We start from the raw sequence: 51,127 nt of genomic DNA, 5'->3' as shown, positions 1-51,127 counted from the left end.
TTTTATATAGACCTCTAGAACACAGCAGAAGGGAGAACAAAACATGCAGAGAGACACTTAGAGCTGCCTACTTCCACAGTTAAGATTTTCGCTGATGAAGGCATTAGGAATTGTCATTTGTTTCTGAGCTGTCAAGACAGGCTCTGGGGTCTGTCTCTGACCCGCAGGCTGTTAGGCACACCCCTAATTTTTCATCTGATAGTGTTAAAGGAGCCATTTAAGATCGTGTGGACAGTCTGCTGCAGGTGTTTGGAGGAGTATGGAAAGCAGAAATTCTGTACTGGAAATAAGGCTCTGACTTTTTAACCTAAATGTAGTATTTTTGAATTGTACTACCATTATACTGGGCAGCACATTGTAAGACAGGTAAAGTGCTTTTAGTGTTTGAGGGAGAAAAGCAGCACTACCACAGCTAAGAGTTGTTCGAGGGTTCAAAAGGGGTATACAAAATCTGAGTATAGATGAAGCACTTAATGCCTCTTGTAGTACCTTCAGTCCAAGTCTTGAACTAGTGGGGTTGCTGCTGTGTGTGTTCAGCAGCATCACACTGTTAGCTGTACAGCTCATAGCTGCAGTGCTGCAGTAAACCCTTCCCATATATAATCAGCATGAAAGGAGAGGAGTGAGGCTGTTTAGTGTAATTGAACATTCACTAGGGGGTGGTGTGAACACAGCAATACAAATACAAGGAAGACATGCAGCAATTTTTCATAGAATAGGCTGAAAGGAGGCCAAATTGTCCCCTGCCAAAGAGGTCAATTTCTTTGGAAACATGCATAAAAAATAGTTGTGTGAAGGAGCTGAAACTTGAAGTGATATGCTTGTTTCACTCTTGGTTTGAATTCAATGGAAACCATCTGTTTCAGTGAAGACTATAGAGTTACTGTTATCCAAATGTTTACTACTTGAAAGCTGTAGCGTGCTGGCACAAATTCTAGTTGCTCTTTTCAGAAGCCTCCTTACCTTAGTTCTTTGCAATCAAGAAAGGATCTAGAAGTGCTTACATAAAGGTATGTGGTATAAAGTGCCATGTGTAGGATTGATGTTTAGAGTTTTCATAGTAAACATTACTGTTCCAGGGGCGTCTGTCTTGAAGAAATTATTTCTGGAATTGGAGTACTGAAGGTTTTCTTCACCTTTGTTATGTCTTACGTGTTACTTAATACAGATTTGTTTGTGTGGGTAGGACAGTAATTGCAAAGCAGATGGATTGAAATAGTTACAGCCTGGTCCCATATTTTTGTATTTAATGCCCTATTTTGGTTGAAGATTGACAGCAAAAAAAAGTGTAGTGAATCCATAGAGCAACTGACTCTTGTTGTGTGGTTAGGTTATAACTTCATATCCATAAGCTATCCTCTGGTCCTGCAATGTGAGGCAATAAGCACAAAAATGACATGGATCTAGAATTAACTCACCAAATCACATTAGGCTGTTGGAGTTTTTCCCACTATTCTGCAACATTTTATGTTGACCAGGCTGCCACATTTTCTACCTGGAAAATGTCAAAGAACACAAGAGCTGTCGCTGGAATCTGTGCTTCAGCAGTTGGGAGTTGTACACAGGTCTTCATGTGAGGTTTGCTCTGCCAATGTTTTGCCTCTGCACTCCAGTCTAAGCAAGGTGTAGCAGGTGTTCTGTAATTCAGAGGTTTAATGCACAAGTCGTGCTGTGAACACTAGGTTAATCCCCTTTCCTGTGGGAGGTAAAACAATTAAGTGGAACAGGAGTCTTCAGTTTTCTCCCTACTGTGTGCTGAAGGAACCTTTTTATTTCCTGCTGATCTTGGCACATCCCGTCATTTAAAGGTAGTAGCTTTGTCACTGTAGCCTACTTGGCCTGGTCCTCGTATTTCAGTAGCTCAAGAATTGTATCTATTTGACTACAGTCTGGAAACCAGATCAGAAGATGAAGGAATTTTGGAGAACAACTTCTAAATTGATCTGGTGGCAAGCAATCTCAAATTTATGTACATGGAAAGACTTGTATTAATCACTTTTTACAATGGCTAGGGTTTGTTGGCGTTGCAGGCACGGAAAATGTTGCTATTTTCCTGTAGGAAGGACTCAAAATTGTATAGCAGGCCTAGTAAGAGCAGCGATGCAGTGGTGGGAGGAGCAGAGATTACTTTCCTGGATGCACAGAAAAAGAGAGCTTTGGTTAAAATGGCAAAATTTGGCACCACCTGGGTGCAATGAGGTGGTTTTGTCTAGGGACCAGCTTGTAAAAAGCTTGAGAACAAATATTGAAGGGAAGAAATGAAGCTGATCTCAACAGCGGCTTGAAATAAATGAGGCATAGTATGCTTTGAGAAGATTGCTGTACCAATAGCTGAATGGGCAATGTGGGTTTTTTCTGTTGATAGACAGTGTGTCATTTAAGGACTGAAGTATGTAGGTCACTGTCACATCTGTTTGCAATAGGGAGAAGAAATTAACTTGTTCATGTTATTCCAGTCAGTCCCTGTAAAAAAAGTTTTAATGCCATTGGTTTCTTACACAGAGGGAATAGAACATTGTCCAGTAGCAGCTGTTGATATTAGATTAATATAATAAATTTTAAATTCCTGTTGTGAATGTTTCTTACTCGTGCTTCTATTTGAGCAAAACAAGATCTAGTGAACTTTTTTTGGTTGAGTATTTTGATACAAGATAAGAGTAATTAATTATTTTTTCTATGAACGCTGGCAAAATTTCATTTGAGCAGGTGAATTTTCCAATATAGGCAGCAAAAATTTCTTACCAATGTCCCTAACAGAATAGCAGTAAGACTAAATTATTTCTATGAAACTATTTGTTGTAATGCATCCAAGATAAAGGTTTAAGTAAACTTCACAAATCAGTGTCACGAGCAGGCACATGCAAGTACACTTGTCTTTGGATATCTTAATTGTAAAGGGATTAAATGGAAATTTGGGTTTGTTGCTAACATTTTTGGATTCTAGTTATGTCTTAAAAGTATTTCCTCTGGAGTTTTGTCCACCTCTTGAATTCCTCTTAATTTATTCCTGTCTGTAAAGGCTGTGGATAATGAAACAGTTGCAGAAGTGGCTAAAAGGCATCCTATGTGCTAGAAGGTAACTGATTTCTAAGAGCTGGCCATTGGTAACCAGTCCTGACAGAGCTCCCTCCTCTCTCTGTGGCTGCTGTTCATACACAGAGATCTTAGGTAATGTGCTGGAGCAGAGGATTCAGAGCACCTGTGCCTTCTCTTAACATAGGAGATGTTGCACAGCCAGCAAAAATGATGAGTGCAATGCTTCACTGGGGTGGATGATGACGGTTTGTACTTGTGTTCATTGGGTTAAAATACAGCTGTTATTTAATGAAGCTGGCCAGGCTGCACACTGACCCCCATTAGGAGAAACATGCTTCACTGCCTTTCATGATGATCTGATTTGATTGTACTGGAGCTGCTACCCTGCTATCATTTTCTGTCAATTTTTGCTAGCCTGTTTGTTAAGCCAGGCATCATTTGTGTTGATTTGATAACAGGTTTCAATCACTGATAATAAAACTTTTCTGTGACAGATGACCTCAGATCCATATCTTCTGCACAGTGTTGGCTTTAAGTAGAAAATTGGGACTGACACTTTGCTTTTTCAAGGTTTTCTGTCTGATTTAACAGCCAATGTAAAAATAACAATCAAAACAGCTTAATATTTTTAAATTAAAAGAGTGGAAACAGTTGAATTTTTCAAATACTGGTCAGTAGTTCTTGCATAGCTTGTTTTCCTGTTCTCTTCATAGTGTGGTGGATCCTGCCACAAACAAGAGGTAAAATTAGGCTTTTGTAAAATTTTTTTTAAGACAAATAGACAGGTATTAGAAAATATGAGAACTGGGAGATTTCATGTTTTAAGTATTTATTTTAATTGATCAATTCTGGTGTTTGAAGAGAGGCTGATTTAGGTCCTATTTCAGGGCTTTACAAGAGGAAAGAATAATGTAAGGACTTAGGACTGGGAGAAACTGCTTCCTATTCACACAGTAAATATTAACTTTTATGTTTTTTGAGGAGTTAACTAAACCTGGGATATATTATTCCTAGCATTGAACTGCATAGTGCTTGTGAAAACAAGCACTGAAGGACTGTACTCATGCATAAACGACAGAAAACAGTGAATTGTCCAGAGACTAAGAAATGCTGAAAATAAACACCTGTCATTAAACACTAAGTGCCATATGCATCATTTTTTTTCATTTTTATTAAACATGAACGTCATGTGTGTTAATGTCTATTGGTTGCTTTTTGTGAGTCTGACTTGTGCTTTTGAAAAAAATAAATCTCCTCTCAGCATGGTGAATGATTGTTTTAAAATACTTTGTTTTGGTTCAACAGTGTTTTGGCTCCTGGCAATACTTTGTTGGTATGAAGTGTCTGATGACCTTGATGAAAGCCCCAGTGTAGGACTAAAGAATAATTTTACAGAAGCTTTAACATGGGGTGTTGCACAGAGACACCTTGGGGAGCCTCCTTAGAAAACCCTGTCCTGCCGAAGACTGAGGTGCTCCTGTGGTCCTGGCAGGATGTCACTGGATGACCTTACAATTCCCTGGACAATGCCCTTCATGCCTGCTTTAAGGTCAGCCCTGATCAGCCCTCAGCCAGATCATTGGACAAGATGATAATTGTAATTCCCTTCGAACTGAAACAGTCTGTGCTATGTATTTGTACAGAAGTGTATTTATTTACACTTATGCCTTTAAAACAGTGAGGTACTTAAAAAAATTTCCTCCTACCTTATTCTTCTGTGCTTTGTGTGTGAAGTGGAAGCACTGGAACATTCCAGATTTACTGTTTGGGGAACTAACTTTTGTCAGTGATGATAGATAAACATAATTTTGTACCCTTTTAGTCTCACAACTCAGCTGTTCCTATATCTGGCTGCCTACACTAGGGACATTCTTCTCTGAGGTTTGTAACTTGTATCCCTGTGTTCATTAGCAAAGTTCATTGGCCCGTAGCATAAACACCGTGTCCTTTAAATACTTGGTGTGATTACTGCTGATTTGAATGCTTTAGAAGTGGCAGAAGCTAGTTAGTTCTTCAATCTTTGATATTTTGCTGTCCCCTTAAAGACTCCGGAGGTTTCTTTAACCCACAAGCCTGCTTAGCCAAGAGAATATCTTGTCTTTGTTCAAGCTGCCTGTTGCATATGGTCCCAGTGGCTTTTTGTTTCTTTTATTTGTATTTCTTGCAGGTGCTTTTTCTATCTTGACATTCCCACAGACCATGTAAGAATGATAATTCACAAAGCTCATATAAAGCAATTTATTTATCAGTCTCTTTCCTAGTGGGTCATCAGTGCTCCACTGGAACCTCTGTGGGTACAAGTGCCAAAAAACCCAGCAGAAACCTGAGGTTGCTGTCTGCAGGGAAGTTTGTAAAGCATTTTATATTGCTGCTATGTGGATGAAAGGAGATAGACTTCCCAGATATATCAAAATACTATGCTTCTTCAGTCGTACATTAACTGTATTATTTAGCAAAGATACAAAATAATTTCTGGTGCAGTGAAGCTTCTCTTGCTTAGCTGAGCTTAGTTCTCCCAGACTTTTTTTCTTTTCCTTTTTTTCAATTGTTTTGCCACCTAAATAGCTATCTTAGGATATGAAGTGCAGGAACATGTGCAAAATTTTTTTTCATGAGGCTTGCTGAGTAATCAAAATGTTTTTATCTAGCCATTTTTTATCTACACAAACTTCAAGAGCAAATACCTTGTTTTTCAGTAAAGGCACACACAAGAAAACATCCTGGATTCTCAAAGAGGTTGTGCAAAGCAATCTTTTAGCCAGCAGGGGACTGTAGAACCACGTGTCACACAGTTATGCAAAAATAATCTATCACAAAGGGTAGGGGAAAAACCCATGTACCAAACTATGTCGTCGAGATAGTCTCTTAAATATGGTAAAATACTGAAAAGGGAGGGCTCTTTTCATTGTTTCTTTCTCATTAAGAAATTTAATTTGCCTCAGGTTCCCCTTGTCGATGAAAATCTATGGGAATTTTGTTTACATTTTGAAGCACATTGCCAAGAATAGTACTTCATATGGTAAATATACTGAACCTTTTGGGGGAATGACAACACTACAGAAATGGTGGCGCATTCCCTAAAGGAAAACATACTTCATTGGTAATGAACATTATGTCTGCAGAAACTAATGGCACAACCTCCTATTCAGCTTATGTAAAATAAAACAGGCCCATATGTTGCTGCTTTTAGGGTTTGGGTGTTTAAATTAAATGTTGTTTAATGAATATTCAAGTCCATTTGCTCAGAAGTTGTGCACAGCGTAGCATCTTTCTCCTCTGTCTTTGGTCTTACCTAGAGTATTAAGCCATTACAAGAGGGTGCTAAAGCTGAGGCATCTGTTTCTAACTAAAACTTGGGTATATAAAACACCAGAGCAGATGAGAGGGTAAAGAAAGACATAGAGTAAGAGGATCATGTTATTTTTGTTTTGTAATTAAGACTGAGAATGGTTTGATATACATGGCACCCTCTAAGAAGCGGGAGCATTCACTGTGCTGTCACAGCAGCTGCAGTTCGGGTGTGTTATTGTGGCATATTCACTCCACTCTCACTTCCTACAGGAGTTCATTCAGCTTCTGTAAGTGAGAGCAGGTGCCTGAGCTGTGCTGGGGTGCCTCAGGAAACTGGTGGCCAGGGACATTTGTGTCTGTGTGGGGCTTTAGGGCTCTAGGTCTCCACGCCTGGGGTGGGCACGTTGACTGGAGGCACTCCATAAAAGCTGGAGTTCCCATGCTGGCACTAACAAGGTCTCACCTTTGATCATCTATCCCCTGCTCAAAGTCAAGTAGAAATATTAGTAGTCTGCAAGAATTCCTCTGGAAGCCAGATCTGTCCTTTTGACTGCCCTGAAATACATCAGGCATTTATCATCAAAGGTGAGCAGTTACTTTGAGTTAGGGAAGGAACAACGGCTCTAAATGGGTGGCTGAATTCGCTCTCATTGTGCATTTACTTGCTTCTATTTAATCGATTTTTTAATTAATGAAGGCACTCCTGGATATGTTTAAATTAATATCTTTTCAGGAAAATTTCTCAATAAGAAAATGTGAAATAGATACTTAAATGTTTTCATGAACTTTATCTCTGAGTCCAGAAATTGACAGTGCTATCTTCTTTTTTAAATGGCATGGAAAAAAATCTCATTAGAAGACAGCTGGAATGTAAACACAAATCACAATAATTGGCTTTTATGTATTTTCATGAGGGTTCTTCAGATGCTTGTTTTTACTGCACAAGTGCAATATTGTAGATATACAGTGAAGTCCTCTTCAGAGAATAATTGATACATGGATAAAATACTTCAAAACATTCCCTAATGCTGTAAATCTAAATGAAGGCTGAGACTATTACATGAGAAGAACAAATATACAAACTCTCAAATTCTTTAAAATTCTCTTATTTGCTACATCTTCCCTGGCCTAAGGAATTAATTACAAGGTCTCTTCTGATCTAGGTTGTTAAGCATTAGTGCAAAAGAAAACAAGAAACTGCCTGTCCAAGGAGGTGTCACCTGAAGATAGTTAACCTGTTCTAGGCATGTCTGTATATATAAATTCACCAGTTATCTCTCTCTTTTAGAGTATTTGCTAGGGATCTCCAATTAGAAAAAGAAATCTCTACATAGATGAAAAAAAATTGGGTTAACAATACCATCACCTGAATGTGAATTTCTGAGATGAACCATACTTTAATTTCTATTTAATTTCTACTTTCAACTTACTTAAATTACTCTGTTCTGGCTACTGCACAATAAGCAGTGAGACACAGTTCTACCTTGAAATACTCATTTTATTTTGCATCTCAATGTTGAACTCTTTAAGCTTGAAGTACCTAGAAAAACACATTTTTCTTTTAAAAACTTGATATGGTCCAGGGAAAGCCTTGGTAGGATAAGTCGTTACTTTTAAAATGTATCTATATGTTATATTTCTTATATAGTATTTCTATGTATATTCAGTGAGTATATTGAGTCATTAGTGGAAGAGTTCTTTTTGATTTTAGCAGTTGTTATGTCTTTGGAGCCAACCCAGGAGCACAAAGGGAAATGAACTGTCCCAGGTTTGTCATCAGTGGGACTGTTCAGTGGTTGCCATGAGCTGCAATTTGCACAGGGGTAACAAAAAAAAAAAATCCTCAGAATTCTGGGATTTTTTTTGACCCAAACTGCACTGCAGGTGAGTATATGTGTGCATGCTGAAATTTCATGTAATCTGCTCCTTTTAGCTGTAGGATAAGTACAGTCTGGGCCATTTTATATTATACTGATAGGATCATGAAGTACACATGGCCTGAAATCACTAGCAAGCAGCTTTCCAAGTTCCAGTGTCTGTTTGACTTCAAGTTTCTAGACCCCTCTACCCTACACCATCCTGGTGAGTTCGGATTCAGGATTTAACTGACAATTCCCGTTTTGTATTTCTATGTTCCTTCTTTTGAAGGACTCCCACCCTTCACCAGTTGCAAGCTGTTTAAATTGCGGAGCAAAATATTCTCCAAACACCAGGAAAATATGAAAGGCTTGCCTTTTTTTTTTATTCCCTTCTCCTATCATGCTTTAAAACAGACTAGCTCTTTCTTCCTCACCTTTTTTCTTGTCAGCTATAACAAACACAAACTGTCCCTAAGGAGAAAACAAACACTTGCTGTGGTATGCAAACACTCCATGACTTCATGACATCCGTGCTAACATGGCTTGTTTCAGGACCAATTTAGAACTCATTCTCCTGCACCTTATGCCATCTCTTCCTGGCTATCTATCCAGCTTCTTTCAGGTTTGTCATATTAATCTGGCACCCACCCCTTTGAATGCTAAAATGCATCATCCCCCCTTTCTACAGTAGTCTGCATGTTAAAACAGTGAAATATTCCTGCATCCTCCTTTGCACTCTATAGGAAAGATGAAAGAGGCCGTGGAGAACAATTGTACATCATGGATCTAGCCCTCAGGATAGAAATGGTACTGATGACAACCTGTCAAAATGCTGAACTTGTGTTGTTGTTTGGATGAAAGAGAGAATGCAAATGAGGGATAAGGAGAAAATAAAAGCTTCAGGATAGGCAAGGGGGATTTTCCAGCAGTAGAATAGCAAACACTGTCAGAGCACTTGTGATTACAAGTCATATAGTCCTCCACAGTTGGGAGCCAGGAATGTCTCCTCCTCATTTACACTTCTTCCCAAAGACGTTACAATGCCTGAAAGAAAATAAATCTAGACAGATTCCACAAGTTACAGAAGGAAGATTTGCTTTTAAAAGTCTTATAAAAGACTCTTGGACTCTGTTGTGTACTACCTGCCAGGAAGTCTCTGGTGTAGACTATGGAAGTTTATGAATTTCCAAGACATTTTATGCCAAATTCACATTATTAAAAAATAAATAAATTGGTACATGATTGAAAAAATTAATAAATTGGTAAAGAGGTGTAACACCTTCATGTTGGTGCTTTTACTTGCTTTCATTTTAACAAGTTATCTTAGCCAGATTAGACAGTTAAATCAACATTGTCTTCTGTAATAACTGTGACCTTTAGGAGTATAACTGACAGTGGTAGTAAGACTGCAGTTAACTGCTTTGGGAGACTAAAAGATGTAATAATGCCTACATTTGTTACATGTATATTCATGCTTTACTCTAGACAAGAACAAATATGCTGTAAAACCTATACTATATTCTGAAATACTGTCAGTAATTATGCTATGTGTGAAGAAACCTATTCCCTCATGTCACATGGGTGTTTTTAAGGAGGGAAGAATTCTGTTTCCCACTCAGCTTTTAGGCATCACAGAGCCAATATAATAAAAAAAAGGGGTAAGAGGCTCTAGGTAGAATCACTACTAGAAGAAAAGCAGATTCTCTCCAGTCCTATCTTTGTCTGTGCTATTTCTCCCCATTGCCTTGCAGGTAGGACATTAAAAGAAGCTGTATACAAGGAATTGAATAATCAGAGCACAGCAGTCTTTCTTGATTTATTACTTCATTCATTAATCCATATATAAAAAGCAATCTAGGACAAGGTTCAGAAATCCTCACTCCTGACAGGTTCTCACATATTTGATAAATGATTTCGCTGTAAGAGACTTATAGGGCATCTGCAATAACTTCTGCTGAGATCTATTTCTCAAAACATTTTTACAGTTTCATATCAAATTAGAGGATATCTCATAAATGGGTCATTGAATTTCTATCACTTGGATACAGCTGGAGGAGTATAAACAGCCAGCACCATAAGAAACCCTCAGCTTCAGGACAGTCCATTTGAAAATGATCCTTGGAATACTTTCCTATTTCCTTTCAGCCCAAAGCAGTTAATTGCCATTGAGAGGTTTGAAGGCCTTGATATAAACATTGTTTTCTCTAGCTTTCAAAAGGAATAAGCACTGTGATATATGCATGCCATTTGAGTTATTCCAGGCAGAACATGGATTCTTAATTTTAATTTGAGAGAGCTGAACCAAACTTTTAAGGCAGCCACACAATCTCACTGGAACAAGTTGCTTGAAGAAGCTGTGGATGCTCCATCACTGGAAGTGTTCAAGGCCAGGTTGGGTGGGGGTTTAAGCAGCCTGGTCTAGTGGAAGGTGTCCCACCCCATAGCAGGGGTGTTGAAACAAGATGATATTTAAGATTCCTTCCAACCCAAACTATTCTGTGATGATTCTAAAATCTGAACTTTAAAAAGAAGCATTACATTAATCTCCTAAATATATAAGACCCAGAAGCTCAATTTTCTCACATTTTTTGATTGTTATGTTGAGGCAGTAGCAGTTAAATTAGACAATTCTATTTCTCCAAAAATTTATTATAAAATATCTTCCTGAAGATGAGATATAAATTCAGGGATGATGGTTTCTAATAGAAACCATCTCTGTTGCAACATCACCTCTACCTCTGCAGTGAACATGGTGTGCTGTAGATCTCAATCATATGTTTAAATTCTCTCTGGATATACAGATTATTGCTGCTGTGCAGAAGAAATCTTTTTACTCCCCTTGAGTAATATCCCCCAGCCTTATGCAGCCAGGCAGTATTTATCAGAAAGTCATTACAGCTGTTTTGTTTGCATATAGCTTTCATTCCTCATATTTTAATGTCTGGACAGTATTAACTCAATTAGTCTAATGAACAAGTAGGTCTTCTGATATTTACTGTCTAATTAGTTTATTGGCCTAGATGTAACATACTAGGTCTATCTGTGCAATGTGTCTAGCCAAGTCTCTTCTGATGAACTTTTCCATTTTGGCTCAGCACTTTTTGCAAAATAACAAATGGGCTACATTCTGCATCTGTTTTCCTAAAGGATGTCAAAGCAATAAATTCCCCTAGAAAAGATGATACTCTTACCCTTCTAAACTCCCAACCAGACAACTCTGAATCCATTCTATGTAGGGCAATCTGCATGCGTTGGATTACTAAAATAAACTAATATAAAGAGCCATCTTTTGATTCCCCATGACACATAGCATGCAACAACAGAAGTGGAGGACAACACCATCGAATCAAGGATCATAAAATGCATTTCTACATAGTCCCCTTTATCCAAATGGAATAGAAGAATTAATGCTTAATAGATGTTAGTTGTATCACTTATTATCTACTTGAAAGTGCTGAGATCTTCCCAAGAGGAGCTCATATCAAAACACACACACTGTGTATGGAAATAATTAGAAAAAGTGTGATATGAAACTAGAGTGCCTCATACTGTCTCTTAACAAGTAGAACGGCAAAATCAGTCACACTTTTTTTTCCCCTCCCTATTTGTTCTATGATAAAAAGATAGGTATTTTATCAAAAGCTCCTCCCAGCAGGCTGAAGAGCCTCACAGGTAGGCCAGTACTAGCCCTAAGGAGAAGGGTGGTAACTCCAGCAGGTGCTGGTTCTATGCCAGGCCCAGGTGATGCTTCCTAACTTCTTTAGTAAGTTATTATTTACTCAGTAAAGCATATCTCACAATTTGGAGGCTTCAGAAGCTTTGTTTCTTTCGAGTTATTTTATTTGGTGATGCCCTGCACAGCTGTAGGGTGTAAACTGAAGGCATGAAAGAAGTGATAGTAAAATTACTGGTTCCTTTTTTTTTTTTTTTCCTCCTCCTTCTTCCTCAGTGTTAAACAACAAGGAGTGTTATGAATTCCAGGAGAATCTCAGGGTTTGCTATACGATGGTTTAAGGAGTTTGCCATGAAGACACCTTCTGTTGCCTTCTGGTCCCAGTTTACTCAGACAATGAAAGATTTCAAGACTTCTGAAGCAAGTCATTGGATATTTTTGTTAGTGAGATACTGTGGTCATAGGGGTTAAAGTTATGGTTAGGCTCTGTAATAAGTACAGGAATCTGTTCACAGAGCTTGGAAGTGTAGTCTGAAAGGTGCTCCGAGCAAGGGATGCACTGCATGTTTTCTTATTGAAATATTAGCTGGAGCAATTCAGTGACCCACCCATAAGAGGAAATGGGCATAATGGGCTATTTTAGCCTTGGGGCCTTTTTCTGCTCTACAGCAGCATTAATGCTAATGATGCTGAATGAGCTATCCCAAATAACTAGCTACTGGAAACTAAAGCAATTTGTGAAGCTTCTCAGAAATGTTTGTGGAAGCCTTGGGTAGATGTGCAAATAGATATGAGAAAAAAAGCAGCCTCTTATTATTTAATATATTATTTACATTCATAGTACATGAAATTGATTAGTGTGGTGTCATAGTTACTTGTTTGTGCCACATTCATGAAATGAAAAAATGCATTACTGAAATACAAAGCTGGGAGATAGTCCTTGGGTAACTGTTGCTTCCTGGCTTTTGAGAAGGAGACTGGAGAGTGACCTGGCCTTTCATATTACCAAGCCTAAGAAATCCTGACATTAATTATAAGTCAGGTCTCTGATTGACTAAATTGTTAACTGCTGTTTTATTTCAAAAAAATGGATAATATATACTGAATGCCTCTGCTGTTATGGGTAGGAATATGATACTATTATGGGTGTTCAAATAATCATTGCTCTGTTTCAGGATTAACGTATCATAGTAAGTGGTTAGAAAAACAACAAACCACTGTTTAAACTTTTCTTGTAATATTTCAGGGAATTAATTCTATAATGATACACAGTTAAATACCAAGTTCAATCGATGAACTGAACCTTTGTAAATGGATAGATAGGATGGAAAGTTTTGTCCTGATGATGAAGTTTTGTGAAGTTGTATGGTGTCCTAAAGAGGACAGTCTATATTGTTAGGCACTTCTGATGTACTTGAAAATCTGGTGCTGTGTTTCATTCTTGTACAAGTATTCCTTTTTATGGTGTGCCAGCATGTCAATGTGTTGGAAAGCTGTTCTGACTGCTGCACTGATAGTATTGACTGACTGAGACCAATAATGGCACCATCAAATATAGTACAAGCACTGCTTACCCTTCAGCTTTGCCTCTCGCTTTGGCAAAACGGGAGCATTTCCCTTCCTGGAATTTTCACTTTCAGAGCCTTTCATTCTCAGCTAATGCTGTTTCTGCTTTCCTCCTGGAGTTCTATATCAGCTATGATGACATGCCTCTAAAACAAGTCTGAATCCTGCTTTGTAACCACTTATAGATGTTTACAAATTTGCCCCAAAATATCCTATTGTCTCTGTAGGGTAGACAGAGTAATAGAGTAATTTCTGATTCCTTCTGCTTCATCAATATACACTCACATAAATTCATGTGGCAGTTTAGAACCAATTAAAATTTATAAGCCACAAATAGTGAGTGAAATTCTGAGGATTAATTTACTCACTGAAGTATTAATCTGTGTAATGTAGTAGGTTATCCTTCAGTAAACCTGGTTATATGGAGATAGGGAGATAGATTTCCTTGCATGTTTTACTGTAAATGCAGTAATTGGTCCCACTGGGCTGTTGAGCCTGAATGGTTACAGCCAGCAGTACCACTGCAGCCTCGGTATGAACTCCAGGAACAAGAACCAAGTTGTGTTTATCTAGCAGCATCCATCTTGATTTTTCATTCCCTGCTCAGACTTGGAGAATAGGAAAGAAAAAAAATAGTTAAACTTGAAAACAAATGAAATCTTTGATGTGAATATCAGGAAGTACAATGTATTATCTTTACTTGCCCAAATCTCTGCTTTTAAAGAAGCAATGGAGAAGGGGTTGAAAAAGGGCAGCAGTGATCAAAAATTGTATAATACATTTGGCAGAAGCAAGTTCCTCCATAATGCTTGTGAGTTAGGATCCTTTTACACTTAGAAAACCTAATTGATCAAGCCTAGCAAATCTGACTTTAGTTAATGGGTTTTTAACTATCATTTATTCAGCTAATGATCTTGCTGATAGAGAGCAGGTTCAGAAAGATATCGTAGCTTATGAAGGCTCACAGGAAAAGCTAGTGCCTGATCCAGTGGTTTAGTTTAGATCCTGTCCTTTCTGCTTCAAGATGTGCTTCCTTTCATCAACTTCTGCCTTCTTCCTGAGTTATTAACTGTGAGCTTGCAATGGTAAACCCACTGGAACTTATGTGTGTTTAAAAAAATACAAGCTGGGAAAAAATGTGACAAGAGAGTCTGGAAGGATAATTTTTTTTTTGTCTTCTGGAAAGGCCCAGTCAGGGAAAACAAATGAATAAATAAACATGCTGTAGGAACTTATATTTTGAGAACCCTGAGGTTCCAGGATTGAGTTGCAGTAAAAGTTCCCCTCATAAAAGAGGATAAGCCTGGTGTTCAGCACTGTCTTCACTGCTGTTTCTGACTGTGATTTGGAAAGCCAGCATCCATGTTGTCTCATTTTATTTGGTTTACCTGCCATATTCTCTCTGACAGGGATGATGCTGAAAGACCAAAATCCGCTGAATTGCCTTTGTCTGGATGACATGTGAATTATCCCTGTCCAATCCCATAGTTCTAATTCTGGTGTGTGTCAGTTCATGTGGAGCAGAAATACAGATGAAAAAAAAGTAAAATGGTTTTCTGCAGGTAACTCCATGTCAGCTGGGAACAGATCACAAGTTCTTGGTGAGCCCTGCCCTGTTTCCTAAGCTGTGCCTCCTTCCAAACCCTCCTTCCCAGGCCCCGAATGTCAGGTTCTTGGGGAGCTCTGTCCCTTCAACAGCTTGAATCTCAAAGGAGTCAAGAATCACAATCTGGGTGCTGGGCTTACCAGTCCCTCACTGTCAGATGAAAAAGCCTTGTTAATGGTACACATCAAGGAAGGGGGCAAGAACTTGTTGGTTTGATGTCTTTTCAGGACCCACACTAGAACAGAGCCCAGATAAAGGTGTAGGATTTAAAGGGGTTTCTTTAACTGAAAATCATGACACTATACACTCACTGGAAGACCCGTGATGATGCTGTCCAACTCTAAAAAGTTTTAAGAATTGTGAGAATAGGGTCATATATAATAGAGGTGCTTCTGGGGAAAAAACAGCAGCTTGACAAGGTGTACCACAGAGTCTGCTGTTAGGAATGAAAATTACAGGTTTCACATAACTATGGTAGAATTGGTAACTTCTGTGCTAATCAGATTCTGGTTTTTAACAATACTTTGTTTCGTGCTGTACGGGTTGACCCTGGCTGAATGCCAAGTGCCCTCCAAAGCTGCTCTCTCTCCCCTACTCTGCTGGACAGGAGAGAAAATATAACAAAAGTTCATAGGTTGAGAGAATCACTCACTGATTACTGTCATGCAGAAAACAGACCCAGCTTGGGGAAAACTGATTTATTGCCAGTCCAATCAGAGTAGGGTAATGAGAAAATACAACCTAAATATTCAAATGCCTTCCTTCACCTGCGTCACGTTCCTGGGCTCAGCATTACTCTGATTTTCTCTGCCTCTAAAGTGAATTGGTTTTCTCAGATACTCTCACTCCTCTTTCCAGCTGCCTTATCCCCTTTACCATTTTAGGATATGCTAACTCGGGTGCTACCAGGTGCTGTCTTGGAGCTGCCTGTCCTTGGCTCTGTCAGACATAGGGAGCTTCTCACAGCTGCTTATAGAAGCCACATCTGGAGCCCCGGTGTGACAGAAGCCTTGCCACACAAACACGATATTGTGGTACAATTTCAAATAATCTGGGGTAGAAAGCTGCCTTGTTTCATACCATGCTATTTCTAAATTGTTAATAGTAATTTTCTCCCACCTTCTTTGTCTCCAGTTACTGAAGCTTGCACATATCATATTTTTGTGTGTGCTGCTTTCTAATTATCTGCTATGAGGTATTACTATTATATTCCTACTGAGAATAATAGAAGTTGGTAGAGATTCATAAAATGCATTTAAAAACCCTCTAATGAATGTGTGACTGTGGGGAGAACAGTGCATTTCTTTTTGTTTTAGCTTTTTAGATGTCTACTTCCATTCAAATAGTGGCATTCAGGAGGAGGGGATTTGTTTAGTATAGTTCTGTTCCATGGCATTACTTTCATGGGAGAGAGTTTGGTAAGAGTTATCTTCTCCAAAGGTCCCCATCATTAACACTAATGCTTGTTCTCACAGTTCTTGGCAATTTCTTTGTAATAGTTGTTGTTTTTCTTTTTTTGTTACTCAAATTAAGTCACTTACGTAGATTTTTATATTGACTATCAAAAAAGGATCCTTACTTGCTGGAAATAAAAATGGAAGGAAATCGCAAGTATGCACAAATAATTGTAAATACTGTGGAGTTCATTTACTCTTGCAATTATTTACTACAGTCACTTTGTATTTGTATGACTTGTATTTTTTTCTTGATGATGTGAACTGAAATATTCTCTTACCAAGGGCTTTCCAAGACTTTTACTATGAAGTAACCTCTGAAACAAAGATTCTTGCACTTCTAACGTTGAGCTTGAGCAGTTGGTTGGATTCTTCATTGGTGAATGAAGAATCCTTTGTGTTTGGTTTAGATTTTCACTCAGATGTAGCAGGGGAAGGGACCATGACTCTGAAAGCCTTGGCTGGCCTTAAAGGTATTTGCTGTGGATTAAGATGCAGGATGAGCTGGCTGATACTGCTCTTGGCAAACATTGCTCTAGTTGCCAGGATGGGGAACACATGGAATAATGAGCTTTAATCCTTGTTAATAATACAAATGAAAGATGCAGGTCAGCCAGCCTTGCTTGTTAGGAGAGCCTGATTAATCAAGCCTTACCTTTTTGGAAGTAGGTGTTGAAGACTGATTCCTGCTTTTTGTCCACTGATGTTTGATTCCCATTTATTTTGTCTTGACCTTCGTTCCCAGTGAGTTTTGTTCCATGTTAGCAGACCCTCCATGTGGTCTTTTGCATGTCAGGCAAGTGGGTGTCAGGCAGTATTTCTTCCCTTTTTTTAGCTTGTAATTCCTGTTTGTGCCCCAGGTCTGTACTGAGGTTTGTTTAAGGAGGCATTTGTTCAGGTGTTGGTCTGTGTGTGTCCCTGTGCTGGGGACACTGTGCCCACGGTGTGAGCCATGTGCCCTTGACACCTGGAATTCTCTGGGACAGTGGGGTTTGCCTGTAGCCATTGGTCAGTGGGAGCTGATATCCCAGGCTGCCTTCTACAGCCCTGGCTGGGCTGCAGAACAGAGGTCCTAACTTAGAGATTTCATATATGCTTTCCCTTTGATCTGAGAGATGCTGCAGATCATGTGGGGCCCCTTCACCTTGCCCCAGGCCCCATTCCAGCTGGCTGGTGCCTCCCAGCTGCAGGCTGGAGCTGAAGTGGTGGGAGCAGAACACTCCAGTGCCTGAAGCTGTGGCAGTCAATTATCATCACGATGCTTTTGCTGCTGTGTCCTTTGCTCTCCTGGGATGGAGAAGGTGCTGCATTAACCAGCTGTTTGGGGCTCCTCTGCTGTCCCTTGGCTCTGCCTTGCTCAGCTGCTGCTCACAGGTTTGCTGTGAGGAGTGAGAGAAACCCCTCACAGCCCTGTCAGACTCTGTGCTCCTGCAGTTTGGCTCCTCTGCCATCTGCTGTAGGACACGAATGAAGATCATACAGTACTTTGTACTGTGATAACAAATGTCTCCCAGTATCTCACAACTACCAAAGACATTTGTGTGTGCACATGGGAAAATACATTTTATTGGAGCTTTCCAGGCAGTATCCATATAATTATCTTAATAAAAATGTCTTTTTCAAGGCTTTAAAATGAAATTTTGGTAATATTTTCATAGTATTCCAGCACAGTGGTCTTTATCTTTTGCAAACGGAGTTCATACAACAATATGCTCTGGTACCAGACTTGTAGTGAAGGGGAAGGAAAGCCAGCTTTGCTTTTAGCACTTGTTTTTCAAGCTAGAGCTGCTTCTATTTACAGTCACCACAGGGTTTAAAGGCAGGCTTATTTTACAGGCTGGGTCATGAACTGCTGTGCTAGATAGACCCAGAGCTGCTGCTATTGGTGATATTTCTCACGTCTTAATTTCTTGTATCATAGAGATCTAGCCACCTTTACACTTTTCCTAATTGTCTAGGTGACTTCTGGGAAAAAGAAAAACCACCACCAAGAAAAAACTCCAACGCCCAAAAAAACCCTAACAAAACAAGCCCCAACCTAAAGCTGGTTTGGGAGAAAGAAACAATGAACTCCTAAAGCTTTTGTTCTTGATGAATGATAATTGAATTGCATATTTAATGTGAACAAATGACTTGGATTTGCTGCTTGAAGTCTGCATGCAGGGATGAAATTAATATATTGCAGTGGGATTACTTCAAAAGTTTTTCTTGAACAAAACCCAACTTGTATGTACCAGTAAGTGTACTGTAACTTCTACCACAAGGCTCTATAGAAGGCCTTTCAAAACCATTGTTAACTTGAGTTAGATGCTGGCTTTTTAGTTCAATTACTGTACTGCATATAAAGTACAAATACGACTGCTATAGAATGATAGGATACTTTGTCTTCTGTAGGGACTTGTGTATAGCCACTGTCAGCTCATATCACTCTTATCAGAAAATAGTACAATAAAGGTCTGGCACCTGGGTAAGTGCACAATTCCCTACATTTGAGCCTCAGGCTGCCAGGAGCCTCAGGCTCAAATGTCTTGCAATTGTAACAGTTGATAGATTTATTTGTTTTGGTACATGCGTACGTAAGGGTAAAAGAGAATTATTTTACTTTTGACTTTTTAAATAAGATGCTGGAGAGGCCTAATGACAAAATAGTGAAAGCTTTTTTTCTTTCTTTCTATGGAAAGCAAGGCACAGGTGAAGGCCAAACCCTGATGACCCTGGTTGCCACCATCTAGGAACTCTAAGTGGCCAGTGGGCTGCTGGCACACCTGTGCTGCAGACTGCATGCTCCAGCAAGTCCTAGCCTTGTGATCCTGTTGGCTCAGGGGAAATCATGTCTTGAGTAAAAGTGTGTGTGGGTTCTGGAGAGGCCACAACCCAGTGAAGTCTTAGGAACAGTTTAAGCTGGTGGTTTTCAGTGGGACAGAAGTATTATTGGCAAGTATCTTCTATAGTTGAATAATTATTTATGTATATGAGTTAACATCATTGCACTTGATTAAGTATTGTGAATATGCATGAGTGACAGTGGTTGGGGAAGGCATGAAGGATGCAGAGCTTCACACAGCTCAAGCTCATGCTCTTGACACATCCTCACAAATAGAAATACATCTGGGTAATGTGTAAAATTGTCTTGTTCATTGATTGCTCCATGGGACCTTCAATGAGTCAGTGACACGTGCAACACAGGAGAGTGTACCACTCTGAGTCCTTGCAAATGAACTCTATACTGAGCAAAGGTCCCAGAGATGCTCTGGCATCCAGCTTTCAATGACTCTTTAAACACTGCAAATTGAAGCTCTACCCACCAAAACTGGAGTTCACTGTGCATTGCCTTTCATTGACCAAGATTGGTCAATCTTGGGTGCAATTTGAGCTGTGAGATGTGACTTTTCCTGTGCTGCCTATGGCGTGTCCCAGTACTAGTCATGATTTCTTAGCTAAATCCTCTGTGGAGAGAATCACTACCCCATCTGCTCTTCAAGCTGTCTGTTTATTTTTAGGTTCATGCTGCACTTGGGCCCCTTCCCCTGCAGCAGGAACACACTTTGCCTCTGTGACAGAGACTTAAAACATGAGAGTGACAGTACTGGTTCACACCAGGCAATGGTGGCATCGCTCTTTCCCCGACTGCTCCGGGTCTTCTCATGGCCTGAAACATCACCTTGCTCAGACAAAATAAGTGGATGGTCACATGGAAATCATGGTAAATTCCCTTATTTAGAGAAACCCAGATTGATACCAGTCAGGTTTAGGTTTTTAACTTTTTTACACCCTCTGTTGTGAACAGACATAAGTGGACAACTTTCTATCTACAAGAAAAATAAATTTATACGTTTTCATTCTTGATATAGTGGCAAATCACAGCACTGTATTTGTCTGCCTTCTTAATTCACTTTTTTAAACAGTAACATGGTATGCTGTTCTGATGCTCAACCTTTACAACATGTTATATAAGAAAATAAATATAAATGTGTTGTAATCATAAGGATTCATCATGTTTAGGTGTCACATGATTGTCCAGTCTTTATCTCTCTGGGTATATGTTCAAAAGTATAGAAAATTCTCATAGTTATATTTCTTGAATTCATTATTGCTTTGGCATTACTATAGAGTGGCTAATTCACTTTTTGGAACAACCTTAAGGAGCCTGTGATGTCAGTGTTAATTGTTTTTAACTTCCCATTACATGACTTGGTAAAATTAACATTTAATGGAGTCAAAAGATTAATGCCAGTGTTTATTTCTAAAAAGACAGAGATGCTACAGGACAGCCTTTAACTTTGCTGCTTCAGAAAATATTACCAAGGAAAATATTCATGCTTACAAATATTCCTTTCCTTTCCCTTGCCTCTCCTGAAATCTTTCTATTTTCTCATTCCTTATTCCTAAAAATAAGCCATAGGGCTCTAATAGAGACACTGATTAAATATGCTGCTCTGTAATTTATGCAAAAGTGAATCCCAACAGGAATCAGGGACACTGAAAATCTGTTGTGAAATAATTATCCTGAATGACATTGTAGAAATGGTCCATGAAGATGTTGTCAATAATGCATTACATAAAATTTGTTTGAAATAAACCTTGAAAATTACATGATATTCATAGGAACCTGAAAGAATTACCAGTAAACAAATTTAATCAGCCTGATGTTATGCATACCACTCAACTTCTTATTATCTGATCATCTAGGTTTTAGAATACTATGGAGAATTGAATGACAATTAATACTGAGAGCTGTAGGAGCTCATGTGGTGGTTGCAGGACTTCTTTTTTTTCCTCAATTTTTGCTCATCTCTGTTTATCTGTGATAATTTCATGATGCCCACTGATAGTGTACTGGCTGCTGTTGCACCTGTTCCCCTAAAGAGAAGGCACTTGGAAACAAAGAATCAACCCTCTTGACAGAGAAATTCTAATTTTTCCCACTCAGGCATAAGTGTTTATACCAATGTCTAGATATTTCTTGTTGTGATATCCAAACTGCATTGTGAAAATGGAACTCAAACTCTGAAGTCAAGTGCAGGATAAACTCTGCACTAGATTATGTAAAGATTTATCGATGCTTCTTTCAGGAAAAGGCAGGCCCATGATTAATTCTATTGCATGACAGTTCAGAAGAGGTGATCTCCACTTCTGCTTGCTGAAGTCAGTAGGAATTTTGCCACTGACTTCACAAGGAGAAATAGGACTAGAATTGGGTTCACCTGAACTCAGCTGAATCAAGCTGCTGCTTATCTCTAGCAAGTTTTCTATAAGGCAAAAATATATGCAAGAGGACTTGATAGGAGCTTCAAATCTTCCTTTCAGCAAATGGGGAAACAGTGCAGAATTCTTTAGCCTTTCATATTTAAGGTCATTGGTTACACACGTGCTAGCCTGTGGGACAGAGCTGTGGTATCCACTTTCAGTTTTACATGTGCATTGCTCAAAGGGATCTTCTGTGAATGTGTTTGGATTGAATAATTTGATATTAGAACTATGCAATGATGTACACAATGATGTGCCAAGATAGTGTTTCACTTAATCCATTAGTTTGGAATATGCAGGTGAGAATGCTGCTAAGGGAAGCATTTCACAGAGAAGCCATAAGATTTTAATGAGGAATTATTCCTTCAGACTGCTTTATGTCAAGATGGCAGAAATGCAGCCAGATGCAATTGTAAAAGAGCTTGAAGATCAGCAGTAGGCAAATCAGCTATTAGACAATATTTTCTAGCTTTGCCCAAAGACTCCGTCTAATGTTGAGGCAAGTCACAATAGAAATGACTTCTGCAACTTTAAATGATGAATTTGTGATTTCTGAAATAAAATTCACTATTGATGCTAGCAAGATGTGTTCTAGTAATTCTTTTGGGTCTTGAAACATATTATGGGTCATTAAGATCATCACAAAGTGTACAGACTACCTTGTATTTATAAGCTGTCATATGATATTTTGAAATAATTGTTTTTGATGGTAGGGCTGTGAAGGAACTTAGAATTGAAAGAGAAATACTTTTTATCTGTGATGCTTAGCTTGCTGAAGCAAGATAGTATGTGTTAAATGTGGCACCTGTCCATATTGCATTTCTATGTGTACTGATCTGGATGAATATTGGTCAAAAAAATAGCAACTTCACAAAATCTTTTACTTCAGATCTTTTTTTCCGTTCTATTTTTGTTTTCCATGTTCAATTGATTTACTTTTGCATCATCTTATCTGAGCCACGGGAACTTATAATGAAAGTTAAATACTCAAGGAAAATACCTATTTTCCTGTTCTTAGAACACTGAAAAAAATTCATGACATTATATTAATTTAAAAAGACACATTACTTGAGGCCTGAAATCAATTAAATTGTGAGGGATAAGGTAGCATTTACTAGGCAGAAGAAAATGTCTTAACCTGTCTCTCTGAGGGATGATGATAGAGGCCAACCAGCTGGTATCAGGAGATGTCCTTTAGGTCTAGGATAACTGCATCTCTTTGAAGTGGTGTCTGCTTAACTGACACACATTGATATTAACTGAGATAATATTTGGTGCAGTCCACTTCCAGGTTTTGCTAATAAAACCTTTGTGTTAGTAAGAAGGGAGAGATAGGATGGGACTGCAAGGACTAGGTTACAAATTTACTATCACCAGAATGCCTTGCTAAGTTTTAAGAGATCTTTTTGAGTTTTATTATTTAAATATGGAGAAGAGAGTTAAAACACATTTAGACTCAAGAATGCTAGATGTCACCCAAGATGGATAAATTTAACTTTGATGAGAAAAACTGTGGTTTGTATTACAAGGCTTGGAGCTCAAAGATGTCTGTAGCTCTTAGCTTTTGCCAGGTTTATCAGTTCATGTTTGCTGGTATCCTTGCAGTAAGAAGTTGCATGGAAGTTTTCTTCTGATGCATGCACTGCACTGTTGAAGATAGTGAGGAAATCTCTAATAACTGCCTTTTTTCATGTGCTTTCATTAAACAATTGATCAAGGCCCCTTCTATGATGATTTGGGTTGATAGGTCAGTACTTTGCAGATGACAAGGGCCACAATTTTCAAGTCATTTTTATGACTCAAATGTCTACCATTCTTTTTTTCCCCCAGCTGAAGTGATGTCTACAGAAGTAATGTGAAATGAGGTGCTCCTATCTTGTTGTGATTTGTTTTTGTGGTGTGCTGTTAAAATTGGTTTCCTTGCTGGAAAAATAACTCTGCTAAACTGCTTAGTTAATTATGCACTCTCATGTGTACTAAAATTTGAAAAAAAAAAATTCTTGACTGTGAACATAGATGAGGTTCCTTTACTTTTCCAGATGAGTAGGAGAAACTTTGATTTTAATCCCAAATAAGATTTGGGACAGGCCATTTAGCTAAGCTGTTCCATGTAAAGTGCTCAAAATTGAAACTTCACCCATTAGGGGCCATTTAGAAATACCTTGTCTGGTGATTAACCTATGAATTATCCAGTGTTGTTAGAGAGCACAAGTCTTAGACTGGGTACCAGCCTCCTCTCACCCTGAAAGTAGTTTGCTTGTCTCTGACAAGGAAATTTTTATTACTTTGTTACCTTCATGAAGTTAATAAGACTCTGCAGCTCTGGCACAATGGTGAATGAGAAGAATCTATTATTAAGGTCATGGTTCACTACTGCATGAAACCCGAACATGACATCCTATTGCAGTGTGTATTAAACGTAGCTGAAATGTTTGGGTTTGATATGGGAGAGATGTGGAAATATTGTCTTGAGCAGAACAGTGTCATCTTCCTGTTTTAAAAATTAAACTTTAATTTCTTGGATTTCTTTTCCTTTTTTTCCCCCCTTGTCTTAGCAATGCTACCTTCATCAAATTTTATGCGTGCTTCCTACATACACATTTTGCCAGGCATCAAAACGGAGCAGAAGAATTTCAGATACTGGCAGACATTCAGGTATTCTGTTCTTCAGTTCTTCTGGACTTGACTAAACCCCTTTGTCTCCCAGTCTTTGATGCCACTCCCAGTTGGCCTTCCTGCTCCATTACCCTCTATTTGACATCCTGAAACTTCTTTCCTCCTTCAAACTGTCATTAGACTTTGCTGTAATTTCTCTCTGACCTTCCCTTTGGGAAATAACTGAATCCAGCAATATGTCTTCTGAGTGAATCTGTCCATTTTTCAAGGCATATCTGTCATTACCTTCAGAATCATTCAAGTACAAGGCCTTTGGTCATCTTGGATTTTAGTTGCTCTCTCTTCTGTGATTGTTCTAATTACCATTGTCAGGGTTGGCCTCAGTGGAAGAACCACGAAGAGTTGGCCTCAGTGGAAGAGGCAGGAGCCAGGTTTTGTGTGCTGGAGCCTCAGAAGGGCTGTTAGCTGGGCGTGCTCTGCCTGTGAAACTCCCCATGAACACGCTGTGCTCGCCCTCGGCTCTGAGAGCTCACCCCTGCACCCGGCTGGGTCCTGGCACATGGGCTTTTGAGGGCAAGCTGCTGTGATGGCTGAGGTCACATTACAAGCCCAGGGGATCAGGGATGAGTCAATCTGCCTTTTCCAAAGTTAAACTTTCAGGCTGTGAGATTGTGCTATCACTTGGGGATGTGATGGGCGCTTTATTAGTTATGCAGATTTACTTGTTGCATATCTAATTCTGTGTTGCTCTGTGTTTGTTCTCGTTTCAATCTCATAAAATGTGAAATTGGAGCTGGTTTCCTGCTTGATACCTTTATCAGACCTATTTGCACACATCTTTTGTGATCAACTGAAACTTAATGCATTCACCATGACCTAGTCAGAGAAAGCATTGTCCTTTTCATGCAATGTACTGGAGAGCCCAAAGTAAATATTGTTCAGGCAATCAGAGTTGATGTACTCCAGGAAAGCTATGATGATCAAACTTATTGATGCAGGCTTAAACTATTTAGCAAATTCTTGTTATTAGCAGACCTCTGAACAGAAGAACAAGCCAAAATATATGTAAATTCCTAGAAAAGCTATCTATGATTACTCAGCCACTTGTACTCAGCCTGTAATATTTCTTCAGCAACTGTGTGTTTCTTCCATTCTCTGACCCAAATAGTTTAAGTCATGGCATTCTGTCTGCTTTAAAATAACTACTGCAGTCAGCTGTGAGGTGACTACTTCTGAGCAGAGTGTAGAAAAAATGTTTTACGTATACATATTGAATATTAGTGTTAAATTTGTATGTCTGAATGACAGACTACATAACACACATTTCGGTAATAAATATAAATATGTGTAAAATTGGACACACTGACATGAAACCCAGTCCTGTAAGCACTTACTAATGCTTCCTTTTATCTGTGAAATTAATGTGAGTGATTTCTCATAGTAGTATAAAACTAAGGTTTTTTTATGAAGGCTTGCACCATCTGTCTATGAGTTTTGAGGACATGCTCCATGCTCTTGAAGGATGACTGCTGAACAAGGGAAGTTAATGCAGCCAGTGGTAAGAAGTGCCACAATTGTCTCCATAATCACTGAAACAAGGGTTTGTACCTTTCACATATGTGTATATCCAGTTAAAAGTAGCTATAGGTAGATAAGAACAAGCATCCCATTGCTTCCACTTCAGTTTGTCATGACTGCAGTTTGATAATTCAGAAGTAGATGCCATGACCATTGATGTCACCTGAACTTGTGGACTGCAGGCAGAAATACTTGTAGCAGAGCTGACATGTTTTACTCTGGGTTCACTTTTGGTTCTTCTGTAAAACATTGTTTGTGTCAGTTGTATCATTCTGCATTTTAATAAGAGATGACTAAAACATCTAAGTGCTTCAAGCAAGTACACTAGTCTTGAGGATTTTCCTACTGGCACTGGCAGTAACTCTATGAGAGAACTTTGGGGATGAGAGCTACACTCTTGGTCAAAACTGAGCTACTGTACATAGACTTATAGTCCCGTGTAAGAATTGAATCTTTCTCTTTGGGAGAATAGAAAATTGCTAGTGGGCTCAAGTGTCACTGCAGGAAAACATGATGATATTGTATGTGGCAATATCATGGTATTGTTTTATTGGCAATTGAATTTCAAACTGGTGGGGGGATATGAAGCCTTCAATATGAGACTGTGTTGTTCTAATGCCAACTGCCAACATAAAGCTTTCTCTTTATGCCACACAATGTGTACCTTTGGAAAAATGATGGAATAGTGGAGGTAAAGCACAGCACACTGTGCTCCTGTTTTTGACACATGCTGTCATTTGTGATACATGTGTGTCGTTTGTGATACAAACATTTGCATTTGCAAAAGCTCACAAGGTGTGATGCTTCCTGGTCCTTGTGATACGTTGTAAAAACAAGCAATATGTACTTACTGAGATATTTTTGACATGAGAATGCTTGTGAAACCTGATAAATGTGTAAAAATGTGTCCATAATATTTTTGAATTATCTGCCGTGGCAAACAATGTCTTGTAAATGATAGAATAATTTAGTTTGGAGAAGACCTTTAAGATCAAACTTAAAGGTTAACTCAGCACAAACCCATGCTCCTAAATACCACAGCTATGTGTTTTCCCCTCCAGGGATGGCGATTCTACCACTTCTCTGGAGGGCCTGTTCCAATGCTTAATAATTCTTCTGGTGAAGAAATGTTCCCTAATATCCAATCTAAACCTCCCTTGATGCAACTTGAGGCTATTTCCTCTTGTTCTGTCACTTGTTGAATGCATGATATAAAGCAATCCTACCAGTATGAGGATTTTATAAGTGATTGTGGAACTTCTTGCAAGGGTTTGGCCAGTTACCAGGTTAGGTAATTGTATTAGTATTATTTATGATCACTTTATTTATGGCTATTGTTTTTAGTACCTGCAAAATTTGCTACCAATTGAATTTCTGGTAAAATATTTTTCCACTGATGAGTAGTACTTGGTTTCCCCACCAGATGTAGGATGCTCAAGCTACAAAAAAATAGCATATTTGGGAAATAAGACAAGTGGAGAAAGATGCAACAGCCAAGAAAGCAGATGCAGACACACAGCATATCTTGCTTCTAATTTCAGATCCCAGCAGTGAGGTGAAATGTCCAGGGAGTTCAACCTAATTTGAATGCGTACTGTAAACAGTACTTGTGTAAGATGTATTTTGTTATGGCAGTATGAAAACAATATTAGTCTTCTAGAAATTAGGACTCTGTGCTTTGGGGCAAAATAAATATGCTGGGGAGGAATAAAAACCCTGTTTGCCTGATTGGAGATAGTATCAGTCTGATTCTGATCTGCAACTCAGCTCTTAAATGAATAGTTTGCAAATCCTCTTTCAGACTTGTATTTCTTGTACTCATTCAAAAGCAGGTACAGATTGTGTGTAGTCTCTTAAACCCCAAAAGCTGAGGATCCCATATCTCATTTTGGTGTTGATGACATCTGTACCTTATCCATGTTCTTATAGGAGGAAAGAGAAACTTAGCTATGTATCTGGGAAAGACAGAATGTAAGGAAAAAATGACCAACTCCTCTGGAATGTAGTGACTCTAAGTGCTTTAGAGATGGTATGTGATTGAATGGTCATTCAGCTTGTTGTTCTGTGTGAAAAACGTTTCTGTATATAATGTGTATTGCACACTCAAATATACATATGTAAACATCTGAATAGATGTTTATATGAACTCATTTGAGCTGTTAGTGATAGTAACAATATTTTTAATTAAATTAAACCCAGTCTGTATAACTATGAGATTTTGCTAGGACTTTTCACAAGATGATGTCAGGATTGAGAAATACTGGAGGTGAAACATACATAAAGATGTAAATTTTTCTTTGAATTCCCATATCATATATCCTCTCCAGATTTTCTTCCAAACATGAACAGTAATTGGATTCCTTGGTTGTGCTTTTTGGAGGAAGTAATACATTAGATTAATGGTACTTTTGAAACTAGAGTACATCAGAAGAAACTCTGAAGACTTTCAAATGCAACAACCTTCAGTGAAAACAGTGGTTGGGTGGCAGAACTAGATTGCTACTCTGTGTTTGCTCATCTCTTTCTTCTTGAATGATAATTCCACTGATCTGTTTTTTCTTTTCCCCCTGTGTAAAATAGCACTAAGTAGGTGTTTTTATTTCAAGAAGTAGTTGAAAGACTGACAATCCTATATCTTGTCACAAGCCTTGTAGAAAAGTAATCCACTACCAAGTTAAAGCAAGTGGAGATGAAGGCTGGGTCATGTTTCATAAAGTGAGGTTAAGTTAAGCATGTTAAAACCAGGTAACAGAATGGAGTGTGAGCCATCATCAACAACATAGCCCAGTGGAGAATATAGGAACTTCAGGAAAATATTATCAATAAAAGGATAAGAAAGCTGCTGAGGCACGAAAAAAAAAAAGAAAATTAGTTATAAATATGGATTTAGGATGGGTGGGATGTTAGATTAAAAATGCCTAACAATTACTGGTTTTATTTTCTATTATTAAATTCAAAGTTGAATTACTTGGTGTGATGTGTTAGGATGGTAGAAAAATAAAAATAACCGATGTTGTCTGATTTCCAGTTGGTGTTACCTATTTTGACTATTTCCCACAATTCTTCAAGTTCGTGACTAGGCCATTACACTGCCACTAAAATAGTTTAAGTTTTCTTCTGTTTCCCACTATGTATAAGAGGTAACCATTTTTACCTTCAGAATTGCTTAGGGACACTTGCTTTGGAAGTAAGTCTCCACTTCTCAGGACTGGTGCTGGAGGAAAGTTGTTTATGAATCTAACAGTGTTTTGGGAATTGTGTGGGGCCCACATAGCATGTACACATCACCATGGATTCATGATCTCACAGACAGAATTCTGCAGGACAGCAAGAGAATTCTGATGACTACAACTCCGTGTATTTCAATAGCTTGTTCAGCATCTTTCTGACCTGACATCCCGGTTCATTCCTGCAAATTGTTTAGATTCACTCAGCAAAGAAAATTAGAAGGTGAATAGTAGAGCCAAGTCAATAGTGGCCTCACATCTTGGTGTTGTCATTGTATACAACAAAGCTGCAGGAGGAATAAATCCTTTGTGGAAAGGATATTAGTAATTCAAAAGGGCCAGAAGTCTGTAATGCCCAAGCAAATGAATTGGTTAAATAGGAAATGACAAAATAGTTGGTAGTTGCAGTTCACTCTTGCCTCTGAAATATCAGGTTTGATGCTTACTGCTGCAAACTGTTCTCGCTTTATTTTGTGATTAAAAAAAGCTGTCAGTCTGAACCTTTTAGGTGAACATAAGCTTTGAGTCTAACATTTTGTAATAAAAGTAGAAAAAATTGTGCATCTTAAAAGCTGAAATGTAAGCTGACAAATTGAACCATAAATTGTCAAAATCAGTCTTGGGAATCTTTGATCTTGATCTGGATTGATGGTTTTGAAATGTGGGATCTTCCAATCAAACCTGACAGGGAAGTCTTTTTATGCACCTGTGGCTCACTTAACAAATAAGAATGTTTTCAGTGAAATGTGCTATTTCTGATGCATCTTCTCAAAAGAACTGGAATGAGAATGTAACTGAGAATGGCTCCTCTTGTTCCCCTCTCCATATCCATACCTGTGTGCTCTGGGTTGCAAGCTCTCCTCTTTCAGTCAAATTACTGGAAGCCTGAGGAGGGTACGTTTTGTCCATCTCAATTGTTGTAAATAATTCCACAATCCAACTCAAAGAAAAGCTGAAAGGCTGCATGGTGGTTATGACCTTGCCTGCCACATATGAATTCAACTTCAGAACTGGTGTATATATACAGTACCTTCATGGAAAACTAGTTGTTGATCTGCTTGTTATCTGCAGATGGTTATCTCTGTCCCTGTTTCTATCTGTAAAAACATTTCAAAAGGTCCTGGAGCTGATCAAAGACTGAACAAACCAAGTGAAAGGAGCCCGGAATTTTTGGCCAAATGCACCCTGTTATCACAGTTAGCCCTTCTGGCAATACGGGTTTTCCAGGTTTAAACCATGCCGGACTTGCTCTTCCCATCACTGCTGATAAATGTCTTGTTCCTGAGGGCCAGCAGCTTGCAATCTCTTGTGATTATTACATTCTCCACTGAGTTTTCAGAGATGATATAGATATGCATACCAATTCTAATAAGTCATTAATCTATGTACTTGCATTCCACTGTAAATTTTCTATGTCAACATTTACTGTGAAGTGGTGAAGTTAAGAATCATTCTCTTGTCTCTGCTGCTAAATTGCTGTGAGTGAGAACTCAGATGATATATGGATTTAAATAAAAAGAGGAAAAGTGACAATATGTTACAATGGTGCATAAGTTGATTTCCTCTATTTGGCAACAGCCCTGCCACAGAGGTTGGTTCAGTGCTGCTGCCCAGAAGCTGCGTGGGATGGGGGCTGTAGTTGAGATGCCAGAATAATCTATCCTCCCAGGGCAAATCTCAGACTTGTTTGCAGTCTTGAAACTGGTACTTGACAGTGCTAAAACCCTACAAGTCAGTTGCAGACTGTGTCCTGCATCCAAGATGCACCTAAGGGAAGCTTAATGTTGAGTTTCACCATAGTTCTGTCTGTCCTGGGAAAGAATTTTTGCACCTTGCATAGTGGAAGGCCAGTCTGTTTTTCTGTGAGATGTAGAGGTTTTTGCCACTTGGTATATAGCAAGTGAAATGGTAAAACTTGGGGGAGGGTATTAAGATAAAGAGAGAAAAAGCTTCCAAGTAGCTCTTGACAGATGGTGCTTGAAAATGAGTATCTCTTTGGCACCATGAATGCTCCCTGAGGGGTTCTCCATTCTCCAATTCTTTCCCCTTTCTTTTTTCCCTTCGCTTGCTCCCTGACACTTCCCTTCATTTGCTGTAATTTAAATGAAAGTGCAGAAAAGGCATATTTGGTTTTAATATGTAAAGAGTTACTCCTGGGTTTGAAGCAGCCATTTAACATGCAGGTTGAGTGAAAAGAGAAATGGAGGCTGGCGCTGCTGGCTGTCAGTTCCTGCCACAGCAGTCGCTGCCATTGCTTGGCTGCTATCAAAGATTCATCAGGGGGGAAGTCTCTGCTTTGCAGACAAAAATAACAGATGGTCGTTCGTGTTTGCCTTACTCCAGGGGCCTCGCCACAATACACGAGGTCCAAGAGAATTTGAATTACTGGGGGTGGCTGCTTTCTCTGTGTGTGTTCATGCATATTTGAACAGATTTTTTGTTTTTGGATTTTATAAACTTGCTAATGAATTTAATGATGAACCTATAGATTTCCTGAGATGCTTACACGATGTGTTGGTTTTGAAGTGAGTTTTAATTAAATTTTCCAGCACTCATCCACAATTTAGCACTGTTCTGTTGCAAAACAAGCTTCTTGCCACAGGTGGCAGGGCATGGATGTGACTCAGAAAAAAAGCTCTCCCTGCTGCCAACCCAAATAAACATGGTTCATTTTGGAAAACTACTGATCACATTTTTGTCTCCAGCAAACTAATACTGTACAGGCAAAACAAATGTCTGTTTTAGTATAAGGTAAGTAGAACAGAATAGGATAATTAAGTTTTGAAATATCTTATTTTTATGTCTGTAAACTTGGATTTTTTCTTGAAACTAACTGGCTTAATCTTTACAGAGGGATTCTGTTATGTAAAATTAACATCAAACTCCTCAAAAAGGTACCTCAAATACTGTGTATGGCCAAGGAATGTGACCTTCAACCCTTTTGTCTTAATCTTTTTCAACATTAGTGCTTCCAATTAAGTGACTTATTTGGTATTCAGATTTATGTTTAAAAACCAATTGCTGCTATATTATATGCTAGAATATATGTATATATGAGTGTGCAGTTAGTGTGTTTATGTTGATCAAGTACCAAGTTCATGAATTGCAGGAACTCTGATGAGAAGTCAACCCCAGATCTAGACCCAGTCTATTGCTTGGTTCCAGAAGGATTCTGATACTCAAATACCATCTTTGTGTATTTGAGTTTGTGTGCACCATGCTGGCAGTTCATGTTTGGTACCCCCACATAGGTGGGTATGGTGGTCATGTGTGGGACACTTCTCACACTGAGGTGCTGTATGCCAAGGCAGTGTTTTTTTCTCACTTAATTTAATGCCTAAAGAACACTGAGCAATGGTTGTTAATCACAGAATATGCTGAGTTGGAAGGGACCTACAAGGATGGAGTTCAAGTCGTGGCCCTGCACAGGATCATGCCCAAGAGTCACATCATGTTGTCCAAACACTGCTTGAACTGTCAGGCTTGGTTAAAACCCTTTACTAAAAATGTCAATTTGTTGTTACCAAACAACAGCAAAAAGGCCAGGTAGCCTGTTTGAGTTCTGTGGGTCCTGACTCCATCTGTCTGCTTTTGCAGTCACCTGAGTCTGGGAATCATACAGAGAGAGTTGTATGAGCAAGTCCAGTATATAGCATACTGCAGGCTTTTGGGGTGATTTTTTCTTCTCTCAAATGGTCAGTGTGGCCTCAACTGGCCATCCCACTTGCTTTTCTTATGCAGAAGAGGAGATAGATGCATAGATAACTCCGTGGTGGTGGGCTTTCTTGATTTTAGGAGTGAATTTTATGCTAATGTAGGGGCTATTCAAGCGTGACTGAAAATGCATGTAATTTGGCTTAGATTCTTTAGTATGGTTGGCTGATTCTCAAGTGAATTTTGCTAGATGAACTGTGTAATCAAGTTTACTATACTGAGATGTGTACTCTGTGTATAGATGTTTGGTAAATGAAAGTTATTACTGTAATTTTGAACTCTGTAGACCTCTTAATGTCAGAAGGCAAAAGAAGCTGGTTCTGTGGTGGTTGTGATGATGGCCAAGATAATCTATCAACAAAGGTCTTTGGGTTTTAATTTTAGATTTGCAGAAGCATAGCCAACTGGTGAAATGTTTGTTTAGTTAGTCAAGCTTTTTGAAATCTGTGAACAGACAAATTAGAAGACAACACAAAATAGCAAAGTTGAAGGCTTGTTTGCCCAGTGAGGAAATTAAATACTCTTCATAACAGTGCTGATATACAGAGAGTTTTCTCAGTAATCCTGATCTGAATCCTACTTCTGGCTCACACATAGTGATGGTCAAATGGCAAAATATGATTAATAATCAGACTGATGCTTTGTAGCAGTTAAAAAGTTAAATATTTCAAAAAATATTTTATGGCAAAATACTAGCTTTGATTTTTAGATGACTACTTAGAAACTTTTCAAACTCTTATACTGATGAAAAAATTACTAACATCCTGAATCCCAGACAAATTCAAGTAACCTTGAGTATCAGTACTCATTTGATCCAAATGTAATGACATAACACGCCACAGCAGACAAGAATGGGGCTACAGTTTAGAATTCAGACACTGGGATTTCATGCCTCCCCTCAAATAGACAAGTTTGCTTTTTGTGTGTGTGTAGAAATGTTTCAAGGAAATGTCTGGATTTTGGTTACTTATTTTTTTGCCAATAGATTTTTTTTTAAATTCATCTCCAGTTGGAAGATGCACACAGATGATGATTCTTCATGAGTTTCATCATCCTTATCAAAGCAGTGTTGGGTGTCTTAATATTTAATGCTTGTAGAGTAATTTGTGACCCTGAGATGAGAGGATTGTAAGTAGTTTTGGAGTAACTTGGCCACTTTGCTGTGGTTGGAGATGAGTGCTCAAGAGAGCCTCCAGAAGTTTACAGCCATCACTGGTCTACTATTTAAAAATGGTCTTATCCTACGTAGAACATAACAAAATCCCAACCCAACAAGTTGATCTGTTCACAGAACTCAAATAAGGCAAAAAGTGTTGGGGAGTAGGACAACCCTTCATTGTTTCTGTTTTCATCTGCCAGCTCTACAATTTCTGCCTTTTGAGAATCTTATAGGAGGTGTTTGTGTATTGGTGACAAACTGGTCTGGGTTCAAGTACCAGTGAACAGTATTTATTGATCTGTTATCTGGAGATGCTGTTTGGCACAGTATATTTTGAGAAGTTCAGTTTATAATGTTTATGACCTGAATGCATGGTGGTGAAAGAGTCTGGCAGAAATAGTTAAAGGCTTTAAGTTCCTTTCTCTAGACCACCAGATGATTTCTAATGTGCTAACAAGGATGGGTAGATTAGCAGGTGGTTCATGCAGGAAAGCTAATGAGGTTCATTGGCAACTGGAGATATGAAACAGCAGGGGAGAAGTTAGGAGAGGTTGGGGTCTGGAAAAGAGTGGTGGTGGGGTTTCTGGCTGAATAAGACTGCCTGATCCATGCTACAACTGCCTCTTGTTCTATGATAATAGAAACTTTTTAATATCTGTATTTCACTGGTATGCTACTGCCGTGAATTAATTGCTTGGTCATCTCTGGATTGCAGTTGTAACAGTTTAAATGAAGTTTTGTATAATAGTATTGCCTGTGTTTGTTTTATGTACTCTGTGAGCAGCTGAAAGAGTACTGAGATTGTGCCCTAAACTACCAACGACTCACCTTAGTGGGGTGGGCTGCAGACGGTGCAAGCTTCTCTTCCAAAGTTTCTCTGCTCTAGCTGGGCTGTCAGGGAGAGTTAAACAGAATAATTTTGTCAGTGCAGCCAGGGTGATTGTGATGGTACCAAAGTTGATGGAAGGAAATGGCTCTGCCAAATCCCTAACTGTTCAGGGTCTGTCCATCCACTCCCTCAAGAAAGGCAAGTTTTAAACCCTCTTACTTTTCAGAGGTTATTTTCTGGAGTCAAATGAAATTGATTATGCTCTTTTTCCCACCCATGTAACAGCAGTTCTTGAAAAGAATTTTGCAGATGTAGCAGCTTTATTTGGAGACAGCATGAAAATTTAAGTCATAATAGAATTATAAGCTATGCTAGTCTATCAGGCTGACCTACAAACAAATATCTGACATGGATAAAGCTGTACTGTCTGCCTTGTTTCTAGAATGTCTGGTGTGTTTGTATTTGTTTAGATTACAAGGCATATTTTCTTGAAAATTTTCTGCATCATCTGATATGTAGAAGAGTATGTTTTGAAAGAGGCAATGGTAATAAAGAGGCACAGTTGCTCTTCTAATTCAGCCATAAATATTGTTCTTAGCCCCAATATGCTATACTGGAACAAAGTAAATTACTTGACTTAGCTTTCTTCCTTTTTTAACCAATTATTTTAAACCACCTGTATGAAAGTAGTCCTGTTTGTTTACAAACTAATGGACCTTTATTGAATTTTGGGGGTTTAGAAAATAGGAAAGAATAAACTGTCATTGTTAAAAGGTGAAGAAAAACAGCAGTAGGTAAACCCAAGGACAGGACTTCCAACAGCTTTGTCCACAAAAGACTTGTGGTGTAATGATCTGTGTGTGAATATATATCCCCTCTGACTAGAGACCTGCCACTCCCCCATCAGTGGGACTGGGGAGAGAAATGGGAAGGTAAAAGCCAGAGAACTCATGGGTTGAGATCAAGACAGTTTAATAGGGAAAGCAAAACTGCAAGCAAAATCAATTCTCCACTTCCTGTGGGCCAGCAGGTGCTCAGTTATCTCCAGGAGAGCAGAGCCCCATCACACCAAAGTTGTGAAGACAAACACCATCATTCCACATATTCCTCCCTTCATACTTCATCCATCCACTTCATCTACAGAGCATGATGTCACATGGTCTGGAATACCCTTTTGGTCACTTTGTGTCACCTGTCCCAGCTGTGTCCCCTCCCAGCCTCCCATGCATCCCCAGACTCCTCACCAGTGTGTCAGAGTGAAAAGCAGAAAAGGCCTCAACTCTGTGCAAGACCTGCTCAGCAACAACAAAAACATTCTGTATTATCAACCCTGTGCTCTGCACAAAGCCAAAACACAGCCCCACACCAGACACTGAAGAAAATAACCGTACCCCAGCTGCAACTAGCAAAGACATCTTCCAGGAAAAAATAATATATTGTTCAAATTGGGCTATTCAAACATTATTATATAATATATTATATATAATATAATTTCTTGTTCAAATTGGGTTCCTCAGACCCAGGTCTAGGGATGTGAAGTCTATATAGAGCTTTGTGGTTATTGTTGAGCCATATAAGGTCCTTGGGTTAGTCTGAAGTCTTGTTGCATTTTTAGAGTGTTCTGGAATGGGCAGAGTTTTCTAGGCTAGGATTTAATACAGCTACCAGCTTCTGGGCCAGAGTTTGTTATGTAGTTCAGATTGCTGAGATGACCCAAAAGGATGGGAGTTAGCAGTGTGGAGGAAATAAAGATGATCTATGTGACCCATCTGTTTCAAGTGACTGGTACCTCTGTGCTGCATGGCCTGAATAGAGAAACAGTGCAGACATATAAGGTTGATGATGTTAATGGAAAGTGTCAGTTCCCCATGTCTAGTGCCAAGTGCATTATTGAATAATTCAGTCCCATGTACTGTATATTTCAATTCATTTCCCTTGTAAAGGGATTTATTATTTGGCACAATGATTCTACTGCTAGCCTTGTCACAGTTTGGCCATAGGAATGCAATAAGGTGTGCATAGAAGCAAGAAAGAGATTTATAGGAGATTAAAGCTACTCTGTTCTCATCTATTGTAGACTCTATGATAGATCCTTGGAGCTAATCTAGTTTATAGCTGAGAAGGGAAGAAGTGAGAATGCCTATTCAAATCAACACCTCACACAGCAGTACTTCTTAATGCATGTTACTCAGATTATGAATTCTTGTAAGGAGAAGTTCTTTCATGTGTGAAAAATTATTTCCCCAGGAGTTTTTCTTGGTATTGAATATGAGCTCAAATTTCCAACTCTACCCAACTCTTTCCGTAATCTTCAGGGTTTGCAGTAAATTTGGGCCAAATTTAGGATGAGAATCCAGATGTCTGAATGCAAAATAATCTTGCAGTTCTTTTGAAGCATAAAAAACTTACTGGGTTCCAACTTGGGAAAAAGCACAGTAGATCCCACAGTTGAAAAAGTTATGCAGGAACTTTCAAGACCTATCAAGTACTACTTCCAAGTGCTCTACACCTATTGGAAATAGACTGTTTTTCTCTTCAATGCAACTTACTGAAATCCTTTTGTATTAGGCAGGAAAGCAGTGTTTGTGTTCAAGGTTGTTGCTTTAATTCTTATCCTGCATTGGCCACAGACTTAAATGGAGCAGATCATGGGATGTTATTTGTACCCTCTTGCATTCACAGAGGGCTTTTGCAAGGAGCATGTTCATTTAACTGTATTATAAAAGTACAGGTGTTGCTTTAGATGGTGTTGGTCCATTGATGTTTTGCACAGTAAGCTCAAATGACAGTTAAAATTGATGGGAGGAGGTCCAGGGAAATGGCTCAACGTGCTTGTGAATTTAGTGCAGAGGTGATACTGTCTTGCAGTAATTCTATTCTTTACCAAAAGTTAATCAACTTATGGTAATATTTTGATACTTTAGCACTTGTGAACAGGGGAGCAGTGTTCTTTCTTTTTGTTTTCTCTGTCAATAGTGATTGGCTGTTACATGCCTTTGGGGCTGATAATGGCAGTGTTTAGTGTTTTTACAATTATTTTGATGGATTAACACCATAAATGCACAAATTTCCCTCAATTTTTTTTTCTATTCCTGCCTTTTCAGCTGGCTCCATATATCCAACTTTGAGTTGTATCTCTGACTTTGTTTAGTAAACAAGTGAGGAGATTAATTTGAGTTATCCAGGGTGGCTTTCAGCCATCTGTTCAACAGGATCCCTGGCTTGCAGAGTTGCTCTTTGATTACTGGTGGTTTGTTTTTCAGATGAACTTTTTTGATAATAGGGAGCATTTTACAATAGGGAGTCTCATGTTTTTCCTAATATTACAGAACTTGGAGGGAAGTGTATGGCAATAAGTATAAGGGAGTCAAGACAGCACATGAAATGGCTCTAAGAACTTAGGAGGTTCAGAAGCATGTGGCAAAGGGAGCAGGGTTTCCTCAGAGGTAGATGGAGAATGGCTGAGGACTGGAGAGGAAGGTTATATTGCTCAGCTATAATCCTCAGCTGGACTCCCTACAGCCAGAATCAGAGTAGTGCCTCTTATGTGGGAAAGAACTTTAAATCCTACTATGTTCAATTGCTGCTGGCTGCTGGGGAGAGCAAAGGTGACCTGCTAGTTTTGAATGAGTGAGCTCAGGTACTGGAAGCAATCAAGGCACAGGAGCATCAGACCTGTGGAGAACAACCTTGCTTCTGGTACTAAACTGAAATACAGCTTCTTAAATGCAAGTTCACGTGTTTACCCACTCAAGGACTTTCTTAATTATCTATCTACGTAAGGGAAAAGTGGCATAATGAAGAGTCAAGAAGAAAGGAAAACATTCTAGAGTAGTTGACATCATGTGGTGACCCATGGCCTTTCAAATATCTGGTTTTTTTTAATGCTGCCTGCCAAGTCAGATATCGAGGGTGAGCTAATCCATGATTAGTGAATTGGGAGCCGTGTTCTGCACAGCAGTGGTTCTGTGGTCTTGGTAATGGATTTGTGACTTGGTATGAGCTCCAAGGGTGCTGCAGTGCAAGATGTCCAGTCTGAACCTCAAACAGGTGAAAAGGGGAGAGCATCAATTAGGGATAACCCTGAGGCTTTGTGCACGATTTGCCAGTACTGGAATGCTTTGCACTCAATCCAAATTTACAATATACTGAGGGAAGGGAGGAGAAGAAAAGATGATTTATTTGAAGTCTGTTCTTCAGTCATTGATTTAATGATGTTTGGGTGGTTAGAAGGATTAAGCAGTACCTTGGTGGTTATGGTGTGGTACTTTCACTTGAAGGAAATTATTCTAGAAAAATATTTATTTCGTCTAAATAAGCATAGATGCCTGAAAGCTGAACCCAGAAAAATTCAAATTAAATGAGAAATTTTTTGCTAGGTGAAGTTGATTAACTGTTGAATCCAAGTGTCAAGAGAACTGTGGAGTCTGTTTGCCTTAATTCCCTTAGGTAGAGACTAGAAAGTATAGTTTGATCAAACAAGTTTCTGGCTTAAACACACAGGCAATTGGTTAACATTTTAAGTGCTATCTCAAGCAGGAAATTATATTACTCTGTAATGGCATTCTTTGATTTTAATATGTCTGATCAGCTGGTGGAAAAAAGAATAGAACATTTTTCTCTGTCACTGAAAAATTAAAATTCATTAGAATTTGAACTAGAAAATAAAATTTTTGTAGCTTTTTATGTAGCATTTTGTTGCTAAAGAAAAACAGAATTTCTGTATTTCTGCAAAGACTGTCCTATTTTATCATAAGCTAATGCCCAAGAATAAGTATCTTGTGTGTGCATGCATACTCTGTATTTTGAAAATGCATTTCAAGAAATGATGTTGTAGCAGTGGATTGTTGCATATCTGGTATCTTAGGATCAGGAAAAGATGACTGAAGCTCCTTGGTGAAAAGTGTATGGTGTTTGTTTACCACCTACTGCTGTTCTTTTGAAACACATCTGTGAGCAGAATATTCTCAAGGGATGTTTACAAAATAAGCCAGGAGCCTGTCAGCCACTCAGCCTTTTCTCTGTGTTCTGGTGAATAAGTTAAATTTCCTCTGTGTTTTCCTATCCCTCTTGTAACATAAAAATAATCTGAAATCCACAGCAAAGCAGACAGCTGGGAACCTGGCAGCCCAAGTATTCTTTTACGAAGAAAATCGGTCCTGGAAAAAATCTTCTCATGCTGAGAAGTGGTGCTGACTTCCTGAAGTGCTGGGAGCCTCTTGCAATGCTTTCACATGCAACTCCTAGATAACATCTGCTTATTGATAGAGACTCCTTCCTTAAATCCTCAGCTTTGTGCAGATTTGTTTTTGTAACATGTTTCATCTTGCTGGCCTTAGAGGTTTTCATTGACTCGGTCTTTATTGAAGCATACAATGAATAAGCTTCTGCTTACATGTGATTCCTTCCTTGCTAGTGCTGCTTTCAGGAGTTTTCTGTCCCTGCTTCAGGAATAGTCCCTGTTTTGAAGATCAACAGTGGAATTCTTCTTTGGAAATGAAAAAGCTGTTTCTTAAAAAGAAAATAAAATATCAAACAATCATCTGATACCTTTTGTGGTGCCAGCTTTAATGGCACCTCCTGCCTGATTGAAATAACATTAATTATGGGCGTTTGAGTTTAAAAATACCAGTCTGGACTTAGTTACATGTCGGCTTTATATTTAATTTAATTTGAATTTCATTTTGTTAGTAAATTTCTGTTTGAAAATTATAAATGTCTCAAAAACATTCTATTGTCTCTGAACTTCTGAATTACTCCAGTTTTAAACATGGATCTTCTGCTTTACTGTAACCTTTATTATTGAAAGGTGACAACAAATAATCTGTTTCCTTCATTCTAAATAAAATGGAAGTTGGTGCAATAGTTTTCATGTGGTCTTCTCTTAGGCAAATGATAAATTTAATTTACCCATATTGTTTATCAGTGCTTTTTTGTAACTTGATAAGTATTTTCTGCATCAAGGGTATAAAAAAGGCAAAACAAAAAGCCACAAGTACCAAACAAAAAAAAACCGGCAACAACCCCCCCTTCCAAACAAACAACCAAAAATTCTGAAAACCTTTAACTAGACTAGAAAAGTGAAACTTACCAAAGTGCTGTGAGAAGTGGAAGATACAAAGGCAGAGGAGTGCAATTTCAGCTGTTTTGTGTCTTATGTCTCATGTTTCATGTACAGGGCTACATTTTGAAAAAAGCCAAAACATCCCAACCAAACCAGCAAGTGCAGTGAAATAAGCCCCAAAGCGAACAAAGACAATCCCCAGCACAACAGAAGCAGCAGCTGTCTCCACACAGGTGTCCATGGGCCACTGTCTGTTGCTCCACTCTGCTCCTCTGCAGTCCGTGAGCAGGGCTGTGTCCCACTAGAGTTTTCCAGTCATCTGGGAAAGGATGAATGTAAAGGCAGCGTGTTCAAGTCCTTTGTACATGTGTATTGAAAATGTGTCATTGTTTGCCCAACCTTGTTAGCACAGACATGGTTCATGAATCAAGTTTCAACCATTGCAGATACTAAGCTAGTTTTTGTCAGAAACACAAGGCAAACACGGTTATTAACAGTGTTGTACAGAGTGTAGTGCTTTTAATTAACTTCTGATCATTTCTGTGAGGGTTTTTTGCAAAGGCTTGGTGCGATTCTATGTCTAGTGGCAAATGTCGTGTGAAGCTTCATCCGCTTCATCCTGGAGTTGGCCATGTGAATGTATGTTGTATTTAGTGCCACAAGTCCCATCTAGGTACTTACTGGACAATGAATAGTACCAGCAGTTATTGGGATGTCAAAGTTTATGAAGCAGCTATTTATTTCATTACCATCAGAGTTTTTCGCTCCATTTCTTTTGTGATAACACATTAGCAGCACCTCAAATGAAATGTCCAAACTCTCAAGTTCTGCAGAAGTTCTGGGGTAAAACCACAGTACTATGTTACTACTATCTTTATCCCATCACCAAAAGAAAAAAAAAAAAATAGAACATTAAACGTTCAGCATCTTGCAGGACAGAATGAGATGTGACTGCAGGGTCATTAAAAAGTTTATCAGAGACCTTTGACAGGAAATATTGAGCGCAGTAACATGATCAGTGCCCTTAGGCTTCCCTGCATCTCAGTTTTTTCTCATTTTCACCCAGGACCCTAATTTTGTGCAACTAAAGAATTTCAGGACTGTGTTAAGGTGGTGTATCTAAATTACAGGTTGAGCATGACCTTCAGGATTTTTTTTTGCAGGTCTGCAAATACTGAAGGGAGATATACAATTTTCCAAAGTTCATTTGGAAGGAAGCAGTGCATCAGCCTCAGGTTTGCTGACTTAGCCAGGCCCTGATGCTTCCTTGCAGATATGAACCACTTTACCATACTCTAACCTCTGATAGGGTAGAAAACTGCATGATGCAACTTTTATCATTGGAGTATGGAAAACATTGTTTCTGGGACCTTAAAAATATTTGTACTAGTGGTACAGACCTAGAAGAATGAGACTTTGATTTATGTTCTGTACACGTACTTGCTATTCCTATTTGTGTACAGAAAAGCTCCAAACAGAAATTGCATGGGCAATGTACAGATGGTGATATGTGAGAAAACTCAAGATCACACATTTTCCAGGTGAGAATCTGATTGCTAAATTAATTACTAACTTAGTATTAGGAGATTTCTGATGTGTAGGATTAAAAGGAAGATTTGCTTCTGTGTAAGTGAAAGAATATGTGCTACTTTTTCCTTTTGAGGATGCTACCTGAACTGGTGAATCAACGTATAGTTGCACTGTTTTTTCACCATTCTTTGAAAAAAACGTGCTATGCAGTCTAAAAATATTCTAGTGACTAATTTTCCATGAATTAATGACAAGTATGCAGTTGTTGCCTATTATGTTGCTGCAGTTTTAGAATACCTTAGTTGACACCAAATATTTAAAGTTACAGCTCATAGCAAATTGTTTGTTTTTTTTTGTTTGAATGGTTTGTAGAAGGACTTCCGTGTGGTTTTATTTGACATATGTGTAGAAAATTCTCTTTTACTATACAGGAAAAATGATATCAAACCAGGAAAAAAAAAGTACAAGCTCTTTCAGGAGTTGATTTTGATGAAGACGGAAATTTTTCTCCCTGTGCTTTTGACCATAATATATCTTAATTGTTGCCAATTAAGTGCAATTATCTTCATAAAGTTGAAGGCTGATATTTGTTTTCCTGCAACTCATCTATCCACTGAAGATGCAGTATACTGGAAAAGGGTAGTCTTCATCTTCAATCCTCAGCGAATTTTTTTTTTTAAATTAGTGAGTGCAACTACTATTGCTCCTTGGACAATAGTGCCTGCATCTAATGGCAGAATTAGCCTGGCATAATTAAGAAACAGCTGTGAGAGAAGACATGGCAGCTAAGGCTCCCAGTACTTTAAGCCCTGCAATTCCAAAACAGGTGCAGTGGCACTTCAGTCTGGATTTGAATGTGTTAACAGAAAGGAAAAATGGATCTGCCTGCCCTGAGCTGATGCCTGCCACCCTACTCTTGTTGGTCCCTAAGAGCATCACAGTCACACACTCACCATCCTCCAATCCCAAAAGGATCTCAATGGTCCATTTCTATCACATTTCCCCCACTGTATTTAATCTGTAATTTCCATCCACTTATCATTGCCTCTTCATGTACAAGGCCTATGGGCCCTACATGTTTAACTCTCCTGGTCACAGCAAAGTCATTCCATCAACTCTGAGGTTGTTTGCTGACAGATAATCATGTTCAAACCAAGTATACGAAATGGCTTTGTAAATCAGTGAGCAGGCTTTCTTGCTTGGAATTGTTGCTCCTGCACACAGTGGCATTTCTTGGGGTTCCCTAGAGCAGGGCCTCCTCCATATGTTCTTGCAGGCTGCAGGAGCCATCCTTGCAGTGAAGAGGCTGAGCTCCTGACTGGAGACACGATGGAGGGCTGAGGCAGAAGTTACTGTTGAAGTCAATGGCAGATGGAAAGAACTTGGATCATTGACTTCCTGTTTTGAGATGACTCCAGCCAATCATTTGTTGTAAACACAAACTCTCAGAATCTTGAGAATATAAAAATGAAACCTTTTGGCATAACAGACATGGGATGGAGCAGAGAGCAGGCAGTGTGCTCATACTTGAAGGACCTTGACCCAAAGGCTGTGGTATTGCAGTGCTGTTTTGATAGCTTCTTTGACTTAAGGAAGTGTGAATTAGTCTTTAATTAGCCTCTGGTTGGAGAAGTGCTCCTGTTGAGTATAGCTAAGATGGGAGCTGGCTCCAGGAGGTGCAACTAGCTGAGGTTACTCTCTGTGTCACAGGCTCTGAAATAAAGGCATGTTTCTACATATCTGAATCAGGGCAACTTCTGACCAACTTAGTGTATAAAAAAACACTTTTTTTTTTTTTCCTCCCTGACTTGGCAGCATTCCTTACTAGTCTGCTTACAACATAGAGGTGAGCCTATGTGAGTGAATTAAAACAAGAAAGCTCCTCAGGAGAGGACTCCTCATGTGCTTCCCCTGCTCCAGTGTAAGGTCCCTCCTACGGGAGAATTCCTTCAGAATCTTCTTGAACATGGGTCCTTCCCACGGGCTGCAGCTCTTCACAGACTGCTCCAAGTCCTACCACCAAGCCCACTCCAGTGTGGGCTTCTCTCTCCACATAGAGAGAATATCAAGTATGACCTGCTCTTTGACCAGATCAAGTATGTCATTATGTCAGTCTTCAAGCATGTAACTTTCAAATAGAATAAGTCTTAGCATGTATAAAGGCAACCTTAAGTCTGAAGATGAGAGCCTGATTTCTTTTACTTGTTTTCTGTGGATAAACTTTAATTTTATGGCTTGAAAGGGTCAGAAATCTGCTGTCACTTCCTGTTGTGTATGCTTGTTGATACTGATGCTCTGCATTCTGTTTGGCCTCCCATCTTAGATACTTCACCAGTTTCCATTTCTTTCTCAGTTTACTGGAGTGGAGGAGGATTGTCTGTAATCAGTAGATTCTGATATAAGTTTAAAAAACCCTTGCTCTCTGTGAAAAGAAGCTTTTCCCTTTGAGGAGGAGCAATTTTTTCCAGAAGGCACATATAGAGCTATCAAAGTAAATAGATGTCAAATGTGTTTTCTGTAGAAGGGTAGTCATGGCAGGTAGCATTTTCTGAGTTCATATGCTGTACTTTGGAGCCAGGAAAACACCACCCCTTATTCACAGACCCTATTTAATTCCTGGTGGTCCTCAGGCTAGTTGCTTGGTCAGAAGGATTCCTGTTATATATCCCCTGATACTAGTGCCTGTCCCCCAGTGTCTGTGCTGGGTGTTTTGCTGTAGTTCATGCGTGCTTGTTAGTTGAAGGTTTTATCGTTGCAGTTCAAGTTTTTTGTGATGAATATTTTGCCACTTTTCACTTTAAGATGAAAAAAATAATTTTCTTCCTGTAGAGGTCTATTGTTAGTCTTTACCTTATGAGATGTAAATAATTTTTTCCCATGCAGTTGCTGTGCTGGGTGGTCACTGTTAGAAGACTGGTGAATCAAATGTGTTAAATAGCAGAAGTAGTAGTGTTACTGTGGCTGCTTTGGGAATGTGTGCTCTCTTCATACATTCAAACTGATGTACTTAGCTCTCTTGGGTCTGCAGCTCACTAGCTGAGAAGGAAACGTGTCCAGTGTAGGTGAGAGTGACAATAGAAATGCTAATTATTTCACTTTTACTAATTTCCTGGGTTTTTTCCCCTTACCTTTTTTTTTTATCAACTTCAACTCAAAGTTTGTTTTTCCTGGTGGAAAGCAATAAAGACAAAACCACAAAGGAGTAATCTCTCAGGTGAAAAAAAAAGTTACTTGCTTCTAAACTACCAATGCATACATTTAATCCCAAATTGCAAGAGAGAAATCTGGGCAAAATAAAGTAAGATGGGATGAGGGAATTTAAAACAATGCCTTCTCCTGTACTTGTAGCTCTCTTCCAGTATTTGCTTGGCAGTACTTCAGGTTGCTGCTGCTTCAATATATTGTCCTACTGAGAGTATTCAAGAAGTACATCATGTAAGGATTGTTCTGTGCCACTAACACTTCTGTTGGGATGCTAGGACAATAAAATTAGTATGTAGACTTAGGATTTAATATCTTCATGGATTAACTGTTTATTCTGTTACTTGCAAGTTACATACACACTTGTACATAATTTATCAAGATTTTTATGTATATGAAACACAGAAAACAAATGTCTGTTTAAGATAATAGAAGTTATTTTTTGATCAGTAATCAGTTTAAGTGTGTTTGACAAACCTTTTCTTTAAATTCAGTGCTCCAAGACAATCAGGCAAGTTTTCACATGGTGGCAAAGACGATGAGAAAACACATCACTTGCAGTAACAAGCAGTGCCACAGTACTGAAAACACAGCAGCAACTCAGTGATTAAACAGTGTTTGTTCCCACAACTCCTGCTTTGCAGAACTCTTTCATTTATTTATTTAATGTGTCACACAATGCCATTGCTCAGCTAGAGGCAAAGAGGGAATGTAGGTAGACTGCATACCTGTAAAAGAAGCAAGAGGCCTGGAATGCTCCATCTGGAAAACAATATTTGTAATACAAAGGCAGGATCCTACATCTTGTGGCCCTGGTGTCCTTGTATTTGCATCAAGGCGCCAGCATGGATCAGTTCACTGCGGCAGCAGTCCAGCTGATGTGACTGGCATGATTATCAGATACCTGATTGCAGTCTCTGGATGGATGGAGGGGGACGTGAGGAGCATAACAATGTGTGTGTGCTGCTGCTGCTGTGTGAGAGTCATCTGTGATGAGGACAGAGGCTCGCTCAGCACTGCAGAAAAGTTTTTAAGGACATGACTAAACTGCTTGGTGAAATTCTGATTGTTACTGGGATTTTGAACTCCAATGTACTGCCAGCTTGTCCAGAAGGTGTTTTGACAAACATATTTAGGCTGTGCAGAACCAAGAATGTACAGGGCTTCAGTTCTGAAATGGAAGATTTCTTTCGACAGAGATTCAATAGATAATTTGAGACAAATTTTGGGATTCCAAGACTAAAGTAGTTGAAGTGTTGGATCCCAATGTGATAATTCATGATTTTTTTTCTAAAAAATTTTAAAATTTCTTGCATAACTTCTTGTTAATAGCTTGTCAATAAAATTTTGTGACAACACTCCTGACTTTTTACATGCTGTGGTAAATTGCTCAGACATAGGATCTTGATTTTCTGTTTATTGATTGCAAATCTCTGTGGTGTTACTCTTTTCAGTGGAGCAATTGCTGGCCCATACTGGTTGCAGACTGTGCAGTGTGGTATTCAGAAAAATACTTTTCTAAACTGAATGCAATTGCCAAAACATATTTTTTGAACACTTCTTAGGGATTAATAGAGAAAAATCCTGCCATAAGGTCTTTGCCTTGATACTCCTTTTCGAAACGAAGACAACTGGATAAATAAAGAAAACTAACAAAAAGAAGGAAAAGAGGAGAAAATATGTCATGGCTCTTATATTCAGAGCAGAAGAAACTTTTCAGATATGTACAGCAGCAGAGCAATGCCTCAAACTCAGATGTACAGAAGTCCTCACTGTAGTGGAGTGCTGCATGTACCCTATTGGCCTGGGGGAGCCAGTCAGTGAAGGATATTGCTGGCTTCTAAATTGGTCCCTCAAACACCTATTTAAATCAGAAATAACTCACTGAGCAGGGGGAGGATAAAAAAAAAGCCCTTGTAGTTGCAAACCACTTGAAAAAATTCTCTGAGCTGCCTAATTTGCATTGCAAATCCCCTTGTATGTCTTTTGCGGGCTGACACAAGAAATTATATTAGATATTCAGAACGTGGAACAGTCATCTGGTAGGAGGAAATAAACTTTATAATGTTTTGTTTTACTATCTTAGACTTCTGTAAATTATTCAAGTGCATCTTCTGTAATGATATGCTCTAAGACAGTTTTATTGCTGTTTGAATACAGCAGAGTAGAGGTGGCAAGTTTTCATCCTCTTTACCTTGGTAAAACTCTTTTTTATGTTGTGTTAAAGTTCTGTCTGGGCCTGTGTACCCAAGAGCAGTGTCTTACATGCTAGCCTGAAAATGTCAAGGAGAAAACAGAATTGCTTATAAGGAGAATATGCAACAAATGGCATGGATCATGAGTTAGGTCATTGTCAAAGACAGTAAGTGTTGAAGATGATATGTGCTAGTGAACAAGACTCAGTCACAGCCCTTATATAGAGATGAAAACACTGGAATGGGACTATGAAGTTATAGCAGTCATACTACAAGTGTTCCTTGTTGGGCTTATAATCAATTTCTTACTGCTGTTCTAAGCAAGACTTTTTTTCCTCTGACTCATTTGCTCTGAGGTGTTTTCAATTCTATCATTTTCATGACAACTTCATAGTTGCCACTTGATAAGCATGACAGTGTTTGGCCTGTGTTATAGCAGGAAAAGGAGAATGCAGGATGTTTCTGTCATGATAACTAAATTACTGCTTTGGTCTGCAGTATAGTTTGCAGGTCCATTTGATAGTATATATTTACTGTCGGTTTGGGATTTTTTTCTTTGATAAAACTGGAATTTTCACTTCTACAGGTGGAGCAGAAGAGAGCATATCCATAGGCTCTAGGAAAGAGGCTTTTCTCTAAGACTAGTTTTTTTTTTGTTTTTTCCTTCCCAAGAATTGCATAGGCTGTAGATTTGAGTCTTAACAAAACTTTACTTAATTTTGGAGGAGTTAATTTTCAGGTCTGTTTTCAAGTGCAAATTCCATGAGACTACAATGGCTTGTATTCATCAGCAATATTTTTGAATTCATCCAGTTACTGATTGTACTGTATTTTGAGTAGTTTGTAGAAAACCCAAAGTTATGTTCCTTTGAACGGGTGCAGAACTAGTACACCTTTTCCACTTGTAAAAGTACACTGTATCCCAGTGAGCTCTCTGGATCATCCCTTCTCTGAACTGTCCTTTGTGACGTGTTCTCTGATTCTTTGCTGAATTATTTATATCTTTATTTCAGCATCCCTCTTAGACAAGACACTGTAAACTCCAGGACTTCTGGTGTCACAGTCATAGTAACAAAGTGCAGGATAAAACCAAGTGAAGCTTTCATAGTAAAATGTGAATTTGCATTCTAGTAAAAGAAAAAGAATTGTCAATGTATTAGGGATATGAAGAAGAAAACCCCATTCAATGGAAGAAATTTTTAATTTCTCTGTGTTGGACAAAACCCTATGTTAGCAGTAAAAACCATCTATCTTGTGAAGCCAGGGTTTCAGTAGAATGTCTTTTTCAATGTAGGATGGGGCATTCAGATGCTCTTCCTAGTGTTTCCTCTCTCGGTTTTTACCTAGTAAATTATTTGTGTTGGCTCTCAATTCTTCGGTCTATGCTGATGAGGCAGCATTTAAAAATAAGTTAACGAATGTCTTCAAATGGGATGAAAATACATCCAGGTCTAGTGAAGTTTTCACAATAGATAGTCCCAAGCATAGGCCCTGTCTTAACCTCAGATATAAATCAAACTGATAATCAATAGATATATTATGCTGATAGCTGATGAGAAACCAGGTGCAATTGATTGTTCTGCTTTGTCAGTGTAGACTTAGCATCCTTAACTTACATGCAAAGGGAATTTCTATGTGTAGTAGGAGTAAGGCTCTGCTATTTCAAAAATTCAATACTCTGCTTGATCAGTGTTAAACACTTCTGAGCACGGTACTCCTAATGTTACAATGTCAGTGTTATTTGCACAGTGTTTTGGGAGTACGTTACCTTCCTACATTTTTAAAAAATGTTACTGGTTAGTACAATTAGATAAATTCCTATTTATTTAACTAGCATGATAATAAGTATCTTTCTGTAAGTCACTACTTCAACTGACAAGCAGAAAGTAAGAATTCACCAAGTAACTGAAACATTTTTCAGTTGCAAAGTAATTTTTAATGAGGCACATTTTGTCTGCTAGGAAGAGGAGTGAGGAAGGAAAAATAGCAAGCACAATATACAAAAGAATCTTTGTGTTCCTAATACTGGCTGGCATGAGAAGCTTGCAAAACAAAACCAAATCTTTTGCAATGGAAATGAAGTGCATGTACAAAGAAGAGACCAAGGGTGAAATGGAAAGCAAATGAAGTTGGTCATGTAGTTTCGTTTGTACCTGCTAAAAATGAATCCTTTTACTTGAGAGTTAGTAACAAGTTTCATGCCTCAAGAATTACAACTAAACTGATGTGGTCTGTTTGTGTTGGGAAAGCAAAGAGTAGAAAAGCTGTCTCCTCAGTAGTACTCTTTCAAATCTGGGTGTTAGTTGGGATCTATGGGTTGTGGGGACTAGAACAGATTTGTCTGCTGTCACACTGCAGATACTCTTTAAACAGCTGTAGCTTTGCTAAATTGTGGATGGTCCTCCAGTGTCTTCATGGTGTTCCTAACAGAGCAGATGTACAGGAAAACACGCTAAGAAAAGCCAGCATCCATAAAGGAGACAGAGGAGTCCTTCCACTTCATTCGAATAAAGGGAGAGAGGCTGGGGCACATTGCTGCAGGGTTTTCTCCCTTGGGATTTTGGAGGGTACAGCCTCCATTTCTCCTAAACTCCAGGCTGTGTGTTGCTCTCTTCCTTTCCCCTTTGGCTGAGGTACCAGAACTTTCAACCTGTCATTTTACCCCAAAGTTCTCAAATTCAGGCTTGTGCAGACCCACTTGTCTGTTTCAGGAGTCAACCTGCTGCTTGAATTTTATAGAGACATTAAGCCCCATTTCAAAGAGGTTAACACCCATGCCTGCACCAGTGGAACTGTTTGTAAAGACATTATCACACATCTTCCCTATCACAGTGAACAAGGACTGTTTACTGGTTTGCTACTTTGCTGTTTCTTTGGCTGTGAGACAGAAATGAGGCTGGCTGTGTTTTGTTTGAAAAACAGTTTGAAATTTCAGGAAAAGGGGACTGTGCAAGTTCTTGGTTCATATCACTTGCTTTTAGATAGCATACTGGAGAGAGACTACTCTCAACTGTGATCTTGTATTTTCCCTTGAATTGAGCAGTCCTTTCTGCAGTCCTAATTTTTGGGAAAGCATTCTGTCTTTGTGTGCATGTGTAGAATTCATGCTTGATTTGGGCTTTAAAATGATGCTGGTCTTGACAGCAAATTAGTGTGACAGATACACATTCTGGTTTATGAAGAAATAAACCTGTTAAATTTGGTTGTACCAGATTTTCGAAGCTCTTAATTTCTTTTGGACAAAAAAAGGTAATTGGGTCAACTGAAATGTGGCTTAGATGT

The 51,127-nt window shown here is 38.8% G+C and overlaps 1 long non-coding RNA gene across 1 annotated transcript; it reads right to left on the bottom strand.

The window, feature by feature from the left end:
* Window positions 1-2,813: 2,813 nt before the first annotated feature.
* On the bottom strand, window positions 2,814-46,596 carry LOC148223004 (uncharacterized). The gene is made up of 5 exons (XR_015805130.1): window positions 46,379-46,596; window positions 40,947-41,238; window positions 40,251-40,366; window positions 34,855-34,917; window positions 2,814-3,760 (listed from the first exon to the last, which is right to left on the bottom strand). It is a non-coding gene; the product is annotated as an uncharacterized LOC148223004 (long non-coding RNA).
* Between the last annotated feature and the right edge of the window lie 4,531 nt (window positions 46,597-51,127).

This window comes from Sturnus vulgaris, chromosome 8 (assembly GCF_052056855.1).
Source record: "Sturnus vulgaris isolate bStuVul1 chromosome 8, bStuVul1.hap1, whole genome shotgun sequence".
Classification (NCBI taxonomy): Eukaryota; Metazoa; Chordata; class Aves; order Passeriformes; family Sturnidae; genus Sturnus; species Sturnus vulgaris.
This window is presented reverse-complemented; position numbering and strand designations above follow the sequence as displayed.